This window comes from Tasmannia lanceolata, unplaced genomic scaffold, assembly GCF_043159265.1.
Source record: "Tasmannia lanceolata isolate RefF3 unplaced genomic scaffold, GAP_Taslan_0.1 ptg000002l, whole genome shotgun sequence".
NCBI lineage: Eukaryota > Viridiplantae > Streptophyta > Magnoliopsida > Canellales > Winteraceae > Tasmannia > Tasmannia lanceolata.
The window spans coordinates 57,186,195-57,258,283 of NW_027518679.1; the positions used below are offsets into that span (position 1 = coordinate 57,186,195).

The 72,089-nt window shown below is 38.4% G+C and overlaps 3 protein-coding genes and 1 pseudogene across 9 annotated transcripts in view; 1 reads left to right on the plus strand and 3 right to left on the minus strand.

The window, feature by feature from the left end:
- Positions 1-2,854: 2,854 nt before the first annotated feature.
- On the minus strand, positions 2,855-21,477 carry LOC143880626 (uncharacterized). The gene is made up of 3 exons (XM_077383609.1): positions 20,948-21,477; positions 14,565-14,929; positions 2,855-3,687 (listed from the first exon to the last, which is right to left on the minus strand). The coding sequence occupies exons 1-3, from the start codon at positions 21,329-21,331 to the stop codon at positions 3,042-3,044; spliced, it is 1,395 nt and encodes a 464-aa protein (XP_077239724.1). The 5' UTR covers positions 21,332-21,477; the 3' UTR covers positions 2,855-3,041.
- A 4,298-nt stretch (positions 21,478-25,775) lies between these two features.
- LOC143845507 (pentatricopeptide repeat-containing protein At3g22690 pseudogene) lies at positions 25,776-26,324 on the plus strand (annotated as a pseudogene).
- Positions 26,325-26,875: 551 nt separating this feature from the next.
- RDM1 (RNA-DIRECTED DNA METHYLATION 1) lies at positions 26,876-35,640 on the minus strand. Of its 3 annotated transcripts, none has more exons than XM_077383617.1 (3): positions 35,484-35,640; positions 32,029-32,192; positions 26,876-27,484 (listed from the first exon to the last, which is right to left on the minus strand). In XM_077383617.1, the coding sequence occupies exons 2-3, from the start codon at positions 32,177-32,179 to the stop codon at positions 27,093-27,095; spliced, it is 543 nt and encodes a 180-aa protein (XP_077239732.1). In that variant the 5' UTR covers positions 32,180-32,192; positions 35,484-35,640; the 3' UTR covers positions 26,876-27,092. The 3 variants fall into 3 exon arrangements, with proteins under 3 accessions (XP_077239732.1, XP_077239729.1, XP_077239735.1); XM_077383614.1 differs by having other exon boundaries at positions 26,876-27,496; XM_077383620.1 differs by lacking the exon at positions 26,876-27,484 and adding an exon at positions 27,942-28,515.
- A 1,764-nt stretch (positions 35,641-37,404) lies between these two features.
- ATSUV3 (ATP-dependent RNA helicase) overlaps positions 37,405-72,089 on the minus strand; it is a 43,637-nt gene continuing 8,952 nt past the window's right edge. For all 5 annotated transcript variants that reach the window (XM_077391520.1, XM_077391525.1, XM_077391535.1 and 2 more), the window contains 11 exons: positions 66,676-66,798; positions 60,749-60,826; positions 51,636-51,804; positions 47,616-47,728; positions 46,147-46,227; positions 42,218-42,283; positions 42,049-42,113; positions 38,875-38,920; positions 38,678-38,794; positions 37,802-37,893; positions 37,405-37,722 (listed from right to left, as the gene is read on the minus strand). In XM_077391520.1, the coding sequence (XP_077247635.1) occupies positions 37,608-37,722; positions 37,802-37,893; positions 38,678-38,794; positions 38,875-38,920; positions 42,049-42,113; positions 42,218-42,283; positions 46,147-46,227; positions 47,616-47,728; positions 51,636-51,804; positions 60,749-60,826; positions 66,676-66,798 (1,065 nt within the window). In that variant the 3' untranslated portion in view covers positions 37,405-37,607. The remainder of the gene's footprint in view (positions 37,723-37,801; positions 37,894-38,677; positions 38,795-38,874; positions 38,921-42,048; positions 42,114-42,217; positions 42,284-46,146; positions 46,228-47,615; positions 47,729-51,635; positions 51,805-60,748; positions 60,827-66,675; positions 66,799-72,089) is intronic.

Sequence of the window (72,089 nt, forward strand, 5' to 3'; positions counted from 1 at the left end):
CATGACCAAAGAGCATTAATTATTTATTTACTTTTACATTTTTCACAGAAAATTTTTCAAGGGCGCCTTTCAGTTCAGCATTCGTCTTATTTTAAAAGAGCTTTGCTAAGCCATGGAAAAGATGGGGCTTGGATTCCTTATGTTTTTAATCGATGAATTCGCAAGGCATCATATAAGCAGGGCCCTACCCCCAATAGAAGCCATCATATAAAAACTTTGGTGCATACCTTTTTATAGAAAGGCATTGCAAATAAATGCTTTGGATGATTGAACAAGTTGCCCTTCTCATAATGTTTGGACACAAGCCCTTAGTATAAATTATATGAAAAGTATTAGAGGAATGCTAGATTCACATATGCCCTTGCAAATAAAGGGAGAAAGGGCGCCTCCATTGGTCAAATCCCATTGTAGAGTAACGATCTTAATCTTGTGTGTTATCGTGCATGTTATTTTATTAAAAAAATGAAAAAGAAAAACAAGAAGAAGAAGAGAGAGAAATGATATATATTAACATGCTTTTCGCCCCCTCCCACCACAACCTATATCTTAGTCACGATCCAGTCAAATCCCTTATCGGTTAGATCGGATTCGGAGTGTTCAACGGATCCTACTTCTTGTGTCCCTATTACAATTCATTTCAAATCAGACCATCCATCGGAGTGTCCTAGTAGGTCCTACTTACAAAACAACAAAAAAACTTAGCTTTCTTCATTTGAAATGAACTCCAAAACTTCCTCAATTCATAAATGAATTAGTCACTATATCTAATAACAACCCACACTTATGAGGAAAAATAGGATTTTATTGTTGAAAAGAACTCTAATGTTAGAGGATACGTGAAAATAAAACTTTCTAGTAACTAATCCTTGTTGAGGGTGAGTAGCAAGCTTACAAGAAGAAAAAACAATCGAGGAAAGGAAGAGAAAAGGATTTCTGGAAAAGGAGGGAAGTGGAAAGTCATAAGCTAAGCAATATTTAGTTCATGAGAATTGCTAGAGTCCATCGCAAAAGGCTTTTCGCGGCTGGTCTGTCGCAGACCAGCCGCGAAAAGCCTTTTGCGAAGGAGCTTAGTAAACCCCTTAGTTTATTTTTATGAAAATACCCCACCTTTAAGACATAATATAAGAAATATGTTGAGGGTTATTTTAGTAAAAGGACTTCAGATCGTGACTATCCATCGGATTTTATTTTTTCCATGTCTTGATCACAATCCGAAAATTTTCGACGAATAGGATCCAAAATATGTTGTCTATCAAGGTTTGGATTTGGACTATCCATCGCACCGTCCAGGTCCATTGACACCCCTACCCGTACTGTAAAAAAGAGTTGTCATAAATACATTAGATGGGGTGGCCGAGGAAGTAGAAGGGACAGATATATCACTTATTTCATTTTGCACGCGATAATGCTTAAAACTATTACTTGAACTATGCACATTAGAGACAACGCATGCAATCACAAAGCAATTCTTTGGTGGGCATGCGATGTTTAGGCCACCAAATTGCTCTCCTGTTTGCTTGGCAGAAATGGTCTTTCCATGAAGAAAAGAAAAATACTTTTTCCCAACAACGTATTTCCCTACTTGGATGTTTGTTACTTGGAAAATGGAAAATGGAAAATGGAAAATGAGTCCTACAATTACACTCAGGCATATATTATGGCTCGTTGGGTGGGGAAAAACCAAACCTCCTCACTACTGATATTTGCACTACCATGTTTTGATAATAACACACTCACCTTAATACTAATCCCACTAACTAGGCCAAAACCTCTGCCTTGTTAAGAGTCAGTAACACCAATGGCCCCAAATAGGCCTAAATAATCTTGCCCACTGCATTACGATAAAGAAAATATGATGCACGAAAGCCCAAACCCCATTCAATAACCCTTTTTTTTCTTTCCTTCCAAACAAGCCAGTGAGGCAAAAAGACAAACCCCAGAGTATTCAACCCCTACCACACCAAGACACAAAAGCTCAAGATTCAATAAGCTTGGCAATGCGTCCAGACAAAACATAAGTTAATCACAAACACATGGAGAATGAGCTCCATACCACATGGGCAAAGCTACAGTAGAGAAACAAATGATCAATTGTCAACTCTAAACACATGGCACAATGACTAACAACAATCCTTCATAGGAAGGTGATCAACTATCAAAATTTTATCAAAATTTTATATAAGCAGGCTATCCGACATAAAGCATCACGCTGAATAGAGCAGACATTCCTAACGTGGGAATTAGAATACTGGGAGGCAATCTGACCATAAACGAATCTCACAGAAAAGACACCCTCCAAGATTCCCATCCAGATACACCGTTTCTTCCCTTGCTTTTTTTTATTAAAAAAGAAAGAAAAAAGAACCTAACATGACTGTAATTAAATCAACCAGATTGATCTTATCACAACAATGCAAACCTACCCTAGGCTGGAATCAAAATCTTGTACTTGAGACTATTAGGGGCAGTTTGGATACACGGATTTTAGAATCCAGCTTTTTAGTTTGAAAACAGTGTAAAAGAGGGTTCATGATCAGGCTGCTGCATGCTGCCATGACAACATTTCTTGGATTTTAAGTAAGAAATCCAGGTTTTAGACATCTCTCCAATCCCCCATCTTGAGATTTCTAAAACCTTGAAACATGGGACGATTTTGGTATCGGAAAGAAGGGCGAGAAATCATAAAACGACGGCTGGTCTCCGTTTTCTCTTGTCTCCCAGCCATGAATGGCATGTGAGATGGAGACACGAGTGCTGTGGAGAGAGAGAGAGAGAGAGAGAGAGGGAGGGGGGGGGGGGGGGTTGGTGGCATTTGTGAACTCATCCCATTTGTGTTTGGTCCGACCGAATACACTTACCAAAATGTAGTTCTCCTACTGCTTGCTATAGAGGAATGTTGATCATAATTTAGCCGTCATTTTACATAGTATAATAAAAGGAGAAAAATATGCATACCTCTAGTCCCTAAGACATGGTGGACATACCCTTCATTCACTGAAGGCCTGCATGAACAAAGGCATCCTCCTCTTGAATCCCAAATCTCAAGACTGCATGGTTTCTTCTTCTTCTACCTCTCTTGGAACTTCATTGAACATGTACTGATTTTGATACTCCATCAAATACTGTGTTGATCTCTTCACGTCAAGAAACAACTGGTACACCCTGCTTATATCTTCCACCTCTACCAGCTTCCCCTTGCGCTTCTGACAAGCCAGTGAGGCTGCCGTTATCAAGTGAATGGCATACCTCAAAGACGTCTCTACACCAACCCGTGTTAATAGATCCTTGGCATCCTCCGACATTTCCACTTCTTCCTCTTGGGACCTGATGTCAAGAATCTTACGGATCTCATCCTTGGTGTAAGGCTGCGTTGAGATGATGAGCAAGCGATCGAGAAAATCGATTGGGATCCCGTGTGGTGATTTGTAATTTGTGCCTCGAATTGTCGTGATTCCTCTATTAGTAGCAACGACTAGGATTGGTGCCATATCGTTCTCTAATGCACGGTTTAGAAAAGAGAAGCATTCAATGTCAAGCATGTGCACCTCGTCAATGAATAGGACACCAGGAACAATTTCAGCCTTCCCTTCCTCCCTCCACTCCGCTACCTTTGTATCAATCTGCTCCCTCACTTCAGCACGAATTTCACCTGTATCGCCAGTGAAGAGAGCTAGAAATCCCTGCGTTCTGAAAATTGAGGTGAATTAGGGCCCGATAAAACAAAGGAAATGTTATCAGCACAACCATAATTTGATATTTGCACAAACCCCAGCTGTCTTTTCTTCTTTAATTGGCTCGTGAGTCGTGAGAGCTTTTGGGAAATGTAATAACTTTTTGACAGCTCTTTAAATACTAAAAGGCGAGATGGGTTGGTGAAAATATCAAATATGGTTGTGCTGATATCATTTCCCTACAAACATGCAAAGAGAAAAATGTAAAATATGGAACTGACACTCATAGAAACACGACATTACATTCTCAGAGACCCATTTTCAGCTGACAAAATATGAGAGAAAAGTTACATTCTAGTGAAACTGTGGTGCACGAGTTTATGAGGACTTTTTTTTTTTTTGAAAATTGACTTTTATTCCCAAAAATAAACCATACAAGTTTATGTGGACTTTAGGCAAGCTTATAAGAACTTTAGGTGTCGGGCATTATAAAAACCAAAGATAAAGCCACATGCATGTCACCATCTGCACATGAAATCATCTAAGCCCAGACCACTAATGGGAACTTGAGCAAATGGGCACCTATTTCGGGTGTGAAGTGTAAATGCACCAATTTGTACACACCCAACAATAGAAACATTTCCTTGTGTATGCAGCCCCGACCTCGAATGCTGGTCATCCATACAGATACAGGCCCTTGATTATCAAAAACAAAAAGCATTTGCTAGTTCACCAGCACTGACTGGTGAACCTTTACAAATTACAAGGCTTTATGAATTATGATGCATGTGAATGTGATATAGATGTAATTAGGAAAGACTAACTTTAGTTGGCCTATTATAGACAAATGAATTAGATTTGTTGTACTGTAAGCTTCTAGGTTTCAGTTTCAGTATGTAATTCAGACATGACAGAAATAGAAACATGTCGGTTTCAGATGAAATTTTCAATGAAAATCCTGTAACATCACGTAAATATATGGAAAATGCAAATGATGGACATTTAAGATTAAATTTCAACAAAGTGTTAGAATAAGAACAAATACACAACAAAAAACCATCACACAAGTAAAAAACCACCCATAATGGTTTAACAACATCAAACACCTAATGACATCCTAATGACAATCGCTATCGCACATGTCTAATAATTCAGTACATATCACATTTAACATTTTAGTCATTTAAATATATGTGTAATACATAAATCACATTTCACATGTAATTCATATAAGAGGTATGTGAAACTCAAGGACGCCCTTGCAAAAAAGGGCAAAAGGGCGACCCCAATGGCTGCACGTGACCAAAGTGCATCTATAATGGCTGCGAGTACTAAATGCACTTTGGTCATGTGCAGCCAATGGGAGCGTCCTTTCATCCGTTTTTAGCAATGGCGCCCCTCAGTTTAGCATTACTCTTCATATAAAAATAATTATGTAATACATACAGGTACAGAATAATACACTAAGGGGCCATTTGGATACACGGATTTTAGAATCGGGGATTTCTTCAAAATTGTAGCTAAGAGCAAGGTTTTAAATTTCGGTTTCGGTACTATTTCGGACCCCACCGAAATCCGAAATTTCAGGCCGGAATTCGGTAATAATTAAAAAACATTATTTAATAAATTTCGAAATTTGTAACAGGTTTTTTTTTTTTTTTAAAAAATTACATGAGTAAAGGGCGAAATCCGGAATTTCGGCAAATTTCAGTTTTAGTCCCTACCGAAATCTGAAATTTAAAACCATCGCTACGAGAGAAGAGAAAGAAGCAGACCAGCCGTCGTTTTTGACTCGTTTTTTACTTCTCGCCCTTCTTTCCGACAGCAAGAGAGTAGTAGATCCTCTCATATTTCCAGGGTTTAGAAATCACAGGATTGAGGAGAGATTTTTAAAACCTAAATTTCTCTCTTAAAATCCAAGAAACATTGTCAGGACAGCATACAGCTGCTTGATCATGAACCCTCTTTTACACTGTTTTCAAACTAAAATCCCGAATTCTAAAATCGGCATATCCAAACGATTGGATTTTAGAATCCGGGATTTCTTCAAAATAGTAGATGAGAGACGAGACGAAGCGAACCAAACGTCGTTTTTTGATTTCTCGCCCTTCTTTCCGTCAGCAAGAGAGTAGCAGATCATCCCATGTTTCCAGGTTTTAGAAATCTCAGTATGGGGGAGAGATTTCTAAACCCTGGAATTCTTACTTAAAATCCAAGAAACACTGTCAGGACCAAGGTTACCAGGAACGCGGTTTGTTCCGGTACGGGGTATGGGAACGGGTACGGGAACGGATACGGGGTACGATGGTAGCCCGATACGCGGTATGATGATGGTAGGCTAAGTTGGTTCGCCATATGGGGTCGCGGGTCGGTTTGGAGCGTTAATCCGGGTTGCTCTGGTGCTCTCTCTCTCTCTCTCTAGTTTAATGTTATGCCATGAGATGCTAAAGCATTGTTAGGGCTTCTCTTAAATATGACGGCCAAGCATATCAATTGGTGGCTTTAGACAGTTTTTGGGAAAGGTAATCACATTTGACAGTTATTTAAAAAAGAGATTAAAACTTGCAGTGCCAATATTAGTTTTGGGAAAGGCAATAACATTTGACAACTGTTTAAAAAAGAGGTTAAAACTAGTAGTGCCAATATCATTATGCTTGTGGTCGGGTTTTTTATTTAGGGTTTTTAAGTGGTTGCATGCCTTCCATGGTTTCCCTTTCCCCTCCTCTCTTGTGCCATTTACAAACCTCCATTTCTCTCTGCAAAAACAAGAAAGCAGGGAAGGAGGTTTTACAATACTGTACATATATTATATTTCTATTTACAGTCTTCAGTGGAAGTTTCTGTCGGAACATCTGTTTCGAGTTAGTCTCTTTACCTCTTCTCAGTTTCTTCTTTTTTTTAGCCACCTATGAGGTATGATTAGATTAAAGTTGGGAATGAGAGTTGTTTTTTTTTGTTCTCTCTCTCTCTCTCTCTCTCTCTCTCTCTCTCTCTCTCTCTCTCTCTCTCTCTCTCTATATATATATATATATATATATATATATATATATATATATATATATATATATCCCCTTTCCTACGGGTCGCCCGGGTCGTCATTTTTGAAGATCCGGGTCAAAAACGAACCACATTTGAGATCGTTGATCCCAGATCGCGTGTCGGAGGGTGGGAGGGCGATCCCGGTAACATTGGTCAGGACAGCATACGGTTTACACTGTTTTTTAAACTAAAACCTGGATTCTAAAATCCACGTATCTAAACGGCCCCTAATGCTCTGTTTGGTTGCTGGGTTTTTTTTGTTCCCAGGATTTATGTGGGTAAAGGTTTAGTGGTCACATCAGCTTTTTCTTGCTGACATCAGCAAAATCTTGTCTTGAAAAGGGTGTTCTCTCTTTCTCTCTCTACCCTCTCTCTCCACTCATCATAATATATTTCTCTAATTAATGCTTGTCCCCTCTTTTGTCTCCTACCTTTACCCACATAAATCCCAGGAAAAAAAAAAAACCCGGCATCCAAACAGAGCATAATGGTTTTAGTTTTCGTATGCGTTTTGATTTCAATACGTGTTTTGGTGAATATGGAAATGGAAACATTTTGGTTGTTTCGCATCGGTTCCGGTGAACATTTAAAACCATGCCTGTCTCTACCTTGTTGGAAATCATACTACTAAAATGTAATACATTAACACAATAAAGAGGTTAAGGCGAAACCGAGCTGAACTGTTAGAAATAACTATATCACAGTTTAAAAATTCCCTTACCATTCGAAAAAGAAAAAGTTTAAAAATTCCCTACGTCAATCGTTGACTCGCCCAAGTGAGATCCTATTACCTTGGCTGAGTTCTCGTAAGAGTCCAAGTTTTGCTTTACCAAGCCAATCAATACTCCTTTAGCTAGTCCGAGGAGACTCTTTTACCATACCCAAGTTCTCATCTGACTTTTAAGTTTTGAAACACTAGACCATATTAGAATTTTGACTTAGCAAAAATTACCACCCCATGAATACCATTCACACACTAAACATTAGCCAATCACTGAAGTGCCATGGCTGTGTCTCCAGAATTACAATGGAGCTCAAGATACTACATAAGGCAATAAAGAAATACTGGCACAACAAACGGCATGACAAATCTACAGATGTTTTCAGTTAACATCATCAGTTAGAGAACTTTCTGGAGTTTCAAAATCAAATCACTTTGATATTCCATTCTTCTCGATCTCAAAAAGTAGGGAATCCTCGGCTGAGCAGTATGAAAACCCACCATCATTTCAGTCATTCAAAACCATGCTATGAAAAATGTTATACATCAAGGTTTGTTTTATAGGCCAAACGAACAGCCCTATCATAACATTCATGAATCTTGATGACAAAATCATATTAACGAGAATGTGTATCTACCATTTGACCTTTTACTTTTGAAACTTTATTCCACTCTCGATGGAGATCTTGGACTGATACAACCCCAACGTTACTTCTCACCAAGGTCCATTTAATAGTTGATGATTAAATCTCTATAATATGCTTCCAGCTTCTTGCGATTTTACCATATAATAATCGCTTGTATGTTCATTCAAAATTCCAACAAGAATCACTCAAGCTGGTATTTCCAAAGCTATTTGACCTTCATTACTAAATGGCCCACTTCGCCGTGTGCTAAAGAGTCTAATGATGTTGGGAGAACCCATTTCAATTTGAAATATTGTAGGCTAGAATTCCAAAACCACTTAGTTTCCTTGTAATGGATAAATAGATGGTTGGCTGATTCCCACACTTTTCCACACAAGAAACATATGTTACCTAGTCCAAGCCTCTTTCTTTTGAGCATGTAACAAGTGTTAATCTCGTTTGCACTAACACAATGCCTCCACTCCTTGAGAAATAAGTGCCCCCAACATCCTCACCCATAGCAATGGAGCTACCGCTTCTCCAAATAGGAACCTTGAGAATGCTGAAATGAGAACATACCTTGACAATCCTGATGAAGACTTGCTGTAGATCCCTTAAAAATTGCAAAATTTTAGCAAAAACAGCCAAGAACAGGAAATTGAGTATAGGAACTGCTCAAGAACCATCCAAAACAGCAATTACAGCGCAAAAACAGAGTATTAGGAGCAATAAGATGAAATTGAGCTGAGAATTGATGAAAACAGTAAGTAAAGAAGATCAAGAACAGAAAATAAAAGAAACTGAAATTTTATTTAGATTTTAATAGGAAAGAGCAATAAGATAGCTAGGCAATGAACCCATGCCAAGAAGAAGAGATGGAAGGCCTTCGATGTGCAGGAATTCCTCTCAAAGCTAGGGTTTACAATCTCTTTTTTCAAAATCAGCTAAAATCATCAAATGTCCCCAAATGAGAGAGACTCTCCTCTATTTATAGGCAATTCCCTCCCTTACAATCAAATCTCACTACAAGGCCCCTCAAACACTCACTAATTACAAGTATACCTCTACTATAATGACACCTACAAAACATGGAAATTACAACTAACGTCACTTAGGCTTATTACGATTATGAGCTCACACACTATCCTCACTATAATAGGTCTGATTACACTTAAGCCAGGACTTGGTCTACATTAGATCCCAATCCCAAACTCTTGCTCAAACTCAAAAAGAAATGTGGACCTCCTCGTGAGATTAAAGAAGATTTCTGACTCTATTTAGTCATATTTAAGTTCTTCTTTGCAGACCCAATTACATAGTATCCTACCCCCAACTCTCTTAAAATTTAATTACCACTCACATGTAACCTACAGAAGGCACGACAAAAGGGCCAGTTAACCACCATAAATTTTCCAAGACCTAATTCCCTCAATAGTTGAGGGAGTGCGAGAAGCGATGCTGGAAGCGAGGGATTTAGAAAAGAGAAAGTGTGGGAAGCGAAAAAAGTTCTAAAGAAAGTAAAGAGAAAATGTGTAGGAAGTGTCATTGAAAGTCAACATGAAGCATGTAAGAAGCCTCATTGGAAGTGAACTAGAAGTACATAGCAAAAGTAGGATTATAGTAGGCTAGGGAGGACGGGTTATATTAAGGATTACAAGTAGAAAAAAAAAGGATTTCACAATTAGAATCTTAGAAGCAGGAAACTTCCTCATGGGTGCCGCTCCCATGATTGAACAGCGATTCGACGCATCTTAGGATGGGAACCGCTCCCATGGAGCTCCCGAAGATACAGGTTCCGCTCCCACGGCACTCCCAACCTGCTCTTATAACACCATCAATCCCACTACCACCAACTTCTTGTATCAAAATCCTCCAACTCTTCAAAGTACTTCACTGGAGCAAGCCTAAAGGCCTCTGCAGAAGGCACGAGGAAAAAGGGCACAAAAATGAAGATGGTTAGAAATGATTACTTTCTTACGTACTTAAAATTTAACAAATGTATATAAAGATGGTTAAAAAATACTATTTTTTGTAGTACATAAATTTTGAAAAACGTATAAAGAAAATATTACATAAATGCTTCCACGGTGCTCCCAACCGTAGACTCCTCTTGACCCCGACGCTTCCCCCGCCCCGCTTCGTGCTTCTAACTAAGATTAGAATTATAAATTTTAGGAATCTATAGTTTCACATATTTTATTCATGTAATTAAACGTTAAGTTTTTCAAAAAAGATCGACCTACCTTTCATTTGAAACTTAAAATGTGTTTTCAAGTTTTAAATGAACTCTTTTTCTAAATACGCTCCTTCAACATTATTAAAAGGAGAAAATATACTTTTAGGAAGAAATAATCACCTAAACAGGAAGCATACTCTTAATTACGAAAAAATGCATAGGAAGCGTTTGGGAAGAGTGCTTTCCCAAAAGTAGGTAAGCGAGAAGAACTTAGCTTCCGAAGCGAGTTTTGGGGAAGCGAGCTTCCCATCCAACTAGGAAGTTTCCGGTAACTATCCTTCCCACCCTGTATTTGATAACTGGATTAAACTCAACTTTCACTTAAAAATTTGAATAGCATTATTTTTGCAACTATAATCCCAATTTTAATGTCTCAAACCTTGTTACTATTCTCCCTCTCTTCACATAAGAAACTACTTTGTAACCACGACTTCCACCCCACCATTCAAAAAAGAAAAAAACTACCACTATCACCCCTAGAATCTTGGGTAGTGACATAAAATACACAGTTGATTAAAGAAGCTTTAATGAGTGTTTTTCTCTTCCAAGGGGAAGTAGCTCTTCTTTCACGAAGGTAACATTTTCAAATTCTCTCCACCACTAATTCCCACGATGACTTGGCTGTGTTTTCTAGCTACAATGGTAAGATGGAGAGCTTTGGGGATTATCAACCTTACACCCTGTTATTCCAACCAACACATTTGTCCTACTAGTTTCTACATTTCTACCCACCAACAAACTTCAACTTCTCCCAGATTCACTCTAAGCCTAGACTCTACGTCAAACCTTCTCAATTCTCCCCTCAAGTATCTAACATGTCAAATAATCTTCAACTTTCTGATTTGTTTCATGCTATCCCACAGATGTACTAGTGTATCATCACAAACTATAAGCGTGAAATTAGAGTAATAGAACTTTTCACTAAAGAAACCCTTTAGAAAATCCCTAACTACCACTAGTTTAGTCATTTTGTTTGTCTCCTCACCAAAGTAACAATGGAGATGGTGTGTCACCATGTCAAAGCCTTCTTTGAACTTGTGAAGAAACATGTAGGGCTTCCATTGAATGAGATCAAGAAACTTGCAATCAAAATATAAACATCAACCAATGTTACCTGGAACAAGGGCGGCTCTAATACGTGGTATCAGACCAAGACAGCAGTAAAATACTTGTACATGGTACAATAAGGCTATTTGGGTATCTAATCCAATAAGCAATACGCTGGGACATTATTGTTTGGGTTTCTCCATTATATAATATATTATTCTATAAGGGTTTTGATTTAGAGGATGTTCTTTATGAAGTCTTATTGTCACTGTTTTTTAAAATATTTTCCTAAAAGTAAAAAGGCTAAAATCTGTAGCTTATGACCCACGAAAGTGAGCCTTAGCATGACATTTTTGGCGGTCCGAAACGAAAAATGACCCACGAATAGGATCAAGGGATCCGAATTGCCAAACACGACAGATTAGCATTTTGTGAGCCACCTTAACATTTCCCCACAACCAATCCTCATCCTCAAGCAGTTCAAAATCCAGTTCACATAGTCATAAGCCTTATTCATATACACCCTGCATAGATTCCCCTTTTATATTTCTTGAATCTAAGCCTTCAGAGGCCAAGGAAAGTCTGTCCAGGATAAGCCCCGCCCCACCCCACCCCACGCCAGGGGGCGCCACCCACGCACCCACGCACAAAACCACCAAAACCCCAACACCCTAGAAAGGCACATTGAGAATGAAACTATCTAATCCAAAGCAATTATGAACCCTCACCCATCCAATAAAACTTTAGCTCCGAATTCCTATAAGTTATAAACTAAACTTAAGAGGTCAAAAACCTCCCAAGTCCACAACCCAATGTCTCTGAAGGACCAATTTTGTCAGTAAATACGCCCACATGCTCTTGAGCCCCGAAAGGGCACATCTTGCGGCCATTAATGAGCTTGATGGAGAGATTTCGATTAAACTCTCCTTGTTTTCTCCAAAGAGCCCCATGCAAGCTACAAGTAAACCGATGGTCCTCAATAACCATCCTTCTAGCGTGAAGGCCCACAAAGAAAAAAGGAAAGGAGAAAGAGAATTTAGAAAGTAATGAAAAGGGAGAAAAGTACCCAAAGAATCCAACTTAGGGATCTTGGAATCCACCTAGAAAATCATGCCATGACTCCACATAGCAAAACAGGGCTGAAAGTTCTATTCTTTATTTCTCAATTTCATAATCACAATGTTTACAAGATAAAACCTAAAGGAAAACTAAAAAGAGTCCTACTAGAACTAAAGCTTTAATCTATCAGAGACCCTCTTAAATTTAAGCGACTTGAGTGATTTAGATGGGAAAAGACTCAACTACCCATATAGACTTAAAATCCTTAATTAAAGCCCTATAACTAAAAGAAAAAATGCATCTTAACACTCATGATGGACCCCTCTAGCCTAAATAATTTAGTCTTGAATCTGATAAAGGATGGTCCCCAATCATTAGGTGTGTTTGGCCCTTGGCTCAGTCTTGTTGAATGGTCTCTTCTCCCTAACTACAAGAGTCTTCCCCTAGCACTCTCTTTGGTGTCTCAAATCAGCCTTTTGCACTCTCCACGGAACCTTAGATAGGCCTTTGACAGTTGGGCTGAATTGGCTAGCATAAAACTCGGAGGGACACCGAGAGTTTCGTGCACCCAGGGGGGGGGGGGGGGGCATGTAACACATGTTTAATATGTGCACCTCGGACTATGTCAGATGACTCCTTGCATCCTCCACCACTCAAAAACAAAAAGAGAAAGATCAGAACTTTGTGGCTTGCGCTCTTGAGTGCAAAGTGCATCTGAAGCGCCCTTGCACCCACATCATGCACACACATAGAGGCAAGGCAAGGCAAACCAAGCCATTTGAGTTGGCAATGCATACAGAAGAAGGAAGCAATTCTTTATATCCACAAGAAACATGTTCAGTTTACAATGTGGGACTAAACCCAAGAAATGTAAAATCCAACAATTCTTAAATATGGAATATTACAAGGAAAACCCCAAGTGCCATTTGAAAAACCAACGAAGACAATGGGCGATTAGAGAAATATTTCCTTTATAAAAAGAAAAAAATTTAAAGTTAGAAGAAACGTAAAAATTCTTACAACAAAAAAAAAACCCAACATGAAGTTCTAGACACACACACACTGTGTGTGTAGTCATTCCAAGACTCATTTTCATAGCACAAAGTACAATAAGTTAAGGTGAAGCATACTGTTAGCAGTGAACAAGAGCCACAAAAAATTCCTCGCATTAATAAAATTTACAAAACACCCTCAAGAAGTCGACATGGTGAACATTCTTTTATCCAAGACTCATCACAGAATGTGTATCTCTATATTTGATAATTGATACAGCGCGGGAAAATGGTTGATTATGAGTTCCGAGGAGTGTATCAAAGAGGACAAACCTGGTAAGAATACCAAAATATCATTTGAAATAATGAAAAAATCCAAAAGTCCGATGATTATAAGGTAATGTTATTTACAGTACCAGCAACTGGGCGATGGTCCAAAAGATGGTTCTGGTCTTCTAGAGGTACAAAGACGGGGATTTCATTTTTAAAGAATCTATCATGTGCTACATATTCACAAACATAAAAAACAACAAAATGAGTAGCTGATGATGTCCCAAAACATTGATTAGGTCATGTAGTAACATTTGATTAGGCCATGTATCAACAGATTTTGAAGCATTTATTTCAAAAGATACAGTAGCTTATTGTCTCTAAACTGAGAATTCAGACACAAACCAAGAAACAAGAAAGCAATCACTAATACCAAAACCCACAAAAACAAAACACAATTCTCTGATCATCATCTATAAGCTACAGTCTAAAGAGGGAAAAAAATAAGAAATTGAAATGGACAGACACAAATATCAGGAGGGCGAAAAGAATTGAAGCTGAAAATTAAGAAACAAAGTGTGAAACAACCAATTACTCCAAAAGCTTAAACTATTAGAGTTGGTGTTATTTGATCATTTATAGTTAACACTCCCCCTCACATGTGGCCCCTCATTTTTGGGTTGGTGGCACATGTGGCTCCTCTTTTGGGTTGGCCGTAAATGTGGATTTTTAATATCAAGGAGTTGTTGGGTTTTGAAACCAAGACCTGCCGTGAGGCAATAGCTCTATACAATGTTAAATAATCAATTACTCCAAAACCTTAAGCTATTAGAGCTGGTGTTATTTAATAATTTATAATTCAACACACGCGCAGAGAGAGACAGGTAGAGAGCAACCGCAAACCTGCTGTTGATAACATCAATCTCATGGAGGGTGACGCAGTGCACGACCTCCTTCCTCTTCTGCAACTCCCCATCCGGGCACTGTACGAATTTGGTCTGCGGCCCCACCGCGTCATAGTCCCTCGACCTCGCAAAGGACCGCCCTAACTTAGTGATCTTCCCAGACGCCTTATCAATGACAATAACATCCCCACTCTGAGCCTTCTCCTTCCCCAACGCCTCAATCATCTTCGCGCCTAGGTCATAAACAGTCTCCATCTCCGTCGTCTTCAGTGTCAGTTTTCCGGTCTTGGACGCGGCTCCGGTAACGGCCGGCCGGTCAATTTGGAGCTCCACAACTTCACCTTCGATTACTTCAGTTTCTTCCTGTTGTTGGTAGAGTATGAAAATCAGTACTTTTAGGATTCATAACATACAGCAGATATGTGAGGGTAAAATATACAGCAGATGAAAATGTAATTGTTGGAAATTTTAAATACTTTTAAATTGAAAAGTCAAAGATGCTTTTTCTTTGTGTTTAAAATTTAGAGGGAAAGAATCAAAATTTGGTTTCCCTCTTATTTCAAAAGCTAGTGACTTTTGAGTACTAATTGGGGACATGAACCTAAAAACTTGGAGTGTGTGTGCTTGTTGTGTTCTCTAAACCAAAGGCAAAATAATAGTCCCACATTGCTTTGGAAGAAAATGCTTTTCATCCATATAAGATGGAGAGTTGGAGAAAGGCTTGGGCCTTTAAGGGGCTTTAGAATTTGTTGGATCCTTGGGTTTTATATGAACACAAGCCCATGTGTAAAAACACGCGCGCGCGCCAGACCGTGGCCGTGGCCCATGGTCCTAGGTCCGGGTTTAAATGAAAAGGTCCTTTTTAGTGCTCAAAACAGAGTGCAAAACTATTTCATCTCCAACGGTCACAAATGTGATTGTTGGAAGAGAAACGTTCAAGGCTCTTAATGGTGGCTTTTCTCAACATTAATACCGATGAATGGTGGCTCTTTCCAACAGACACTTTGATGTCTATAAAAGGGAGAAGAGAACACGTTTTGGGAAGGGCTTAGATTTTGGGACAGACATTTGGGGTGGCTTTGCTAACAGGAAAAGACATAGACTTTGACAGAAAAAAGGATTCTGTTTTTTCTGGTTTTGCTTCGTCTCCTTCCATTCGTTCCATTCGTTCCTTCCGTGTCTGAGCACAGTTCTAAGGTGATTCTGGGTGGACCAGTCAGCGAGTGCACGTGGACTGGAGCCATATTTGGTTGTTTTATCTTGGAGCGTCGATTCGCGGATCCCGGCTACAACGGTAGGGGACGGATACGATTCTTAAGGAGAGTGACCATGTGGCACAACTCAGTCTTCTCTCTTCGAATCTGATTTTTTCTAAACGGTTTTCATCAAAAGTGATGAGTGCAATCTGATTTCCATGTTTTATTTCAATTATGGTTTGATTTACAGTACATGGATTTTTGGCTTCAAGTTGCACTATTATGAGGACGAGTAATATGTTTTCGGTTCAAGTAACCTGTTTTGGTTTCGAAAACTTGTTTTGACTTAAACTTTCTGTTTTGGGTTCGACTAAGCCATATCCGTCCATTTTCTTCATTAATTGTTTATGAGATTTGTAGAAATCTGATCCGTCCATTTTATCCAACAATCTTACGAATCATAATATCTGGGCTTCTTAAGATATGGATTTTTCCAACAGCCTTAAGAATCGTATTATATCAGATTTACTACTTTTCTTATAAGGATCAGAGTTGTACTGAAAAAATCCAATCTTGGTGCAAACGAAATCAAAAGATATGTTCAGATTTCTCAAAAGAAAATAGAACTTTTTAATGATTTTTAGCCAGATTTTATGATGTTGATTGTTGATCCATTTCTGTTTGTTCTTAGAAACATGAACAATTCCATAATTTATTTTAATTACAGTTTTAGAATTTCACATGCTTGGTTGATATTCATATGAGATGTTGTTTTCATCCTTTAGTTACAACTCTCTTGATGTTTGGAACTGAAATTAATGGATCACATGGATGGGGTTTGTGAAACACTTTGTTTTTAAATTAGTGTAAAAACCCATCTCTTATTTGGTTGGACAAATTAAAAGGTTAAGTACCTTAGGACCCAATATTGTTATTGGCACCCAAACTAATAGATTATACTTGTTTGGCCTTGATGATGGATTTCCTTATTGTATCTTTACACAACTGCCTCAACATGTTAAATTTCTGTTTTTAAGAAATTTTGATGGTTTGTTGATAAAAGAAAAGGGAATTCATGGCTGATCATCATAGGAGCTGTGGACCGTATGTGGTGGCTCATAAAATCAATAGCCTATGTTTGATATCAACACCTATTTACTTAGTTAAATATTTTGACACCTATTTCTTTTGATAATGGTACATGGGTCAAAAATGATGCTTGTTAAGTGCTTGCTAAAATGCCTTTAATGGTGCATTTGGTTACCGGAATTTTTTTGGTTCTTGGGATTTCTGTGGAACAAAAAACTCCCTGGGAGATTGGTGGAAAAAAACTCTCTGGAAGTATCCCGATAAAATAAAAATCCCATGTTTGGTTGACCGGACTATGGTGGGAAAAAAATGCTTTGTTTGGTTGCTTGAACTGTTGGGAAGAAACAAATTTTTCTGCAAGCTTTTTTTGGTTCCTGGGAGTATTTTTTTCCAGGGTGGGGTTTCTTGCGGGGTTATTTTGGTTCCTGGGATTATTTTGGGCCCAGCAACCAAACGTGGGTTTCCTGCGGAAATTCCACAAAAGTCCCAAGAACCAAAAAAATTCTGGCAACCAAACGGACCATAAGAGATAAGCATGTCTTGTTGAATGCTTGCAAATGAATCTAATGGCAATATGAGTAATGATTCATTTTTTAATGAGAAAAATTCTGCATTACTTGAATGGGAATGATACATAGTTCATACCCAATCAAAATTTAAAGTTCTTGTTCTTGTTAAAGAACTTGGTGTGTTGCCATCATATATGGGAAATGATGTTTTATGTGTACCATGGCATGAGAACTCTAATAGGCAAATTAGGTTTGGCATTACCCAAACTAGTTCATTCTATCTAAAGAAGAATTGATGAATTTCATTCACATATAATAGATGTTAAAATTAAAATGCCATTCTTCTTTTCTGTATTATTTTGAAAAATAAGTAGATTTGGCATATTGGAACACAATTTGAACATTATATGCATTATGTGCCTATTGGATACATATTCTGCGGATTGCAGAAAGTAAATCCATAAAAATATTTATATAAAAATTGGACAATTGAATGTAATTGCATATGTAATTATGCATGTATTGTATGGACATAACTCTAAATTCTTGGTTGGGAGGCTAACCATAATTTTTGGAGTATGGAGGCTTAAAATGTAAATGCCACGTACTCACTTATGGTTTGTTGCATGATAGTTACATGTGTATATCAGATTGGGATGGATAGTACCCAGTAACTCAGAATTGAGAGGTAATTGTTCAAATTGTAGGGGTCCTGTTAAAGAAGGCTAAGTTGTGCTAATTGGATCTCTAATTAAGAGATTCCAGGTATACCAGTAGGTACTTATTCATCTTAAATGGTGGAGCGATTTCATGAGAATCGATTAAACAAATGTGTTGTAAAAGCCCCACTATGATAGCAAGATTATAGTCTTATCCTAGCAGGAGGTGGAGCCAAATGGATCAAGTTATGTTTTTATGGCAGATGGGCTGTTATGGCCAAGACCGGTTCCCTCGGTATTTTTACATAGTGACTGCAAAAAATGCTTTAGCCAAGGCCAAATGTAAGACCTTAAATGGCAAAATGGGCACGTTTGCCTAAGGCATAAGTTGGTAAAGCAGATGAGGGAATAATTGCACTCGACTTTGTAAAGCCGAAGAGGAGTCTGCAGATCCTCTAGTAAAGCCACATAAAGTGGTGTATAAGGCATCGGAAAGGAATGGGGTTAAAGCCTGAGGCATTAACCATTAGTAATGGACACCCAACCTATGTGAAAGGAATTAAGTTCAATGGATACTAACAAGTCACCGGATGGTTTGTTAACACTATCACCCCCTACTCCTAGATGCAAAATGTTGAAAGATAGGGTTCACTGCAAATATGGTAGGATGAGTTTGAGACTCTTAATCAGTTCATAACCTGAATTGAGTGGTGTGTTACTTGCATTGCACACTTGATGACTGACCTAAGTGAACGTGGAGGTGAGGCCGCTTCCTATGAGAATTTAACGGGTAATTCTCTAGAACATCCATGAGAACTAAGAGGAGAACAAGGCCAAAATATTACATTACTGTGAATGAATCACCAAGGAATCAAAGGTAGGGAGTGAGTAACGGGTTAGCCAGTTACACCTACGAGGAAAGGTTGAAGGAGTCTAACTCTACCCGTACTCGGTAACGTAAACTGTTTATCCTAAATATCAGTTGAAGTCTAAAAGACACCGGTATAAATCCACTATATTTTTCTAAGTGCTCAGATACTTCCGTTTTCAAACTCCAACTGTATTTTGAATCTTGTGGGGGATTGTTGGAAATTTTAAATACTTATAAATTGAAAAGTCAAAGATGCTTTTTCTCTGTGTTTAAAATTTAGAGGAAAATATTTAAAATTTGTTTTCCCTCTTATTTCAAAAGCTAGTAACTTTTGAGTTCTTTTTTAGAGACTTGAACCGAAAACCTTGCAGTGTGTGTGCTTGTTATGTTCTCTAAACCAAAGGCAAAATAATAGTCCCGCATTGCTTTAGAAGAAAATGCTTCTCATCCATATAAGATGGAGAGTTGGAGAAAAGCTTGGGCCTTCAAGGGGCTTTAGAATTTGTTGGATCCTTGGGTTTTATACGAACACAAGCCCATGTGTAAAACACGCGCGCGCGCGCCGGGCCGTGGCCGTGGCCCGTGGTCCGAGGTCCGGGTTTGGGTTTAAATGAAAAGGTTCTTTTTAGTGCCCAAAACAATTTTCATTTTTTCCCCCACATTTTTGTTAAGAACACCCCTATTAATTGCTAAAACGTTTTTTATATTAACACCCCCAAACGGTTGTGATAATAAAACCCATTAAAGTGCAAAACAGTTTCATCTCCAACGGTCACAAATGTGATTGTTGGAAGAGAAACGTTCAAGGCTCTTAATGGTGGCTTTTCTCAACATTAATACCCATAAATACATTAATACCCATAAATGGTGACTCTTTCCAACAGACACTTTGGTGTCTATAAAAGGGAGAAGAGAACACATTTTGGGTAGGGCTTAGATTTTGGGACATGTTTTGGGTGGCTTTTGCTAACAGGAAAAGACAGACTTTGACAAAAAAAGGGTTCTGTTTTTCTGTTTTTGCTTCGTCTCCTTCCATCTGTTACTTCCGTGTCTAAGCACAGTTCTAAGGTAGTTCTGGGTAGACCAATCAGCGAGTGCACGTGGACTGGAGCCATATTTTGCTGTTTTATCTTGGAGCGTCGATTCGCGGATCCCGACTGCAACGGTAGGGGCTGGATACGATTCTTAACGAGAGTGACCATGTGGCACGACTTAGCCTTCTCTCTTCGAATCTCTTTTTTCCAAACGGTTTTCATCAAAAGACATAAGTGCAATCTGATTTCCATGTTTTATTCCAATTATAGTTTAATTTACAGTACATGGATTTTTGGCTTCAAGTTGCACTATTATGAGGTCGAGTAACATGTTTTCGATTCAAGTAACCTGTTTTGGTTTTAACAACTTGTTTTGACTTCAACTTTCTGTTTTGGGTTTGACTAAGCCATATATCATTTCTTCATTATTTGTTTATGAGATTTGTAGAAATCTGATCCGTCCATTTTATCCAACAATCATAAGAATCATAATATTTGGGCTCTTAAGATATGGATTTTTCCAACAATAATCAACAGTAGCAGTAATCTTGCATTGCATGAATGAACTGTAAATAAAACACCACTTTCTAATGTGGGACTAAAGAAACTAAGTTCAAAAGATATGTAGTTTTAAATTACAATTTTAACTAATAAGAAAAGGGAAATGATAAATGCGCCCCTTTTCATCACTTGGGACACCCAGCAGCAGGGTATCAACGACTGCAGATGGGCTGATGTAAGGATTCAACAGATTTGATAGCCACGTACACCGCAGAGTTGGGTGTCCCATGTGATGAAAAGGGGCCCATTTATCATTTCCCTAAGAAAAGGCTAATGACTTTGGCACTAACATGTTTTGATAATTGCACTAACCCATCTTGTCTTTTATGTTTTAAACAATTGTCCGAGGTTATTAAAGTTCCCAAAAAGCGCTTAGACTCCAATTAAAAAAAAAGACAAGCTTAGTTTGTGAAATCATTAAAACATGGCAGTGTCAATATCAGTAGCCTAAGAAAAGACTACCTTGATTCGAACTCCAATAGCTTTGCGAAAGGCTTGCATTAGGGCTTCGGTTTTGGACATTTCAAGGGAGAAGAGTTCGGATCCTGCCATCATAGCGAAGGGGGTTTCTTGGCCAAGGGATTTAGCCATGCCCATTGCTATGGCGGTTTTTCCGGTGCCGGGCTGGCCTGCGAGGAGGACGGCACGGCCCGCGATTTTGCCGTCTTTGATCATTTGGAGGATGATTCCGGCGGCTTTCCGGGCGGAGGTCTGGCCCACCATACCTTCGGAGGTGGAACGTGGTTCTAGGGTTGAGTCTAACCCTAACCCTCGGATGTGGGAGTGGGCCCCGATTCGCTCTATTCGGGTTAGGTCTCTTGTTTCTGATAGTTTTAGCTCTGCCATTGTTGACGAACTAGAGAGAGAGAGAGAGAGAGAGAGAGACGGAGTTTCTACTCTGCGAGTGGGGAGACGGCAAAAGGAGAGACGAGCTCTTAAAAGAACAGCGGTTGCGCAATAGTAAGGTAGAACAGCGGCTGTCTTTGAGATTTTATATGATGTGTGGCCAAATAAACCTGTATTTTTTATACGCCTACTCGGATGACTGTCATCAGGACTGTCAATCGGGATGGGCAAGCTCGAAGCCCACCCGTTCGGCCCGCTAAAAGCCCGCCCATAATTAAAATGAGAACAAGCCAAACCAAGCTTGGTCAAAAGTTAAAGCCTGAACTCTAATTTGGCTTGGTCAAAAGTTGAAGCCCGAACTTTAATTTGGGTTGAGCTTGATCAAGGGTCGTCCAGTCCGTTATAGACCCGAGCCCGATAATATATTTACTATATAATTTACTATGCTAAATTTTAGACTTATCTTATGTCTGCTTTTGACTGGTGGATTGCTTCAATTTAAATGATGATTGGTTCAACATCCATTACCAGTATGGTTGTATACCTTATTCTATGTTCCTCTTTATGATATTAAATGGTTTTCTAGTTCAACACTTAAACAGGAATACATTCAACAGGTTTTTTTTTTATGGAATGTTCAACAGGTTTTTGGTTGTTAACTTTTCTTTGAGCTGATACCTAGTTTCCTTATTCTGTGCTTGTCTTAGTCTTTTCTCGTGCAAAAAATAAGAGGTGATGGGCAAGCCCGTTGTGGAGTTTGGGCTGAGTTTGGGAAGCAAATTTTCTAATTTAGTCAGGCCCGAACTTGGCCCATAGCCCGTTGTATAGACATGGGCTGAGCTTGAGCACCTCAGGCCCGCCCAAGCTCAGCCCGATTGACAGTCATAACTATAATTTGTTGGGTCACAACGTAAATAGGTTGTACCCAAAAATCATTTATCCTAACCCTCCGAAATATATAGGGACTGGAAACTTCTATAGACCGGAGGGTTAGGATCATCTTGTAGAAATGATTTTTGTGGCACAATCTATTTACATTATGGTCCGTAAAATTCCTATGGTGTGGGCCGTACCATACTTTTGAAAAAATGGGTTTATTAGGCCTATGACTACTCTTTTTATGAATGGACATATAAATGGTACGATAAAAGTAGGGAAATGATATTCCCCCCTTAAATGAATAAAATCCTCCCCCTATTACGGTTCACTGCCTGAGGATAAATTCACCTCCTTTATCTTTTTTCTTTGCCTCTTAAAACTTAACAAATAACGTTAAAGGGGGCATTTACCATCCTTGATGTTTTATCAAATATCTAGGATGGGATGATGATCACGAGTTTATACGCCACTGATCATATAATCAGGGGCGGAGCTACATATAGTGTGAGGGGGGCCTCTTTTTTAAGTAAAACGAAATAGGGTTTTTTAGAGGCGTGCCCCGCGGCTAAAAAGTAAGCGGGCCCCCATATGCTGTGTAAATTAGTCTGGCCCCAAGTGTAAATTCCTGGCCCCGCCCCTGCATATAATATAATTTCATACGTGCATGATACGGGTAGACTTGGTAGTTTACTATAGTATGATGAGGTGGCTAGAGGTAGGGATTATTATGTTATGATGATGTGTTAAGAAGTTGAAGGAGTTTGATTTGGTCACAGTTGTTGGTACATGATAGGGTTTGTGCCATCTATTTAGGAGTTGCTGTAGTTAGGTTGTTTAGGAAGTCTCCAAGTATGCCTTTAATTTTGGAGCTCATGAAGTTGAGTCTGTTAGGAACTATCTTCGACATGTGGGCATCAATATAAATGGTGGCATCTTCTAATAATACCCCTCTTTGTACCCATTATTTCCATCGGCTTACTCATTATTGACGCCGGCGTAGCCATTATTTCCATCGGCGTACCCACTTTTGGCTTAAAATATTTTCCCTTCTCTTTTTGTCATCATTATTTACGCTGGTGTACCCATTATTTCCGCCGGCGTACTCATTATTTCCGCCGGCATACCCACTTTTGGCTTAGAATCTTTTCCCTCTCCTTTTGTCCTCATTATTTACGCCGGCGTACTCACTTTTGGCTTAGAATCTTTTCCTTCTCTTTTTGTCCTCATTATTTCTACCGGCGTACCCACTTTTGGCTTAAAATCTTTTCCCTTCTTTTTTGTTCTCATTATTTACGCTGGTGTACCCATTATTTCCGCCGGCGTACCCACTTTTGGCTTAGAATATTTGCTCTTCTTTGTTTATCCTCATTATTTATGCTGGCATACTCATTATTTCAGCCGGCATACCCATTATTTTCGCTGGCGTACCTACTTTTGACTTAGAATCTTTTAATGTCCTCATTATTTACACTGGCGTACCCATTATTTCCGCCCGCGTACCCACTTTTGGCTTAGAATCTTTTCTCTTCTTTTTTTTGTCATTATTTATACTGGCATACCTATTATTTCCGCCATCGTACCCACTTTTGGCTTAGAATATTTTCCCTTCTCTTTTTGTCCTCATTATTTCTGCTAGCGTACCTACTTTTGGCTTCCAAAAAGTTTCCAACATGTGTCAAGCATCCATCCCTCTCTAGTTATTTTCGACAACCAAGATAGAAACGAACCCAAGGTTCTGTGGGTTCAAATACACATTCAGCTGAACCAAAAGACACCTCGTGTAACACGCCAATTTAATGGGCAGTAATGAAAAAGGAAGCTGAATGACGTTTCCGTTGATGTCAGGAAGGTATCAGGGTCTTTTTCCCACCCGATTTTGACGATTAGCTCGTTTTTTGTTCTCGTATTAAAAGGTGCCAGCAATCCGTATTTTCACTAAACATCGGCCCATGCCGTACTTTTCTCTTTTCCAAGGGACTGTTAAAGGTTGGAATAATTTCCAAAGCTGTCAATCGTCATTCAATGTAATATATAATAAAGGAGGGTGGATTATCAAAACGATGGAATGTGGATCTCTCTCTCTCTCTCTCTCTCTCTAGTTCTGACAGTTTGTTAAAAATGGGCTCTGTGCCCTAAATAAAAAAGGGAAATGTTATCAGCACTACTGTATTTTGATGAGGGCACTCCTCACTTTATTAAAAGTACGGTATGGCCAGCACCATAGGATGATCCAAACCGTCCATTAAATGGACCACTACCTAAATAGGTCGTGCCCCAAAAATCATTTCCATAGGTTGATCCTAACACTCAAATCTATAGAGGGTTAGGATCAACCCTCTAACATATAGATCGGAGGGTTAGGATCAACCTATGGAAATGATTTTTGGGGCACAACCTATTTAGTCTGTGGCCCATCTAATGGACAGTTTGGATCATCCTATGGTGCGGGCCATACCGTACTTTTAATAAAGTGAGGAGCGCCCTCATCAAAATACAGTAGTGCTGATAACATTTCCCATAAAAAATCATGTGGAATATTTTTATAAATATCTAGAGGGCCTTATTTTTTCACACAGAAATGTATAATGCTTATTTAGTGTGAATATAAGCAATACATAATTAATCGCAGATTTATATTTGTTGGAATTTCTTCTCCCTCTCAATTTAAAAATTGAATACCAGTTAAGTGATACAACAAATATAAAACCTAACAAAATGAATGTGGGATAAGAAGAGTTCTTTCCCGATATCCTTTAAGCTGGGAGCCTCTTGTTCAATAGGCTCATGGTCATGGCCCTCTTATTGGTGATGAGAAGCCAAGCACAAATAGGATTAAATTATTTGCAATCATAGGAAAGCCTTGCATTACAAGAAGGCAAACCACAGTTTGAAATGGTCTAGACTGATGAAGTTGCTTTTGAGCAATTTTTTCCCTAGAAATAGTTTCCATGGAAGTGATTTATATATTCTTAGTATAATCCTAAATTAGGCTGATGCTCAAGGGTCTAAGATCATCCGACCAAGCGGTTTGGGTTAAGGGATCTGATCACCTAATTAGGTAGAAGTGGAGCCCAGTAACTCTTTTACAAGTGACTTTCTTTTGAGGGCGTGTTTTGAGAGACTTGAGAGAGTGGGAGTGTGGGGAGCATGGAAAGCCACTAAAACACACACGAGAGCGCGAGAGTTTTAATGATGTGTGGCCCTATTAAATTGTAGTGTACGGCCCACACAATAGAATGATCCAAACCGTCCATTTGTTGGGCTATAACATAAAATAGGTTGTGCCCCAAAAATCATTTTCCCTAGGATGATCCTACCCCTCCGATCTATAGAAGCTTCCATAATGTGCACTTCCTCTATAGATCGGAGGGTTAGGATCATCCTATCGAAATGATCTTTTGGACTGTTTGGATCATCATATTGTGTGGGCCATACCTAAAAAATACGTGTTCATATACCTTACACCGCCACAACATATAAAATTTCCCAGACTCTCCACCTGAAGTTCAGGGTTTAGGGAGGCGCTCTCTATCTCGGCCGTGCAGGCTTGTTAGACGAAGCAAAGATGCTCATTGAGAGCATGCCCATGGAGCCTAATGACATAGTCTGGGGTGCTCTGTTAGGCGCTTGTAGGATGCATGACAATGTCAAACTAGCTGATTATGCTGCAGAGAGGGTCAGGGAATTGGCGCCTGAGAGAACAGGAATAGAGGTGCTTCTTTCTAATGTCTTTGCCTTTGCTGGAAAATGGGCTGATGTAGCAAGGGTGAGGCTCAATCTAAAGGACAAAGGGGTGTCTAAACTTCCAGGATCCAGCTCAATTGTGGTGAATGGAATGATCCATGAGTTCACTTCGGGCGATGAGTCACACCCGCAAATGGCCCAGATAGTTAGAATGCTCGATGAAATTGGTGCCAAACTTAAGGATGTGGGTCATGTGCCTGATTTAGCTAATGTTTTGCTGGATGTCAATGAGGAAGAAAAGAACCATTTGCTCAATCGACATAGTGAGAAACTGGCGATGGCATTTGGGCTCATCGGAACAGGTCGTGGAGTGCCGATCCGCGTGATTAAGAATCTCCGAATATGCGCCGATTGCCATTCGTTCGCATAGTTGGTCTCGGAGATCTATGGAAGGGAAATCATAATTCGAGATAATAACCGGTTTCATTTTTTTCAGCGAGGGTCGTGTTCTTGCATGGATTACTGGTAGAAGATACCAAAGAAACAGACCTTCAACTTCAATCCAAAGAACAAAAAACAGAAAGGAAAAAGAAAATCCTTTGCAAGCTTTTCAATTAACAATACCCAACTCAAAATTCGAGCACAATCTCAGAAATCAAGGGCATATGCCGGAAATTAAACCCGGATTTCTGTCACACGCTATGATCTGCAAATTAAGAGGCGGATTGCCTAGCAAAGGAAGGAGAGGGAAAAAATCCACCGGATGCAAATACCTGAAGAGGGTCAATGACAACCGGTGCAATGCCAGAAAAAGTATATTTGCCGAGGGGGAGAGTTGATGAGTAGATGGCTATCAAAAAGATGGGTCCTATGTTTTAACAAGGGTAGAGGAAAATTGTATCCCCTAGGAGGGGACATCTGTCCCATTCCTCACTGTAATCAATTCTTATGAATAAAATTTCGTACCATTTCTCAAAAAAATAAAAATAAAATATAAAATTCCCAATTCAGAATCCATCTTCATATCATTCCATTAGAATCCAGTCTTCTCTATTCAATTCTACAAGTACCAAGAGCTCAGCAAAAGCCAGCCTTCAAACCCCTTAGAATGCGAAAACGTACTTAGACCTGGCAAGGAGCTAGCTCATACCTTGATTTGGAAATGTTAAGGAACAGTTGATACACACATAGCATTTTGTCAAGAATCAAAACCAGAGTAGACACCACTATCTCTCAATAGCCTCTTCTCTTCTTCAACGTAGTTCTTCCCCTTACTGGCTTGACCAAGCTCTCTCTTCCTCTTCTCTTTCTGTGAGAAAGAAAGGTTCTTTTTATCACTCCTCAACTGCACGTTGGTCAGCTTTTCGGCTTCAATTATCGCAGCTCTAGTACGCTCACGCTCTTCAAATGATTCTTCAATCTGTTTGTTGACTGTGGCGCTCTCCTTGCCAGTCGACCAAGACCAATCCTGTTCTTTATCAGGAACCACCCTTGGAGGCGGCACATTCAAGACCGAAAGCCCACCGCTGTACCCATGCCGGCTTAAAGCTTCGTAGTCTATAACCCCAGTTTTCTTCTTTCCAGTTTTAGCTGTGCATGGAGCTAAAACCCAGGTCAAGCAAACCATATTTCCCAATATTGTCAAAGCAAGAATTTATAGAATATAAAAAAAAGTAATGTTCTGAATTCATTATCTAGGAAACTAAAATCCAAGTAATCATATGCTCCAGTTGCTTTTAAGCATCAATATAGTAGAATACCAAAAACAAACATATCTTTCCTTCATTCAGAATTTAACTCAAGCAACTATTCCTTTTTTAATCTAACAGAATCATAAGAAAAATTGCATCATCTGAATCTTGAAAGTACAGATGAACACTATTTTCTTCTTGCTTTGCTCATCCAAGGAGCTAAAATCCATGTCATGGAGCAAGTACTCCTTTTTTAACCTAACATAATAATCAGGAGAAAAATATTCATCTGATTTTACCGATGAACAACTTTTCCTCATTGCTTTGTTATCCAAGAGTCATGAAAAGGTTCCCACTCATCCCAAAATAATCAATTTCAGAAAGTTTTACGCAAAAAAGAACGAAAAGAAAACAGCGGGGGCTATTTTTCTCTTCTTCACATAACATGGAGCTAAAACAATATCTGTAAGTCATGTAAACACCATGAGCAGTAGAAAGAGTTGGCATGGAAAGAGAAATATTTTGTATGACATGTCATATCTGGGGGTCAAATAAAAAAATGTCATATCTGTGGGAAAATGGGATCAACACAAGCATGATGCATGGGATCAGAAGCCCAGAGTTTGGCCAGATGATGATGAGAAGAGGTAAGCCTGTGCACTTCTTCCATGAGCCAGATAGTGACTTCAGCTTTCACAGGATGAAGAAGGACATCCAACGGCTGATATTCGTCATCTGTTCCAATCCTCAATTGGTCCCATTGTTTCAGGAGGGCATTGGTGAGGTAATGTAAGGGCTGTCCATACAACTGTTTCAAGGATTTGGCTAATCCCTGCCATGTCGTGAATGGGATGAGGGACCCGTGACAAGTAGGGATGGGGATGTGCTTCATGTATTCTTGGTACATCTCGGCTCTTCTGATCATTGTATCTGCACATGTAGCATGTTTTACACCAACTTGCAACCACCCATGATAAAGGAGAGGTCTATGAACAATGAAGCAATAACAAAGCAATATGCATCAACTATAGAGAAACGGAGAACTTGGAAGTCCCAAGGCATAATCAATCTTTTTTCGGTGGAGATTTTCACACTGCAGTAGCAGGTCTCTTCTACCCAAAGAGCTGCTCTAGTTTGAAATTTCCTCTACCACCATCTACAGCTAGCACGTGGTTTCAAAAAGTCCACCTTTAACTCTACTAATTTGTGTACAGCTTGTTGTTTGAAATATATAATATGTGTGTGTGTGTGTGCACCAAATAATTTCATATTATATATAAATAGGTACACTCAAATTATAATATTACTTTACACAAAAACTTCAGGGATTTGGCTATTTTGGAACCACGAACTTTGCCCAGCTTCTGATTCCACACCAGCTTTCTACAGAGAAATGGTAATAGCTGATGGATTTATGACTTGAGGAAATCTAATTCAGTTGACTTTTAGAGGGATGGAAAAATAATGGTGAATCTGATTATATTGTCAAGAATCAGGCTCTGATTCCACAGACTTTTCTTTTTCCTTGACTTACATCGTTTACTTTTAGGGGAAGTTACTATTAATCTCTAGAGTCCGCCCTCATGTTACTCGCATGAAAGAAGATAGAGAAGAAAGAACAGGGAGATGGCGAATTTCGTGGTGGTTGAAGTTCAACCCCTTATCTTGTTGCCTTTATATGCATTCATGTAAAAAATTACATCTTATGCCATTAGGGTCGTCCATGATGGGTCCTATCGTAATACTAATACATGAAATAAACACTTGAAAGAATAGCACTGAAATCATGATATAAACCTAACTGTTTTTTGGTAGGTTAACTGGGATCGAACCGCTCCGACCTCCAGGTTGAAGAACAAAGCGTAAACCTAACTTAAATGGACTGAATTTATGATATAAACCTAACGTAAACTATATCTCTCTTAACTCTCCCCTTTAAACTGGAGCATAGACACCATCCATGTGCAGCTTGGAACAAATATTTCCAAACTGATTACGTGCAAGTTCCTTCATGAACGCGTTCACCAACTTATCTTTAGACCTCTCAAATAGAGCATATAAATTTATTTATTTTGGGAAAGGTAACAGTAAACATTCCATTCACCAGAAAAAATCAAGTTACAACCCGGGGGGAACAAGCCGTCCCCAAAAGATAAAAGAACATGATCACTTGCGAACAAAGTAAAATTAAGTAAAAACCAAAAACCTAGATAGAGAGAGCCTAAAATCCTAGGGTGGAATCATGCAAAAATCAAGAGGCTACCCGACAACCAGCGTGATGGGTATTAAGCACCACCGCCAAAGAAGGCAGAACAACCCCATTCTTTGCAAGTTGATCAGCCATTTCATTGGCCGACCTTCTCATATGCTGTATTTTGGGGCCAATGACATGAACCAAATCCCGTATTTTGACGGTGATGTCATCAAGTTTCCAAGGTCCTTACACTTATCGGGTGCTCAAGCTAATGCATTCAGCGAGTTCGACCAGAGAATAATCTAATTCTCATTCTCTCTCTCAGTTGCACAAGAAAAGCACACCACACCCACATTCTTCCTCTCTCACCAATATTTATATATAAGCAGATATATGAAGTAAGAGATTTCTTTTCATTTTTTTGAAAAATCTTTCCTTTTGACACGTGGATTTTCACGTCTTATTTTGTAACAAACACCAGCTTTAAATTGGGAAATGTCTTCTTAATTCTTTACTCTCTCTCTCTCGAACTCCTCAGGCATGCAAAAGTATTCAACAAAACTAAAAAAAACCAACATGTAATAATTATTTTTGTCAGCCGTGTATTACTAAAATATGTTATTTACTAGAAAATCTATGTCCCTATGTTTGTCTCTGTTGATCTGGTTTCCCATTTATTATTTGGGTTTTCATTTTAAATTGAATTTTCTTATGTGGCATACTGTTCTTATTGTATTAGTTACTACAAATTAGAACTTTTAAATGCATATTTCGATAGAAAAAATTCCATGATTAAATCCCAATCAATTCCGAGTTTTAGTGCCTCATTGGATACCCCAAAAATAAGTCTTTATTTCCATGCAAATGATTGTAACAGGAATTTTGAAAGACAGCTTCATCAAATCTATCTAGCCCCAAAGATTTGTAGCTTGAATTTTTTTATTTGATGATTTGAGATGATTGATTTAATTTTTTTTCAGGGTTTTTTTACTAGTGTCTCCGCCCCTGATAAGATGTGTCCTTCCTTGCTTAATCTCAATATGGCATGGGTGGTCCTCATAGTCTGCTCTTCAGTACATATTTTGAGGACCATCTCGCAAGCTTCTTGTTCTTCTTGTTCTTGATCTCCATCAAGAACCAAAGAGCAGAGAGGAAAAAAGAAAGGTAAAAGGAAGGAGAAAAGGAGAAGAGCAGACAAAAAGATGAAGACGAGGGGAAACTAGAGGAAGAGGTGTTTGTCAGTTTGTATGTGCCTGCATGTGTTTTTGTGTGTTAACGATGGGAATGAAGGAATCTCATCCCACAACTCCCCCACTACCAGCCAAAATGTGGCATGTTTTAAGCATGGAGGGCAATGTACGCATGCCAAATTGTTTGGGTTTTCAAATATGATATTGGTGTGGCATTGAGGTAAATGGAGATGTGTTCAACATTGGCCACGTAAATAAGTGAACAGATATCATTCCCTGCTGATACCACTTCCGGTGTCACTGCCCAACGTCGATGCCAGGGGCTGGTGATTGTTTATCCTAAATGATCCTTGCCTCGTGGAGTTCGAGTCTCACACTAACAACTACCACTTTTTTCTCCTCTCTTCTTATTTCGCTTCTCTCATCTCCACATCTTCTCCACCTTTCTACTCAACCACTTCTCTTCTCGTTTTTAAAGAAAATCAAATTAAAGGTGGTAAACTATAAAGTGGGGGCATTCCCCATCCCAAATTGGAGGCTGGTATATCAACTCCTTTTCTTTATTTTTCATACATACTTTATTATTTTTCTGAAAATATTTCAGTGTTCCTCGTGGCAAGCCAATACTCAACTCAACTTAACTAAGCCTTTGTCCCAAACTAGTTGGGGTCGGCTAATGAATCCTTTAGAAAATTTTCATGAAGAAGGAGAAAGGATCTACCCGGCTCAAATTGACTAAGTTTAATCCTGACACTAGTATAATAATGAATACTCTATTATTTTTCTGAAAATATTTCAGTTTTCCTCCGTAGCAAGCCAATACTTTTTAAATAATAGTATTAGATTTTGAGATTATGCATCCACAAATGAAGATAGCCTATATACGGTGGTACGGGAAAGCAACTGCTTAGAAAGGTAAGTTGACATAAAAAAGTGAAAGTAGAGAATGGTTTAACAAACTCTTGGAGGCAAGAACAACCAACACAACAATGTACGGCAACATGACAAAAGAAGCTTTCACTAGCTAAACAGAGACATTTAGGCACGAATAAAGAGTACCTTCTGACATAACATCCTTGCTTGATCGACCAACTGCACTTTTGCAGCTTGCTTTTGTGCTACCTGGCCCATTATCATCTCCAGAGTCTGAGTCTGAGGAATCAGAGGATGATAAAGAGTATGCTTGATCCCACTGTGCTTGCCTCTTCATGATAGAAATAACCCTGAAGTAAACACCATACACCTAGTTAATAGTACACATTAAATACCAGATTATAGAAGTCATATATATACATATATTTCATACATATCGAATAAAGAGTCATGCTTAAAACATTGAACATGGCAAAAATATGATTCAATTGACCAAGTCAGGAGCCTTAATAAGGACTCTACAAGCATTATACATCCTACAACACTTCAATACTAATTGACACTGAAAAAGTTACATATGAAGCTCTCAGATTGATATGATCCATCAGCCGTAGAATTGACTTTAGTTATCTTTTTTCTATCAGAGACATACTTAATTCTTCTATTTGGGATTTATTCGTATTTTTAATCTTAATTGTTATCTTAGATACAGGGATGTCCACATCAACATCTGACCCACCTTTCTCACCTTTTCCCCTAAGGCCTACCGTCACTTAAGCCCAAACCCACACATCATTAATGCAAAGTACACGCTTACTAGTTTTAGTAAACGTGGATTTACTATTTACAGTAAGCACATAGTTGCTATTTATAGTAAGTACGAACTTACTATTTTTAATAAGTGTGAACATTGGCAAAAAAAAAAAAAAAACCCTTGGCCCCCATATAAAAGACCTAAACGAGGAAATCCTTGAGGACTTTGGACGTTTTGAAGAAAGCTCAAGGAGCTCCCAACCGCAAGGTATTCTCCCCTTCTCTTCACTCCCTATCCTCCCCTCATCTGTTACTCCTCCCCTTTTCTCCCTTCTTACATTCTATATTCATTTTCCCACATTTTTCTCTCTTTCACCCTTCTCGGTAGGGTTTATAAACAGTTCCCTTTTTTCCCTTTTCACCATTTCCGGTTGGGTTTACAAACCATTTCACTTTTTCTCCTTCTTTCTCCTCATTGATCTTTGTTACGCATTACTTGATCTTAATTTCTTTTCCTTGATCTTTTCTAAATCATGATCTTCTTTTCTTTTCTTGATCATGATCTTGATCCTTTTTAGATCTTGATCTTTCTTTCTCTTCCTGACCTTGATCGTTTCTTGATCTTGATCTTATCATTCTTTCCTTCATTTCTTCATATCTTGGATGAGATCGGACATTCTTTCCTTCATTCTAGCTTTCTCTCTTTCTCCTCTTGGTCATTACTTGCAGCAGACGATCAAGACAAGAGAACCAGCACGTCACTCCTAAGTGCGGATCGCTTTCTATTTATTTTAGCAGTTTGCCCCATATTTTCTACCCTCCTAAAAAAAATTTCATCAGATTTACACATTTATTTTCCCGGATTAGCCCTACGCTTCTCACCCAAGCCAGATCACATTATCCACCATCATTCCCTTACCTCCATTAGATGTTGATAGTCATACTTAGGTTTATAACATAGATCTGATTTTTTGATACCTTATTCGATGCTTGTTTGTAATTTTATTACCTGACTGCTCTGTTTATAGAGTTGGTGTATGCAACCTCTATTGGGCTAAATTAATTTCTATTTGATGAATGAACTCTAAAGTTTAGAATTTCTATGAATACTTAGCTGTGTTTGATTACGATGCTTTGTATAACTTGTTTTGGGGATGCATGCTGCAGTTATAATTGAACTAGTATATTTTATTTGCTCCTAAAATCCCATAAGTCAACCTGTGAACCCTAGATTTGCATCACAATCAACGACACAAACATGATAACATAAATATACAGCTGACCTTGAGTGTTTAAATGCAATTCAATGTTTCCTAAGTGCGTAAATACAAAAAAAGAAAAGAAAAAGAATGATCTATAGGTGAATATCAGTCACAAGTTGGCATCAAGATGGAATTGAATGCCTATTGTATGATATGTATTTGGTTTAAGTCAACCAGATGGGTTCCTTGTTGTACTTTCATACCATTCATAATTTTTTAAATTCCACATGGTCTAAAAAAAATGAAAAAGTACCATCAAGCAACCAATCACTAACCATTTGACTCTTTAATCAGAGATGGCACACTACATAAATATTACATCAATACAAACATTCAATTTGTTCCTTTTTCTTCCGTGAAGAATTAAAACAAATAGCATCAGTAATCTGGCACAAATATGATCCTCTTTTCCATTCACAGGCCATCTATAAGAACAACGAATTCCCAACTAATTAAACCAATCAGAAAAATTGATAGAAAAATGAAATATCTTATTGATCATGATGAAAAAATTATCTCCAAAGGCATTTAACTGATCCAAACTACACAAAAAAAAAAAATTCTATTTGTCTTTATTATCATCCCCATGAAATAGTAAATGGGCTGTTGGGAAAGGTTTTAAATTTCGGTTTAGGTTTCGGTCATCAGCAAAACAGAAACATTTCGGTTTCGATACAAAATATTAGCTGAAATCTTGTAAAATCATAGAAACATTTAAATACAAAATCAAGGTCCAAACCAGGTAAAATTCTTCACCACTTGTTGTCTTTTAATTTTTTGTCGTTTTTTTAGAAATATCAAAAAGAAATCTTGTTGTTCTTCTCTTTCTACGAGTGGAGTTGATTTTTTTCAGAGTTCCTACCGAGATGTCGACAGAAACTTTACTTCTTTTTTTTATCTGAAAGTTGCATGTTTTGCATATTTCAGCCTAAACAATAGCGAAATCCCAAAATTTCAGGCGAAATCTGGTAATTCTCCGAATCCAAGTGGATTTCATTAATTCATTTCGGTGGGAGTTGAAATCGAAATATTTAGACTTTTCGTTTTGGCCAAATTTTAAAACCATGCTCTTGGGTCTACTGGCAAACAAGAAAAATCTGTTTTCCAATCACCAAACAATTCCAACAAATGTTTGCAATAACCCAAATCAAAACCCAAGGTTTAGAAACTAAGATAGCTATAGGTTTCTAGTTCCCTTAGCAAAGATCACCTCTATAGACCTACAAATTCCATTATAAACAGATACCCAGAAACTGTTTTGTATGAAAAATAGAGGAAACATAGGTTTAGAAACTAAGATAGCTATAGGTTTCTAGTTCCCTTAGGAAAGATCACCTCTATAGACCTACAAATTCCATTATAAACAGATACCCAGAAACTGTTTTGTATGAAAAATAGAGGAAACATAGGTTTAGAAACTAAGATAGCTATAGGTTTCTAGTTCCCTTAGGAAAGATCACCTCTATAGACCTACAAATTCCATTATAAACAGATACCCAGAAACTGTTTTGCATGAAAAATAGAGGAAACATATAATTCCAAGGTTTAGAAACCATCTTGTGCAGGAATTAAATGACAGAGATAGCCTCCCAATGGGAAGAAAAGGAGAAAAATAAGTACGCTCACCTTAGCAGACACCTTGCTCTGCCCTAAAGAGGGAGGATGAGTTCTTTTCCTAAGCTTTACTCTCTCTCTCTGCTTGCCAAATATGGGAAGTGATATTATTCGCCCTCTTTTCTTCCAAGAGCCACTCCTTGTAGACTTGTAGTGTAAAAAGAGGAGACATAAATAGACTAAAGGCCGGTTGGCCTGGGGAAGAAAAGGGGACGAATGTATCAGTTCTCGAAAAGGGGATGGAAATTGTGGGCCCCACACATGGGTGTAACCATGGTGGGCACTAGGGTGGCCCGGGGAAGAAAAGGGGATGAATATATCACTTTACCCAAAATATGAGGTAAGTTTAGATGGAAATGGTGGGCCCCACCTATAGGTCTAAAATGGTGGGCATATTTTGCAACTCGTGTTTTGATAGAGTGGGCCTACCATCTACACCCAAAACCATGCTGGAGATGAGGGCCCCACACTATGCATGGTTTTGGGTGGATATGGTGGGTCCACTCTATCTGCAGAATGTTGGACCCCACACACTCAGAATATAAGGTGTAAAAGAAATTCCATAAAAATATTCCATTCTACAAAAAATCAACGTTAGTAGGTTTACAATTTCCTTTAAAATTGGGATTTTTTTTTTATTAATATTTTAGACCCTGTTTAGATTGCAAGAAAAATATTCTACTGGAAAATTTATTCTTTGATTTTTTTTTCTTTCCACGATATCTACGAAAATGATATGAATATAGTTAATTTAGAGAGATCATATCATAAAGCTAAAGACGATAAATGGTTTCTACATATTTTGCAGTCTAAAGAATGATCTATGTTTTTTTTTTTCCCTGGTTTTGGTCTTCTTTCAAACATTCCAAAAAATCATTGGATAAACAAATAAAGTAAGGGCATGTTTGGCAACTATGAAAAAAAAAAAACCCGGATGGGTGTGGCTCTTTGGCGTAAAGTCATGGGTTTGCCCCTTGTTTAGTTGTTTACCCGGTGCGCGTGGTCTCCAGGTGCCTGCAAGCATCCCTAGGGACTAGTCCCGCCCTACAAAGTGGCATGGGGATACCCTATTGGTACCACACAAAAAAAAAAAAAAAAACCACTATGGAATAATATTCCATGAAATATTTGTCAGCCTAATTGCAAAGAATATATATATATATATATATATATATATATATATATATATATGATATGGTACCATAGTTGGGGAGCAAGAGTGGAACAGTTCAAAAAGAAACTATCCCTCATGCCCTGTGGCACGTGGGGATTTGTAAGGACACTCAATTGCAATTGGCCCTAGTGGGAGACTTGAGAGAGGATGAGATTATGAGCAACTACTCAAAAAACCAGTGAAAATAGTACAGTGGAGCCAGCCTATTAAGATGATCTAAACCATTCATTTCTTGGTCCCCACCGTAAGGCAGCGCCTCAAAAATCTTCTCTATAAGAAGACCTAACCCTCTGCCATTTTTGGTGTAAAATGGACAGCATAGAATGTTTGAAAAATGGTAATAAAGAACCCTCAAAGAGCTTAAGATCATCCCATGGATAAGAGTTTTTGGGGCAAAGGACCCATGAACGATAGGAACCAATGAATGAATGGTTTAGATAATCCAAATAAGTGGGCCTAATACACTTTTTTCCTGCATATATCATATAAATCGCTGAGAAAAGATTCAGGATAGGCTGTTGCATGAGAAAACAGGCCCCATAGGCTCAGATTTTGTCTTATTCATTCAATTGTGAAATCCCTAGCAAATCTCAGAAAAGATTCTACCTTGTATTTCGTTTGATTTGATTTTCTTGTTTTAAAATGTGCAAGCAACCAACATTAAGATCTATGCATAATTTTTTTCTATGAAATTTTTCGGCATGTTATAAGCAGGCTTTCATCAAAAATTTCTATTTACAACTGACAGAACAAAAAATATGGATATAAAAACATTATAGCAGATTCTTTATTGACTAACTGCAAATAATATACATAGTACAGGATCATTAAGGTAGAATGAGTGAATAGAACAGCTGGGAAAATGGACAAGAAAGAAATAAATAAATACCTGAGAATTTCTTCTCAAAAACAAAGCTTGCAGGAAATTTTAAATTACCAAGAAATCTGAGAGACGAGGAATGTCAATGATATTGTCGGCCGTCTCGGATAAGCATGGATCTCACAGTCGAGTGTGCAGACAACTTTTCGGCCCTAGGCTTTTGCCATCCAAGTCTCTCCAAGAACTCTTCAATCAATCTAAGAATTTAATACAGAAAAATCAGTATGATGCAACATGAAAATAAGTATCCAAAAGGCTTAAGTTTTCATCACTCACAGACTGCACATTGCCTTCTGAGCAGAAGCCACCTCGCGATCAGGAAACGAGTCCTCCAATCGGTAACTCAACCAAACATAGAGATCCAAGACCTTCATTTCCAACAGCATAAGGTATAAAATATTTAATCCCAAAACTCTAATTACATAATCAATATCAGTTATAGACCTGAAGGATTGGCATTTGGTTATTCTCAAAAGATGTGGATATATTATTCGAGCATGTCCCCCCATCTTATATTCATTTTATTATCTTTTAAAGGGCAAAAGGAACTCCCCGAGTATCGGGAAAAAGACTAAGCTTTCTTTTCAGTGGTTTTTAGAGGTGTTTTGGTTATCTAAAAGAACAATTATGTTTTTTGCCGTTTGTGGGATTCCTAGCATCAATAATTTCATTTTATGGTAAGGGAGGCCTCCTAATTTGGGCAGTTTCAGAAATTAGACATTGGGGTCAAGCCTTCGTTCCAGTGATGATGAGCTTAAGACCGTGTTTAGCAAGCACGAAAAATTATTTCATTCAATGTTATGAGCTCAGTTGTGTCAGAAGGCTGGAGGGAGAGGGAGGTATTTGAGTGGGTGGGAGTGGATGAAGCATAAAAAATCCTTAAAAACTAGTGAAAAAATACCGATCGAAAATTGGTTTTTTGTTTTCCTGGCTTTTAGGAGCTTTTCATTCTCCCTCTCTCCCACCCTTTCAAGTTCCTCAGTCTCCCACCTATCTCTCACAAATGGCCCCACATATATTTCATGGAATATTTTTTCATGGTGGCCAAACATGGCCGAAGTGTATAATAGTTGTTTTATCCTTGCATAACTGTAGAAAGGAAAAGGAAACCTTGGGCTGTTAGTGTGGGAACTAAGTACAAGAAGATAGTACCTTATGAATAGATTCAAGCTCCTTGAGTTCATTTTGTGACTTGGGAACCTGGAGTGTCCCAGGTGTAAATATTTCTCTAAGTCGAACCATTCCTTTTTTTGAATAGTTTTCCGCGAACTGGTTCATGAAAGAAGTTTAGTCATCAGGTTCCTAATTCAAAACAAACATCAATGTAAGGTTCAGAGTAAAACTGTCACCTGTATAAGGCCTTGAGCTGAAATATCATCGTTCATGTCAACTGGACTGCAAATCATGGAAATTAAGTGTCATCGAACGGCAAAAAGGAACCAATGATAGCAAGAAACTTCACAAGGGATAAATTATTTCCATATGAGATGGAAGTCAACCAAAATACATTTTTGGAAGTAATTTGTAAGAACACTTCCGAAATAATGGTAATTAAAAGCAACTTCAGAAAATGATGATTTCACCATATTTGTTATAAGGATCAATTTTATTTCTTCATTTCTTTCTTTAAGAATAGAAGGGACGGGAAGGATTTCTCTTATGGTGTAACCCATATATTTATAAAAGTTGGAGTTGTTGGAGGCTAGATTAGTAGTGGGAGAAAGGAGAAAGAAAGAAAGAGAGATGAGATAAGGCGAATGGAAAGTTTCCACTATGGGCTATTCTTGTGTATTAATGATAATATCCTACATGAAATGGAAAAAACATAAGTACACCCAATTGCAATCTAATTCCCATACAAGAAATAACCCTTATTTCCTACACTCCCCCTCAAAGGAAAGAGAGGTGAGATGAGGCGAATGGAATAGTTCCCACTATGGGCTATTCCTGTATATTAATGATAAAAATCCTATATGATATGGAAAAAACATAAATACTCCCCAAATGCAATCTAATTCCCATACAAGAAATAACCCTTATTTCCTACACTCCCCTCAAGCTGAGCATAGATATAAATCATGTCCAGCTTGGATAAAATAAAGTAATAATGGGACTTCACAACTTTTGTCAAAATATCAATGATTTGATGACCAGTAGGAACAAAGAAGACAAATCTCCTTAGACAGAACACGTTAGCAAATGAAGTGCCTGTGAACCTCAATGTGCTTCGTGCGAGCATGTTGGACAAGATTATTTGCTACGTTGATTGGCAACTGATTATCACGGTATAGCCACATAGGGCATGGAACTGACATCTGTAACTCCTTCAAAAGATACCTCAACAAAAGTAACTCTACAACTCCATGAGCCATCACACAGTATTATCCCACCGCACTAGATCTAGCAACCACATATTGTTTCTTGCTGCGCCAAGCAATGAGGTTGCCGCCTACAAAGGTACAATATCCAGTTATAGATCTCCTGTCATCAACTAAACATTTCTTGTTGTGACAAGTAATGAGGTTGCTGCCTACAAGGCTAAAATATCCAGTTGTAGATCTCATGTCAGCAACTGAACATAAACAATCAACATCAGAAAAGGCTTCAATCTTCAAGTGACCATGGTTTGCAAATAATAACCCTTTCCCTGGGCAAGACTTTAGATAGCAAAGGATTCTCTCTGACTCTTCGAGATGGGGAATCCAAAAAGAGCATGCATATACCGACTCACCACATTCCAACATAGATATTAATATCTGGGCGAGAGAATTAGCATTTTGAATGGCTTAAGATGCGGTGTTAGGGTTCTGACTTATGGGGATGAGATTTGGATGTGCATTAGGTCTCAAAGACTCCAATAGCGGAGAAGGGAAGATCCTTGTTGCATTAATCCGATAGAGAAGGTAAGATCGTCGGTGCATGACTCCGATAACGGATAAGGCAAGATAGAAGAAGAAGAGAAGGTTTAAAAAGAGAGAGAGAAAATTTGTGGTTAATATTCTTTTCTTTTCTTTTTTAAATTGCTGCTCAACCCAATTGATAGATTATCAATTACATAAGTTTATCAAAATCCAAAATCCCCTTCTATAGATGGTTTTTAACTTTTTATCCCTTTAAAAGAAAAAACCTGAGAGAAAATTCATTCAAGCTCCTCCACTAGTTAACTTAGGGACTTACATATCATAAATTGCTTTGGAACTAAGAAAAGAATTTTGCAATAAAGGTGAGAGAAGAGAAGAATTTTGCGAGTATTGAATCCCCAACCCCACAACATCAAGCTTTTTATAAACATCACTTTGAAGTAATCACAATATATGCCATTAAAACCATCCAAGATGGACCCTACCTAATTAACATAAAAATAACACTCAACTGCTTAGAAGAATTACACTGAAGATATAAGATAACCTAACTTAAACTCTCAGCAGTAAGAAAGTCACAAACTGTAAACCTGAACCCGAACCAAGTGAAACGATGAAACAGGTTACATATGGGCAAACAGGTTTTCCCATCAACTATTACCCCTTGGCTGTGACTGCAGCTTCACAATCCAAACTGAAATGTATCAGCCATTGCAGGCTCTTAAAGACTGCAAGATAAGCTAAAAACCATTGAGCAGACAAGGTTCTCAATGTTACTAACTTAGCAAGCTAGGAGTCAAAGACCAGGACTTGGACACAACCATCAGTTGAGCTAGACCAAGGTTTAAAATTTCGATTTCGTCGGTGGCAATTTCGGTTTCGGTGGAAACTTTGGTTTAAATCTTATAATTTCGGAAGACATTTTTAAATTTCGGTTTCGGTTTTAAATTTCGGTCCCGGATGAAATCCGAAATTTAAAACCATGATCATGACTGGGATATAGATTGCAGCTTCTCAATCAGGAGAAGCATTGGCAACCTGCTCGGGCCCAGAGAGACCTATAATACCTCTCTTTTTCTCTCTCCTCTCTCTTATTTTCTTTATTTTTCAAGAGTGGGGTATCCAGCTAGTGGAGGGCACAACATGACAATGGAGAGTGGTGGAAGTGCCCAAGTAATACGGGGGCAATACTAGCCACCTTTTTTGTTATTAAATAATTAGATACATATAGGCAAGGGAGACAAAGTTTCTCATTACTTCCTGCCTAAGTGATAAAGGCAACACACTATACGAAATTCCAATGTCAGAATTTAAGATATACCTATAAGTCAATATCACTACTATGACAAAAACAACATAATTGTTTTTCCACTTAGTACTATTTATATGGTTCTAATGTATTTCTACTCGTATATATTCTACATTTATGCCTCGAGAATTAATATTATACAAGAATAAATTCACAACGCAATACTATCATACAAATGTCGGCACGTGCCCACGTGTCAGGTTTTCCAGGGCTAAAGTTCCCCTCAAAACTCCTTTTGCCAACACACCTTGTCTGTGTCTAAACAATATAATTTCCCATAAAGAACAGGACCTGGGGATAAACTAATTACATGTCAACATAATTTTAGTACAGTAAAGTGGACAAGAGTTTACCTCATACAAAACAGGTATTTATCTTGCAATCCTAGGGGAAACTCATCAATAACAGCTGCAACCTTCTGTAGTTAGTAAAACTCAGTCATTACAAAGTAAACCAAAAATAATGATACTCCCCTTATGCACTAAATAAAAAATAAACATACTGGAAAGACAAATTTCATACCAACATTTCTTCACAGTTAGTCATGAAATAGTTTGGCGATAACTTTGCTTTCTCGATGAAGAGTTCCTGCACAATTGATCTAGACAGTTAAAAACTAGACAAAAGGACTATAACAACTAGCAAGTTGACATGAACATGAATTTTATTTTTTTTGAATGGTAACTGAATATATTATAAAGGGAGAGACCGAAAAAGTCCCCCCGCACACCCCACTAAACAAGTATTACACAAAAGAGAAGAAAAAAGAAAAGCAATACTATAAGAAATTAAGGGGGCAGAAAGTCGTAAAGCTCCAGAGCCTGCTTGACAACACCCGTTTTAGCCAACTTGTCTGCGACTCCATTAGCTGATCTCCTTACATTTTGGAACGTCATAGAGCACCCAACCGTTATATCCTTTATTTCATCGAAAAAACGAAGAAATTTCCAAGGAGGAACCACCGAACCCTTAAGCCACCTAATGACATTTAACGAGTTTCCTTCCATGATAGTGCTCGCCATCCTCTCACTCCCTAGATGCAAAATGCCTTGATATGAGGCTCTAACTTCAGCTTCGTTCAAATCTGCTACGCCGATAGGCCTAGAATAAGCCTGCAAAACTTCCCCATCGGAATTCCTCAAAACACCCCCGATCCCGGCTAGACCGGGGTTGCCCAAGCTTGATCCATCAAAGTTCAACTTGGAAAAGCCAACAAGAGGATTTACATGAACATGAATATTATGCTATATGAAAGACATACCTCCTACTAAACCCAAAGATAAAATACCAAGACAAAAGGACTAAAACAACTAGCAAGTTGACATGAACATGAACATTATGCTATATGAAAGACATACCTCCTACTAAACCCAAAGATAAAATAATGAGCTGATGACATGAACACGGAATCTCTACAGCTCTTGCTGATGCACGACAAGGGAGTAAAGAATTACAATTGGCTAGGATGGTAAAGATGGAGAAAGGCTACATGAGAATCGACATCATGTATGCTACTATTCAGCACCATTTGATACTGAATAGCCGCGGGATAAATAGCTGTTGGGTGATATCTAGCTGGCAACTCACTGCCCAAGGGTAGGGAGGTATAAGTCTCGGGTTTTCTAGCTTCCAAAACTCATTGCCCGAGAGGAGCGCAAGTCTCGGGGTTTTCGGTGTGTCAAGGATAGATTTTATAAGTAAAATGATAAGAAATTAAAAAACTTTAAAAAAGGAATGTTCGGATTGTATGTCGGGTCGGGTTGCTTGACGCTCAACCCTAACCCGACCCAAAATATTTTCAGGTTACTTTTTTCCAACCCTAACCTGACCTGACCAGAGCATTTACCAACCCAACCCGAGAAAACTCAGGTTGAACCCAACCCAAGTTGCAACCCTAAATACGATGAGGCATTTTATACATTAGTCGAGAGTATGGTTGTGTAGATTGTTTCTTTAGCCGAGACATTTGGGTGGACCCTTAGCTAGATGGACGTGAAGAATGCCTTTCATCACAAATCATTGAAAGAGAAATATATCGAGAATTTAAAAGGGATTGAGTCATTAGATAGAGGTTGTTTTCCCAGCAAACTCAAGAAGGCAAACTACGGATTGAAATAGGCTCTCGAGGCATGGTTTAATACACTCCATTGAGCACCAAAGTACAGTGGATGCAAAAGGAGTAAGTCTAAGAATTCTCGCTTTCTAAAGCATTTTCACTCTGGCATGGTTTTGCTACTACTCCATGTGGACAACATCATTATTACATGGAGTGATAGGTCTGAGATTCAGAGTCTCAAGTAAAATCCGAAAGGTGCCTTTGATATGAAGTACCTGGGTGAATTGCGATTCTATAGATGCAAAAAGGACCAAGGAAGGGGATGTACCTGTCCCAACAGAAGTATGCTCTGGACCATCTTAACATAGTCAAGATGATAAACTTCAAACCAGATAGCACTCTTACAATATACAGTAAGATAATCAATTAAAATTAAGGGCAGAAGATTAGAGACCCTAGAGAAGAGCACCTTCAGACAACCAAGAGAATCCAAAGGTACTCATGGGCACTCTAGATCACAGACTACGTCACATAGCATAACAGGACAAGGTAGTCAGAGTACATGGTTTTTCATATGCGGATTGGACAAGAGATCGAGACACAAATAACTTAGTTTTAACTTTTAAGGTATTGTGTCTTAATGACTTTCTAACCTCACGGACCAACAAAAAGCACAGACTGTAGCCAGATCGAATGTGGAGAAAGAATATAGGTCCATGTCTTCCACCACAATAGCATTCACATAGTTGAAACACCTCCAAAAGGAGTTACACTTTAGATTAAGATTATATCTCCCTTACTGCAACAATCAGAGTTGCATCAAACTATCACAGAATCTTGTCTTCCATGCTGGGACAAAGCCCATAGAGATAGATTACCATTTTATAAGTGAGAAAGTAGTGGATAGATGGATACTTGTGCGGGACCAACCTACCTCGTCCAACACGATATGAAGCTTCAACTGGCACATAATACACTGCCGATATTTCTATCTGCCAAATTAACTACCATGTTTCAAACACATGACATGATTGTCGGACAATCATGCTTATTGCATGTTAGTTTTGGATACTTGTATTTAAACTTTTAAGTATGTGAGTCCTGTAGATGCTATAATTAATAATCCCTTTCTCAAAGTTAAATCTAGTTGAGTTTTCTTACTTTTGACTTATATATGTTGTTTCCAGACCCCAATCATTCCATGATAGAAATTGCATTTGGCCCGTCTTCTAAACCTTTTTTTTATTCTGGTCGCTACTGTGAATTCTTAGTGGCGGTCCCTTCCAGCCAGAAACCTGGTTATCTCACATTTCCATAGATGTGTCCAATATTTCAGAAAATGCCAAATTGTATCTCTGCTCCCCATATCCATACCAGTATTTGGGTATCACATCTAACCTTGTATCTCTGCTTCAGGATTTCTGTGCGACCATAGAATACCTACCAAGTTGAAGGGAAAGTTTTATAAGACAGTTGTGAGGCTAGCCATGCTGTACGGCTCAAAATGTTGGGCCACCAAGAAGCATCATGTGCATAAGATGAATGTAGCGGACATGCGGATGCTTAGATGGATGTGCGGCCACACAATGTTAGATAGAATTAAAAATGAAGACATCCGTAAAAAGGTGGGTGTGGCACCACTTGAGGAGAAGATGAGAGAGCACCGAGTAAGATGGTTTGGGCATATCCAACGTAGGCCTTTGGATGCTCCAGTGAGAAGAAGTGACTCGTGCCAAGTTGATGGAGTAAAGAGGTAGGGGCACACCGAAAACAACTTGGGTAGAAACAGTGAGGAAAGACTTGATGGTTAGGAACATAACAGAGAACATGACCTTGGATAGGAGAGAATGGAAGAAAATGATCCATGTAGATGAACCCAACTAGTGTCAGGATTAGACTTAGTCAATTTGAGCCGGGTAGATTCTTTCACCTTCTTCATGACCCCAACTAGTTTGGGACAAAGGCTTAGTTGAGTTGAGTTGAGTTGAGTTAAGACTTGAAGTAACAAGACACATTCATTGCACTAAGTTACTATAGAGCCGCATGGCCATCATTCAGCACCACTCATAAGATTAGTTATGTCCATTCCAAGACCTTCTGACCTCCATTAGCAAAATAAATATCAGAAGAATACTTGAATGCACGAACAGAGTTGAAAGGAAGCAACAGCAGAGAAAGTTTAATATTTGCTAGATGTGAAGGCAAGAGAAAGTCAATGATTGGCAAAGTAACGAAGTCCGTAAGATGGCAATCCATAGTCCAAATTAAGCTCAATACAAAACCCCATTAACCTTTCAAATGCATGAACAAAGTAAAAATTTGTAAATTTTTTTGCATCTCATCAAGCTATGTTCAACATTAATGATTATTCACGTTAGTCATCACCATTACCTACCAGCATAGAGTGGAAACCAAGTGTTGGATGTAAACGCGAATATAAGAACAAGATATCAGAGGTAGGAAACAGTCCAGCACACTGCAAAGATATAACAAAAGGCCGCTTAGGAAAGAATAAATTTATTTAAAAATAGTTTGAATATCAAACAGCACCTTTCAAAAAAAAAAAAAAAATCGAACAGTAAAGATAGCTGGAATGATGTAACTAAGTATTAATTGCCACAGATATCAAAATCGAGGTTCAGAACACTGCTAATGTAGTCACGGTGGTCAGCGGGAAGCCATCCTACAGTAGGTACCGATATAGCCATGCAATTGCTGTCCTTTATTACCGAAATAAAAAAAATTACAATAACAAGCAACAACAACTATACAACTCAATAGCACATTAATCTTTAAAATTTAATATCTTTTACACAGAAAATGTCTAATGAAAAACATTACCTAATGAAAATGATACTTGCAACACTGGTGAAAGTTTCATCACAAGAAAGTCCGAGAGGGTCATTCAAAAACAAATAAGAACAATGATGAACAAAGGGAGGGTTACTACTGGTCCAAAGGGATAGTAATGATATCATGATTCTGACATCCGCAGAAGGTCCAATGGAGTTCAGATTGCAAAACAAGGAACAAAGCTGAGACATTTTTCCATGCTAGGAATTGTGAAGATTTATCCGGATTCTTTGATTTAATTTCAGCAGGTTTCAAAAGTCTCCCACCAACTTTCTGTTCCGTTATATTGTATTGTATCACCGTAGAGATATTTTGTGTAATAATATCCCAATAGTTTCTTGTGTTAAAAAGCATATATGGTGTGTTTATTGTTGAGTAAGGGCATTAAGGATTATAAAAGTGTTTCATTATTAGTAGAACTCTTGTAATTTTATGTAACACATCCTATTTAATGAAATTGTGCGACGTCCCACAAACACCTTCCATCTCTTCTATTTATTTGTGGTATCAAAGCACAATTATACCCTAGGCAACAATCCCTTTTTTGTGAGGAGTTTATGGAAACCTTATTGCATTCTTTCCAATCAAGATAAGGGGCAGATCTTAAGGTTTCTGACTTGGTTGTACAGCTTTTTATTGCAGTTGTATGGATCTTTTTAATTTACAAGGATCCTGTGGAGACCTTGTTTGAGGTGTAAGATGTTTTTTGCCAATTACACCCATCTTTAAGGTAATGTTTGTTGTGTTTTCTGCATAGCATGGTGGATTCAAATCTGGCCTTTTCTTTTGTAGAATGTTTGGGCTCAATCTCATGTGTAGTCCCTTTGGACTGTTAAGTGTTGCTGTTTTTTGGGTGTGGTTATTGCTACTACCTATGACAGCCGACACTTAGTGAATATTTATCTTTCTCCAATGAAATTACGTGTACATAGGTAGATATATTTACCTGCATGCTTTCTTGCAAGTATGTCAGTTAAACCTATTGAAATTCTTAAGGGCTAAAACAATTACCTCCAAGGTAGGAGAAGGAAACTCCAATGATGAATGAAGTAATGGTAGATCCTCAGTGTCTATGCAAGTGACTTCACCGGAAGGGAATTTAGAGCCATACCTCCCAGCCCTCCCTACAAGCAGAATATTAGATAAGATGTCTCAGCAACTCATAATATCCAGCAGGTGTAAAAAAGTCCATGAAATATATATCTGGGAAAAATGTTTCTACTCTGATGGGCCAGATAAATTATCTAGTCCGTCAAGCAGAAATAGAGTGGGCCCACGTTGTTTGGGTGATGCAAACCATTCATTTGATGGGCCTTGACATAGATAGGGAGTGCCCAAAAAATCATCTCCATAGGATCATCCTAACCCTTCAATTTGTGGAGGTTTGAAATGGACGGGTTCAGGGTCCATCCAGATCACCCAAACATATATATATATATATATATATATATATATATATATATATATATATATATATATATATATATATATAGAGAGAGAGAGAGAGAGAGAGAGAGAACATTTCCTACACACTTGTGTAGATAAGTTACCTACACACTACCTTAAAATACAGTGGGGGCCCACATTGTTTGGGTGATCCAAACAATTCATTTGAATGGTCCTCACATAGATAGGGTGTCAAAAAAAATCAGATCCATAGGATCATCCTAACCATTCAAACTATGGAGGCAAAAAAATGGACTAATTTGTGAAGGTTTATACACGTCCATTTTACCTCCACAAATCGTAGGATTGGGATGATCCTATGGATCTGATTTTTTGTGGACACCCTATCTATGTGAGGACCATTCAAATGAATTGTTTGGATCACCCAAACAATGTGGGCCCCCACTGTATTTTAAGGTAGTGTGTAGGTAACTTACCTACACAAGTGTGTAGGAAATGTTCTCTCATATATATATATATATATATATATATATATATATATATATATATATATATGAGGAAAGGGAAGCTACACCGCCGGCTTAAAATACAATGGGCCCACATTGTTTTGGTGATCCAAACCATTCATTTGATTGGCCCTCACATAGATAGGGTGTCCACCAAAAATCAGCTCCATAGGATCATCCCAACCCTTCAAACTGTGGAGGCAAAAATGGACAAATTTGTGAAGGTTTTTACACGTTCATTTTTGCCTCCACAAATCGTAGGGTTGGGATGATCCTATGGAGCTGATTTTACGTGGACACCCTATCTATGTGAGGGCCAATCAAATGAATTCTTTGGATGACCAAAACAATGTGGGCCCATTGTATTTTAAGCTGGTGGTGTAGCTAAGTTAGCTACACCGGCGGTGTAGCTTCACTTTCCTCTCTCTCTCTCTCTCTCTCTCTCTCTCTCTCTCTCTCTCTCTCTCTATATATATATATATATATATATATATATATATATATATATATATCAGAGAAGTGTTTCTGCACTTGAGCACAAATTGCTTATCTGCACTCAAGCCTCAAAAAACCATGTGGGCCCACATTTTATGGATGATCCAAAGCATTCATTTGGATGGCCCTTACATGGATAGAGTGTGTACAAAAAAATCAGCCCTATAGGATCATCCTAACCCTTCCATTTGTGTAAGTTAAAAATGGGCATATTTGTGGGAGGTTTATACCCGTCCATTTTAACCTCCACAAATCTAAGGGTTGGGATTATCCTATGGAGCTGATTTTTTTTGTCACACCCTGTCTATGTCAGGGCCCATCAAATGAATGGTTTGAATCACCTAAAAAATGTGGGCCCCCACTGTATTTGGGGCCGACGGAGTAGATAACTTCTCTCTCTCTCTCTCTCTCTCTCTCTCTCTCTCTCTCTCTATATATATATATATATATATATATATATATATATATATATATATATATATATATATATGAGAGAACATTTCCAACACACTTGTGTAGGTAAGTTTCCTACACACTACCTTAAAATACAGTGGGGGCCCACATTGTTTGGGTGATTCAAATAATTCATTTGAATGGTCCTCATATAGATAGGGTGTCCACAAAAAATCAGATCCATAGGATCATCCCAACCCTACGATTTGTGGAGGTAAAATGGACGTGTATAAACCTTCACAAATTAGTCCATTTTTTGCCTCCATAGTTTGAATGGTTAGGATGATCCTATGGATCTGATTTTTTGTGGACACCCTATCTATGTGAGGACCATTCAAATGAATTGTTTGGATCACCCAAACAATGTGGGCCCCCACTGTATTTTAAGGAAGTGTGTAGGTAACTTACCTACACAAGTGTGTAGGAAATGTTCTCTCTCTCTCTCTCTCTCTCTCTCTCTCTCTCTCTCTATATATATATATATATATATATATATATATATATATATATATATATATATATATATATATATATATATATATATATATATACACACACACACACACAGAGGGAGTTTTATATGGTGCCCGACCGTCATGTACCATGCTAGGGGTACCGCCCTTGGTATTGGATCCAACTGCAGACCACTTTTTAAGAGGCTGCTGTTGGATCAAATATCAAGGATGGTACGTCCATCGTACCACCTACAAGAGACTTGACGGTCGGCCACCATATATATATATATATATATATTCCTTTTGGTAGGTTTAGGGTTTCTGGGCTGCTATCAGAATAATAGTGTATCAGCTGCAACAAAATACTGACTACCTACTGTTTGATTCTAGTAACCTCTTCCCTGACACTTGTCCATTAGGGCTTTGCGGATAGAGATGCAACTCAACTCGACTCAACAAAGCCTTTGTCCCAAACTAGTTGGGGTCGGCTAAATGAATCCTTTAGAAAAAATTCATGAAGAAGGTAAAAGGAATCTACCCAGCTCTATTCTTGGTTCTAGTTGGGTTCTTCTACGTGGATCATTTCCTTCCATTCTATCCTATCCAAGGTCATGTGCTTTGTTATGTTCCTAGCTATTAAGTCTTTCCTCACTGTTTCTACCCAAGTTGTTTTTGGTCTGCCCCTACCTCTTTTTACTCCATCAATTTGGCACGAGTCGCCTCTTCTCACCGGAGCGTCCAAAGGTCTATGTTGGATATGTCCAAACCATCTTAAGCGGTGCTCTGTCATCTTCTCCTCAATTGGAGCGACCCCCACCTTTTTACGAATGTTGTCATTTTTAATTCTATCTAGCCTTGTGCAGCCGCACATCCATCTAAGCATTCGCATCTCCGCTACACTCATCTTATGTACATGCTGCTTCTTGGTGGCCAAACATTCTGAGCCGTACAGCATGGTTGGCCTCACAGCTGTCTTATAAAACTTTCCCTTCAACTTGGTAGGGATTTTATGGTCGCACAGAACTCCTGAGGCAAGCTTCCACTTCAACCAACTTGCTCTTATTCTATGGTTAACATCCTCTTCAATCTATCCTTCCTTGTGTAGGATAGAGATGCAACTCAAAGTGAATATTTTATTTTATCACAGTTGCATATTCTACTTTGATGGTTAGGAGCTGGACTCCCTACGCACCTTACATTAGATGGAAGATGGAAGAAAACAGTGATTCATAGACAATATAAGACTGAACCAAAATGAGTTAAGCTAAAGGCTAAAGCACAAATTTACCATTTACCCTCATATACATCTCGTTTGGTTTAGGTGGCAACTGGAAATTATGACGTATCAAAAAAAATAGATGCATATATAAAGATGGAATAATCAATTTTGATTTCTGTTTAGTGCAAGATTTGCAAAAACTGAAGTTCGTTGTTTTTTCATCACAAAACGGAATCCTAAGTTCTTTCATCACGAAATGAAATGCAAAAATAAACAGCTAGTTTTTACCATTGAGTATGGTTTTAAATTTTGGCCGAAATACCAAAATTTCGGATTTCGGTTGGGACCAACACCGAAACCACCTAAATCTGAAATTTCGGCCAAAATCGGCTATGTCTGAAACCGAAATTTTAAACCTTGCGTTTGAGTACAGTGATATGCAGGCAAAGGATTCCAGAACTAGAAGTAACAAATTATGGTCGGAAAATTATGATACCTGCAATTTGTTTGATCTCAGGTATAGTAAGTTCCCTCATGTATACACCATCAAACTTTCTCATTGTTGAAAATATGATTCTGGAAATGTTCAGATTGAGACCCATTCCAATGGCATCGCTTGCAACAAGAACATCAAACTCGCTGCTTTCATCGTTGAACATTGTTGCCTGCAATCCTAACAATCAAATTCTCTCAGCTAATTCTTTACAGTCAAAGTAGCATCAAATAGTGCGGAAGTTTGGCGAGATAAAATGCCACTCGATAGTTTTGAACACAAGTTCATGATATGCCTTTTATCAAACTTTTGTAACTCTTTAGCTACACAACATGAAAATGTAAAAGTAAAATCTAAGTTTGTAATACTCTTTATTTTCATTTGCCACATATCTGTCAAAAATTATAGACTGATTTCCTCACAAGCACATTCCCATATTTTCACTAGATTATGCTGTTGATGGCACGTCAATCATAGCTTACAAGAAGTAATATGCCGGAATGAGGTACGAAAGATGCATTATGTCGCTTTACGAAAATAACATATTATTAATGGAAAGAGAAAATTTACAATAAAGACAACGATTGAAAATGATTTCCTTTCTAAATATACATCCTCTAGAAAATAATGCATAATCCTCTCCTATGTATGTATGCCTCCTCTAGCAACAACCTACACAATTCCCTTGTCTTTAAGTAAGATATGACCAAAAGACACATCAATATATCCTAATCTAGTCAATGCTAAACACCAAGGACTAATATTTATCTTTGATGCTCCATTAGTTGTGTTGGAAAAATGCCCTTCGAAAGGCAATTCCCATCAAATAATAAAATAAAATGCATTGAACAACCTATGAGAGCTTGAACCTTCATCTCATTTGAACATTTTACTCCTAAGAGGGCCCAAAAAACAAAATAATCAAATCACCTCTACTGTCCCTGAATGCTCCTTCAAGCCTTGTTGGCCTTGCTTACCTATCGAACTCCCAAATAAGATTTCACCAAATTCCAACCAACGTTAAGTAGCCTTTTCACGGTTCCTTCCAACAAGCCACTTCCTTTCACTGATACGCTTCTAATACTTCTTTCAATTGCATCGACTACATTGAAACTTGACGCCTCAAAATTTCATTCCCTCTATTGTCTAATATATCAAAACATAGTTGAATTTCTCCACTAATCTCCTTGCTGATAGAAAACTTACTCTAGAAGGTAATGTTATTGTGAAAAGAACACTCCACTATAAATGCTGAATCTGAAAGGGTCACTTTGACATCCTTCGAACAATGTCCACTCCCAAGGAAAATCCAACACATTAAAGGACATGAGAAAGTAATGGGAAAATTGTTCCATAGTCGCACAATGAATGTAAAGGTCATCGATGTTCGCTTATTTTATTCTGCGCATGATGCAAAAGGTCACAAATCTAAACTTCTTGAACAAGAGAATTCACGTTAGGAGGAAGGGAAACAAAGGTGACAAGCTACTCCCAAATGAAATAAGAAATTTATTTGATTTAACAGAGAACTACCTAATGCATACATCATGCGTGTCTATATATCCATTGCACATGACATAGACATCCTCCCACTCTTGAACTAATTGTACTACAGGCATACTCTGCATGCGATTTGTGCACGTGATTGTTGTAGCTACTCGAGTTATTTCCAAAATGTCTCTTCTTCCTATTCTTCAACTTATTATTTCTTTTTTTTAACACCTTCCTTCTTCCTCCACTTTTTGTTTCTTTTTTCTTTACCTTCTTCTCTCTCAATTTTTTTCATTTCTTTCCCTCTAGCAGGTAAACCCTAGCCCTCTCTCCCCCTCTCTATCGTGACTGGGTATGGAAGTAGGGCTCAAACAGAGGCAAGAGAAACCGCTTTTCTTTAGCATAGGGTAGAGGAAGAGAATCTCTCTCTCTCTCTCTCTCTCTCTCTCTCTCTCTCTCTCTCTCTCTCTCTCTCTCTCCTACAAAACCTATTAGAAACCGTGAGCAATAAGAAACCAGAAAAAATAAAAAACAGAGGAAAGAGGTTAATACGACCAACAATTTCTGCATTAAGTCCTAATCTTTTTTTTCAAATAGTGGGGCCCACCTTGTTGGAAGATCCAAACCATTCATTTATTGGACCCCACAATATTTTCTGAAAAATACGCTCGGCGACGTGATATAAAACTACAATGACACATCATAAACAGAAAATATTAAATGGTGTCCACGTGCTTGCACATGTTTTTCCACAAGTATTGTGGAACCCACATGATTCGATGATCCAAACCAATGATTTCTTGGGACCTTTGATAGATTGTGCTCAAAAAAACACCTCCATAGGATGATCTTAACCACCTAATCTGAAGAGGCTTCTGTAATGTGCCAACGGTTAACAGACCAAAGGGTTACGATCATTCTCTGAGGATGATTTTCTAGGCACGACATATTTAAGTCGGGGCCCAACAAATGAATAGTTTGGATCATCCAACCATGTGGGCCCCACTAATTTTTTAAAACAAATATGTGCAAGTCGTGCGTAGACCATATTAAAACTCAATCATAAACCAACTCAAACATTTTTTCTATTTTTCCTATACATCCAAACTTTCGTTCTCGAGTACTAGTCTTTGGAAAGAGAGAAGCGACAAATAACAGCTGAGTGGGTGACAAAAAACTCCTTATTGAAGTTTTATACCTTACCTGATCTGAAGATATCCAAAGGACCTTACTGTAGTTGAGGTGAATTTCATCTTTAAATTGCGAAAATTTTCATTTTTTTCCAATGAAATTCTTGTTGAAGTTTTGTTGTTCTCAAAATTCGATTTTACTGCAGCTTTATTGTTCTTAATAAAAAAGTAAACAATTCATCCCCGTCCCCCTTTTGTTTTTAGGCATGTTGTTCCTCTCTCTGCCACTCCCATTCCTTTTTTCTTTTGTTTCATGTTAGCCCATTTTTCTTTTGTTTAATGTTAGCCCATGTCTACCTCTCTCTTTCTAAAATAGTAAAATTGCTACTTGGAGTTGGTAATTGATCTAGGGATTAAAAAAAATTCATGAGTTGTCATATCACAACATTAAAAAGTAAGTGTTGCTTTAAAAGGAAATAGTTTAATTTATTAATGCAAGTGTATTTTATATTCATTAAATAAGGTTCATATCTTTTTTATTTGCAAATTTCTTGTTTTAATCTTTTTTTATTTTCCTACATCCTTTTCTTAATTTTGCCGAGTGTGTCCGTTTCATGTTTTTATTAGGTTAGCAAGCTAAATTGCTAAACACTTAGGACACTAACACTTGGCACCTATTACAAGTGTCATTAAAAGAACTAAGAAGTGTGAATAACCACATCAGTTCTGTTGAGATATATAATGGTAAGCAACACGGTTGCAAAGTATAAGAACACAGAAAAAATATGAAGTTCTTCAGATATAATAGTTAAATTATAACTGTCTGTATAATGGTTGACTTTACCTAGTGTGGTAATACCGTAATACTACCAGTGGTCTTGGTCCCGTGATGAACTGATGAGGACAATTGCAGTTTGGGGCCGTATTCTATCCAGGTTTGGTATCACATGGGTTTTCCCATTCAAACTTTCCGATCTATTGGAAAGTTGGGAGGAACAAAAGGAAAAGTACTTTGGGACTTATGTCTATTGGCTACCTCATGGATCATTTGGAAAGAGCGAAATGCAGGGATTTTTCAAGGGGTGGCAAAATCTCCTCACTTCCTATTTGTTAAAATCATAGCCTCGGTTGTTGCATGGGCTAGATCCATGGATCATTTGGAAAGAGCGAAATGCAAGGATTTTTCAAGGGGTGGCAAAATCTCCTCACTTCCTATTTATTAAAATCATAGATTCGGTTAAAAAAGAAAGAAAATGAAAAATAAGACTAGAAAGAAAGTGATATGAAAAGAGAGGAGAAAAAAGAAAAGAAAGTAGGCGTTTCAGCGGATAAGAAGGAGCACAATGGTAATGGCTGGAGGATGCAACCGATGGAGGAGGGCGAAGAGATGGCTGGAGGATTGGCAATGTCGCCATTGCCACTATCATAATTTCAGTTGACGGAAAAATTGCAGAATCTGTAACAGAAATATAGTGAAACCAGGGGGGGTTAAAAGAAATTAAAAGACAGGTAATGGGAATTGGCACTGCTCTCTCTCTCTCTCTGTCGGTATCTCAACTTCGAGTGGCGAGAAAATTGTCGTTGGTGCCGCCGGAATAAAATCTGACACTGGCACTATTTCTCACAAGATTGGAGGATCTCTGATCTTGTGCATTTCGGGGAGGGAAGTGGAAGTTCGGATGGAATCCCTAAAATCCTGATTGGGAAAAAGAAGAGCCCTAATGGATCGTTAGAGGACCTTTGGCTTTGGGCACAAAAGATTTGGAATATCCCATCGCTGCAATCCCATGTATATTGTCGGAAGATGAGCTTCTCTTTATGTTTGAATCTGAATTTCAGGCCTCTAAGGTTCTTTCTAGTAGCTCTGAGGTTTTGGAACCTCATTTGTGTTCTCTCGCTTCGTGGAATAAGGAATTCGTTCAAGGTGAGAAAGCTCTGTGGGTTAACTTCTATGGTATTCCATTACATGCTTAGGCCACATCAACAGTGGAGGCTATAGGAAGTCTATTTAGAAGAGTCCTAGAAATAAAAATGGAAGGAAATCACCAACATTGCATGAGCTTCGTCTCGGCAAAAATTCTAGCCTCCCTAAGGATTTTCTCATGCTCTTTTGCCAAAATTGGAATCTTGAATCATGTCTATAGAATTGGGATTGAAATCCCCGAGAATTCTATTTGCTCTACCAATTCTGGACCGTCCTCCCCCTTGGATCGACGCCTGCTTGAAGCCCGTTCGGTTTCGTTTCAGTCCTGGTCGCCGACCCGAGTCGGGGCCCCGATGCTTCCTTGGCTCCTCGCCCATTTTCAAATTTCAAATCTAATCCCCCTGGTGCTCTGCCCAAGGATGGATTCGAGATTTGTCCAGAGTTTGGTCCTCTGGACCCTGAAAGCAGGCGTTCTGTGAGCTTGTTGGTGGAGCCCGAGGCGGATGGTCCCCATGCCCCTAGGCGAAAAGTTACGTGGGTAGCTGGCGAGAGCCATCTTGATTTAAATCTTAAGGGTAGGGTGGGCCCTGATATTCTGACAACCCTCTAGGGTTGTCAGCTGAAAGTTTTCCATTAGGGATGAGAGATAAACTGTAGTCTTTTCTCTTTTTATCTTTTGTGTCTAGAGTAGGTCCTGCTTTTAGTATGGTGTGTCCCATCTGTCTTTATTGTTTGGACTTTTGAGGTGGGCCACATTAATCCTACTGCGAAAATGAATAATTATTTATGTTACCGAGGAAAGGAAAGTTGTAAGGTCATAAATTGGTTTTTTGGCATTATTAGTCTTCCAACTTGAAGAATAGCGAGTAGTTTAAGGAGTCTCTTTGGATTCATTAGGAATTCTGGGTGCTTCTAGTTCTGGTCAACCAAGATACCTCTCAAGAATGGAGAATCAAGGTAATTCTAGTGATCCTTCTGCTTTCTCTAGTGGAAGAAAGAGACGGTCATTCACGGAGACTATGATTTTAGAAAATATTCTTAAGAGGATAAAATCGATGAATTATGATGAAGAAAGGGCTATGATCATGGACCCGACGCCCAAAGAAGTAGTCGAAGATCTCCTTCGCAAGCAGTGGAAAATCTTTAAACTAGACGCTCAGGATGCCCTTTTACCTTATTTAGCCTCACTGGGTCATGCGAGGTTAGAGACACCCACTCGCCGCTTTTTAAACACCCTTTCTTCAAATCTCTGTTGACTGAAGAAAGGGCTGAGAGGAGGCTAAATTAGGAAGCTAATAAGGTGGTAGGTATCCGTCAAGTAGAAGAAAGGATTGCCGAGAGAAGAATCCCTAGTCGTTTGGAGCGGGTTCCGGAGGAATTACTCATCGAAATGCCGGACTTTCTAATCCAGCACATCCTGGAAGAACTGGAGAAGTGTGCGGCATAGTTTAGTCTGGTTAAGGTGGAGCGGTGCTAAAACTTTTTGGTTTTTGGGTGGCCTGGTGTTCCTGTGGAAGATTGCTAGAATCTTTTTGGGGTTTGGGAGGCCTGGTATTTGTGGCTATGGTACAGAGTATCCTTCTTTTAGTAACCCTATTGGCCTAGGACTATGCTTCTAGACAAATAAATATGAATTGTTGCTATGTAATGTAAGTTGGGACTCCTGGTCTCCAGTGTACCTTTCATAGTATCAATAAAATTGTCATCTTTCAAACAAAAAAATCATAGCTTCGGTTATTGCATGGGCTAGATCCATTCCCCTCTTCCAATTCGTATCGGCATTCTACCTTTGGGAGGGAGGGAGGGATGGAAGGAGGTATGTTTTAGCATGGAAAGGAGACCATTGGTGGTCCAAGCATGGGAGCCTCCAGAGGAAGGAATGCTCAATATGAACTTTGACAGTTCTAGTATGGGTAATCCCGGCCCTGCAGATATTGGAGGTGTTTTAAGGGGCTCAAATGGGAATGTTATTTGGGCCTTCTCGGGGCCAATTGGGACGTCGGATGCAAATGAAGCAGAGGCAAGAGCTGCTCATAAGGAGAGGTAACAGCTGCTCATTAGGAAATAAAGTATTTGGACAGAGGCTCATTGAATAGTACAATAATAGAAGGTAATTCTATGAATGTCATTCAATGGATGAGAGGGACGGTTGTATCATAATGGTGGTTTGCTAGCCTCTTTGATGAGATTCAGGATAGAAAAGATGGATCCTCACTTGTATTCAACCACATCAGAAGGTCTGCTAACTGTGAAGCAGACAAGTTAGCTTGGGAAGCAGAGGGGAGGCAAGGGATACAATTGTTTGAGTTCCTCCCTCCCTGATCCTTAGCCTCTTGCTTATCTATTCTTCTTAGACCATCTCGGTCTCTTTATTTGAATGAAATTGCTACCATTCAAAAAAAAAATAGCAACAAGAATGATTATAATGAAGGTCCCTTAAGAACCTTAGTGGGAGAGGGGTTCTTGAGAAGGATGGAGTTACGAGGTCTCTAATCACCATCAAAATATAAAGCACTTCTACAATAATTCCCTCGGCAACCTTATCCAAGACCCACAGAGGAGGACAAACTGAGAACCACATAAAAGGTAGAGAAAGTAATCGTAGGGGCTTTTAATATCATAAGGAAGAATGGAAGCAGAAAGAAAAATCAAAAATATAATCTGAAGAAAACTCTTAAAACTAAAGTTGGAAAGAAATATGACTTGAATCTGCGGCTTGGCTATCAATTCCATTCATTTCCGGCTGAAACAGACGAAAAATTTCATTCTGGTTCATTATCCATAATGGAACGGCCATATTTTCCGTTCCGATCAAAATTCAGGTCATTCCAGTCGGAATTCTGGCAGAATCCGAAATTCCAGACGAAACAGGCGAAATGTCCTTTTTCGTCCAGAATTCGACAAAAATGCGCTTCTTCAGAAAATTTACACAAATGCCATTATAGCCGTTGGAAATGGTTCTCCCGTTTCACCCTCATTTTTTGACCTCTTATGACCGTTTTATAGCCGTTGGAAAGGTATTTTTTTCCTTTTCGCGTCTACAAGCCCTTACACCTCTATATATACCCCTCTAACCCTTTTAACCCCACCAACTTCTCCTTCACCTTCTCTTACAACTTCCTTTACTACACTTTTCTACTTACTCTTCTCTACTCTAAGTTTCAACTACACTCTTCTTCAACCTTCTTTAATCTCTCTACATGTAAATTTAATTTTTAAGTAATAAAAATGCCTTTTTTACGTATTTGGTTAATTTATATTTTTCTTATATTTTTAACAATTTCTGACTTTTTTGGATTTTTTCATATTTTTAACTATTGACAAAAAACTCCCTCGTCGTAGTGGAACAAAAAGTTTCGAACGAAACACCAAACGAAATGGACGAAACACCGAAACGTTCCGTTCTAGTCGCCAAAACGAAACGAAGAACGAAACGGAATTGATAACTTAGATCTGCGGTGATGTTTTTTACTTGAACATTAGAAGGATGCATGGATACTCGATTCATGTTATTGCAGCATTGTTTTCTGCATAGGGACAAGCAACTGGTTGCTTGGATTGGAGAGGATGTTCCCTGCGAGTGCTACTATATGGCCGTCCAAATCATTTTGGTGCATATTTCTCTTGCTCCTTAAAAATATATTTTGAGAAGTCATTCCATGAAATTTAGTGCATTTGCATCCTAGAACCTTCATGTTCTCTTCCATTTCTCCACTCTATAACTTTAATCAAAAACACGAAATTACGAAATCTCAACATGAAGCCGCATGCATAGATATTCCCTGTCAACCAAATGCTTTAAATTTAAAAGAGAGTTACATATTGCATGAAAATTATTAACACTAATGCATAGCTATTAAAATTCCTCCCAAGCAAGAAAAGAAAATATTCTTCAATGGAAGCAATTCAAGAGAACATTTGATTGTTTGACCTGAACGGTGTTGGCATACAAGCTGCAGTGGCATAGCTATTAAAATTCCTCCCAAGCAAGAAAAGAAAATATTCTTCAATGGAAGCAATTCAAGAGAACATTTGATTATTTGACCTGAACGGTGTTGGCATACAAGCTGCAGTTTGCTCAAAATGAGCTATTGCCATTTGATAATTCAAATGAAGGGCCAGTTAAACTGACAGGTCACGAACAGATAAAAAAACAATCACATAATGAGTAGTTTTGAACCAAATGCATTTCAAGAAAATATGCTGAAAACAAAAGGACAAGATGACCATACTTGAGCAAAGAGGGCTCCAAACCAGTAATAAATAACAACAATACTCAACTCAACTCAACTCAACTAAGCCTTTGTCCCAAACTAGTTGGGGTCGGCTAATAAATGACAACAATGAGAACTAAAAATGTTAATGCTTTAAATCCAACCATATATATCAAAATCAGACTGCTGATACAAATACAATGGGAACGGAAAAGATAGCAACAGAAATAACTTATAGCTTCTGTTACACAAATCTTGATAACATCAACACAGGAGAAAAATGTCTTTATTCGAGCAGATTTGCATAAATTTAGTGGATAGTGCTGAAGTATCTCTAAAAAGACAAGCATTGAATACCTGCCGCGTCCGAGTTTCTGGTGGAAGTGACCCATAGACAACAGAACAAAGATGTTTTCCCCTATTTTCAATCTCTCTCTAGTCATATGAAAGAAGAAATCATAAAATGGTGTCAGACAAATGGTTCTACTAGACCATTCAAAAAAAAAACAAATGGTTCTACTACGTGTTAAATGAGAGGATACGAGAATCATACATCTATACCCAGAAAGATAAGGGGGGAGTCTTTATTCATTGAAGGAGAGACCCAACACCCATAATGTCCACAATGTATTTCACAAATAAATAAGAAAAGGGAAATGGATGGTTGATATGAATAAATTCATATACATGAAATTAATGTCTATCCAAGTACACCATCCTAACACATGAAATGATTTAAAAAGTGAAAACAACTCAGAACGATCTTCCATTAATAAACCCATGTCATTCGTGAACAATCATCCACAATTGCAACAAAATATCTAAATCCAAACAAACAAAGTAATTCGACACAGGCAACAAACAACAGAATCGACTAAAGAAACTTATGCAAATGAAAATTTTAGATGAACCTTCAAGAAGTACTAGAATAAGCACAAATTCACATTCCAAAATATCACAGAGGCATCGAACACCTAGTGAAATGCGTTGTCGCGGATGTATGATAATTCAGTACATAGCACATTTCATATGTAATTCATATAAATATTTATACATAAGAGATTTTATATGGTGGATGTACATGTAAGTCAGTAATAGAGGTACCGCCCTTGATATTTGATCCAAAAGCAGCTCACTTTTTAAGATGCTGCTGCTGGATCAAATGTCAAGGGTTGTAGTTCTGTCGTACCACCAATGCCGATATACATGCGTATTCACCGTATAATTTCTCTATACAGAATACATACACCTGAGGCCAAGCCTTGGCGCAATGGTAAGGTTGCTCCATTGTGACCTAGTGGTCAAGGGTTTGAGTCACATAAACAGCCTCTCTGCAAAGCAAGGGTAAGGCTGCGTACATCTAGCCCTCCCCAAACCCCGCAATGGCGGGAGCGTCATGCATAGTGCCGCCCTTTTTATAATAAATACACCTCCTTTCAATGCAATTAACATAAATACAATTATGTAATATATACTGGTATAGTATAACACTAATACACTAAATGACAAATAAAGATGTTTTCTAAATTAATTGTAGTACTTTATTGTTGCAAGAGAAAGAGAAAGAGAAAGTGAGTTGGGCATCTCCCCCTCACTCATTTATTAATAATAATGAAAAGAGAAGTACAATGACCAAACTGCCCATAGACTTATAGGCTTATTCTAACACTCCACCTCCAGCTGGAATGTATAAATCATACGTTCCTAGCTTGTTACATATATCGCTCAGCTTTGATACTATGTTAACTTACCAACTTCTCCAAAAGCTTAAGCTGTTAGAGAAAGGCGTTATTTATCTTTTATACTTTAACAGAGCCCCCCCCCCCCCCCCCCACCCCCACGCACATGTGGCCCACTTGGGAAACACGTGGCACATGTGGTCCCACTTTGGGCCGACCATCGCATGTGGATTTTTGCTATCCGGTAGGTTAGAACTCGAGACCTTTGGCTCTGATACCATGTTACAAGAGAAATTAGAGAGAAAGAGAAAGTGAGTTGGGCATCTCCCCCTCACTCATTTATTAATAATAATGAAAAGAGAAGTACAATGACCAAACTGCCCATAGACTTATAGGCTTATTCTAACATTTATGAAAAACTTATAACAAAAAAAGAGTAAGAAAATACAATATAAATTTTAAGCATAATAGGGCATGGAAAACTCGGCAAATGCCTCGATTTTGTTATTTTTTCTAAAACTTTAATGATTTTGTTAATTTTCCAATAAAAATACTTGTTATAATATTATAAAATGTGGTATATAACATTACAAACAACAGTATAAATTGTGGTATTTATATAAGTTCCATGTCCATTCAAATTTGTAATGTTGTTTAAATATTGGTTATTATTATCTAATATTGTTAATAGAAAATATTAATTATTTTTCCTATTTTTAAATAAAATAAATAATTTCTAGCATTTCTTGAAGTTTCATCTTAAATTTCCATCATTTACATATCTTTCCATACATTTTCGTGCTTTTATAGAATTTACACTGTATTTTCTAGCTGAAATTGACATTTTTCCGAGTCTTGACTAAATAATGTTATATATACTAACATTTTTGGTTTCGGTATGCGTTTCGAATGTGGCATACATTTCAGTGGAGATGGAAACAGAAATGATTCTGCTGTATTGGTCGATTTCGGTAGAAATTTAAAACCATGCTACTGGGAACCGAAATAAACCAAGAAAACACTCAATAGCATAAGCTCCCAGCTTATCTCTGCCTTGAACAAGAATATTAACAAAACAAGCAATATCCAAACATGCTAGCACATATGATAAACAATGGGTATAAGGATTAAGGAGTTTTTATATGGTGGCCGACCGTCCTACGTAATGGGCAGAGAGAGAGAACTATCCCCCTTGATTTTTGACCAGGTCAAATCTCCTTTTTTGACTTTTGAGTTGATCAAAAATCAACGTGGTGGATATTTTCTCTCTCCGCCCTTTACATATAAAGGGCGGCCACCATATAATTTCTCAGGATTAAGAACATTAATGGGGAATTTACCATCACAATCCGAAAGGGCATGCGATCTACCAAAGTATGATGAAATTAAGACAACTTCGATGTTTCCGGTTCACTCCTAAAGGTAAAGACCTGGTGACTCCTAAAAGATGATGATTCACCATTTCTGCTACTCCGTTTTGTTGTGGAGCATGGGGACGAGAGCTTTGGAATTCAATAACATCTGCCACAAGAGTGGTTGGCCCATAACCCACAATTTCCTGGATCGGAACCTAGCTCTACTACGATGCAGTTTTCTTGGACAAGTTAGAGATGAGAGGGATGTGGGGGAGTAAGAAAGGGAGAGAAGAGAGGAACGAAGAGAACAAGATGGTCGTGGAATTGTAGTAATGTTGCCCATCATGTAGCATCCCTCTTTTATCCACTTAAGTGATAGATTATAATATAATGTAAATACCCTTAAGTGGAAAGTACATGTAAAAAAAAAATTGAAGCGTGGAAAAAGTATAGGAGACAAATAAGAAGGTGAAGCTCTCTTAGGAGCCATTTCTGCTTGCTCAACACTGCTAGAAAGCTTCTGTTGCCTATGCATGTTTTAAATTTCCACCGAACCGACACAAAACGACCGAAATGTTTCTGTTTCCCTCCCCACTGAAACCGAAACTGAAACGACCAAAATGCATAAACCAAAATTGTAATTGTAATGGTAATATGCTATATTAGTGTGTACTACATAATTATATTTATATGAATTGCATGTGAAATGTGATGTGTATTGTGTATAAATATTTATACGAATTACATGTGAAATTTTGTATGTACTAAATTATCAGACATGCGCAACAATGCATGTTACTACGTGTTCGATCTTTTAAGCCATTATGGATTGTTGTCTTGCTTATGTGATGATTTCTAGTGTGTATTTGAGCTTATCATACCATTTCTTGAAGTTTCATCTTTAAATACCATCATTTGCACTTGTTTCCATCTGTTTCCGTGGAGATCGAAACTTAGAAGCAGGAACCTTCCTCATGGGTGTCGCTCCCATGACAGAACTGTGATCCGGCGCTCCTTAGGATGGGAACCACTCAAGCGGCACTCCCAAAGAGACAGGAACCGCTCCCATGACGCTCCCAACCTGCTCCTATTACACCATCAGTCTCACTATCACCAACTTCCTTGTATCAAACTCCTCCAACTCTTCAAAATACTTCATTGGAGCAAGCCCAAAGGCATCTTCAGAAGGCACAGGGAAAGAGGGCACAAAAATGAAGATGGTTAGAAATTATTGCTTATTAATGTAGTTAAAATTTAAAAGATATATGTGAAGATGGTTAGAAATTACTATTTTTTTATGTACTTGAATTTTGAAAAACATATAAAGAAAATATTACATAAACGCTCCCACGATGCTCCCAACCTTAGACTCTTCTTGACCCCCGTGCTTCCCGCCCCCGCACCCGCTTCGTGCTTCTAAGAACCGAAATCGAAATTTAAAACCTTGTGCCTATGCTTGATTGGTACTATTTCCCCTCAATCTAGTCTACCCTTATCCTCGGCACTTTGTGTTCTCAGTCCCCATTTAATTTACTTTCTGTTAGCCAAATTACAAAGAATCTTAATTCTTTTGTCTCTTTCTTCCCTTCTTACTGTGTTTTTCAGGATAAATCGACTAGGGAGAGGATTGGTTCGGGTCGTGTAGTGGATGGTCTCTATCGCTTTGATTGCATCCCCCGTCCTGTTATTTAGCATACGCCCGTCAATCCTTATTAGTGGCATTGCCATCTAGGCCATCCCTCGCTACAAAGCTTCAGCAGTCATCCTTTATTGCTAGTTCTGTTCCTTCATTCCAGTGCAAATCATGTGAGCTTGGGAAGCACCGTCATGTGTCCTTTCCATCCCGAATTCTTAGTCGAGTCTCTACTCTTTTTGAGTTAGTGCATTCTGATATATGGGGTCTCTTCTGGACCAAGTCTCTTTCTGGTTATCGATATTTTGTCATTTTTGTGGATGATTTCTCCCGTATAACTTGGTTATTTCTACTTAAAGACCGCTCTAAGGTCTTTAATGCTTTTCGCACATTTCATGCTGAGATCACTACACAATATGGTTGTACTCTTATTGTTTGCGCACGGATAATGCTCGAGAGTAATTCTCTGCTGCCTTTCGCGATTTCTTATCCACCCATGGCATTGTTCATTAGTCCTCTTGCGCCTACACCTCTCAGCAAAATAGTGTTTCCGAGACTAGTGGGAGAGATTATAGGCATAAGACTAGTGGGAGAGATTGCAATAAACATACCAGATTAGATGAAAGCTGCAAATCTTTTTCTAAAGAAACAACTCATATTGACAACTTGAATCTTGATACATAAACATCACGGTAATCACAGAAGGAGACGCCTAGAGGACACACATGATCAAAGCTAGCCATCTTGAAATACATCCAAGAACTCAATAATTGTACATAATCACTAGTTCCTGTAGAAATATGATAGAACAAGGAAGACACTAACAACTATAATTGTTAGGGTTTTCACTTTCAAACCAATTTATAGCGTGCAAGGAAGAGTGACAAAGCTCGATGCTCTGATACCATGTAAAGAGAAAATAAGGAGAAGAAAAAGATGGAAGATGAGAAGAGATGAAGAGGAGGAGAGAGAAGACGTTTTTCTTTTCTTTGTGTGGTTTGTGTGGTTAGCAAACCCTAACCCACGAATTGCAATAAATAGAGGAAGTCATTTAAGTGACTTTAGTAGCAAATTACAAAAATATTCCCCATCGTGAATAAAAAACCAAAAAAACCAAATAACCAAGCCTTCAATCCTTTCAACACCCTAGGACGGGATACCCTTTTTAAAAATGACTATCATATCTTTTGAAAATGACTACTAAAACTTCATTGGGAAATCTAACTCTCTTGAGTACTCATGAAGGTGTTGAAGCCTTTTCAAATAATAATAATGTTGAAATTCTAAATTTAACAACGTAAAGAAAGCTTTCTTAACCTCCATTTGAAGACAAATAATATAATGAATATAAACAATAAGCTGTTGCATTAATTTCCCACTTAGTGCATTAATGTTCTTCAATATAAAGACTAAATAAAAAATAGAAGCAAGTTGATGCAATCACCAAACAAGTATTCATACATACTAGTACCTTATTTTTTGTCAAAAATATATATAAACTAGCCGCCTAACATGATATTAACAAACAAGAGTTTTGGACATAGCAAACCTAGATCACAATAATTAAATATATATGAACTACCGTTACAAATAGCCATAAAAGAGGTCAGTACTGACCTTTAATTTGTATATCTTGTGTCGTGAAAAGGTTACAATGCAATCCCCTGTTTGTATATTGGAGAAGGAGCCAAGAGGAACCTTTGAAGGAATGAGAGGGGAAAGCCTCTCATAATATTGAACCTAAGAAAAGACATTAAAGAGAAATGACCATGTTAGAAAAGCCAAATGGGTTATCATAAAGCATTGAAATATGTATCTCAATATTTCTTAGTTTGTAAATAGGTTACCTATTGCAAACTTAAGTGAAGGTCTATCAACTGTGTCCTACAAGATACTATACTAGAATTTTGGTTGCAATTATAACATTCCAATCATGTTAACCTACATGGTTCCTATAAAAGTACAACAAATTATTCGCATGAATTTCCATTTACTACAGTGTACAAAATCAATGCGTGATCGTTAAGTTGATTTAGGGTTTGATGATGTGTCAATCACCGATAAAGCCAATAATAAAAATTGATAGTTTGGTGCATAAATCTTGGAAGATTGGATATTTTGCACTACCATCTTTTGATAATTGCACTAGGTAACATGAAGCTAAGCCCAAGGATTAGTTGTAGAAAAACCTAATTTCCATGGTAAATTTGTGTATATGTTTCTATGAGCATGGACAAGATGATTCTCAAACCAACAATCAAAGTAGCACCAATGATCTTAAGGAAATAGATGCATAGAACATAAGTGAATTTGGTGATCCCAAAGACCCTTTCATCACCTCCAAAGGTCATTGGTGACAAGGCTAAAAATGTTTGGATGAGTCTTGTAATCACTTGTTACATTCAGAAATGAACCTTCTTGAAGAATCAAACTCGAGGAGTAAGATTCCTCCAACACAAGGGAAACTGATGCAAGCATAGTGTCTAGAACAAGCAAATAATTCAACAAAAATGACTAGAGAAAAGGGATGACCAAAATAAAAAATTAGGACTAAGGTTGGCTGAAAGATATGCTACCGTTAGAAAAAAATGGTAAGTTGTGATTTATGATGATTTCTGATAATTTTTGTATGGTTTTCTTGATATGTTAAGGTAGATTTTGGAGAGAGATTTGGTGGGCCTTGAGAAACAAAATGTGGACATACCTTGGGACAGAACTTGAAAACTATCCAATTTGAATGCTTGTAAGATCTAAAATATTAGTCTTTTTTTACTACTAACTTAAAGTTTAGAGAGTTAATGTGCATAGATATTAGTAGTTTTGGAAAGTTTCCAATTAGAGAAAAGATAGTGGTTTTTGTTTAGACAACAAAACGCTTTCTATTTTATCTTTGGCTGATCCAAAATAGAAACTAGGCTTTATTCAGATTGATACCAGGCTTGAAATCTGTACTATAACAATAGCTAGAATTGAACTAGTGTTTTGAGGTTTTTTAGGCCTATATTTATGAAGTGTAAAGTACTTCTAGTGTTGGAAGAATAGTTACTGAGTTCCCTTGTTGGGTCTTGGCTGAATCACATTTATTGTAGTTTTATCTCTCCTTAGCATTGTTTGTGAAGATATATTGGATTATTACAGTGACTATTCAATTCTTTAGCAAGTAATCTAGTTTGTGTGGATTCCTAGCAGCTTACTTGCAACATCAACTATATCTATTCGTTAGTTAGAGGGGCAATGATCGTTTTCTATTTATTTATTTTTTGCTGCATTCGTGTCTCTTTTAATGTAAGTAGTGGTGTTGTTGCAATTACGTAAATATGGGTTAATAAGATTAAGAAAGTTATTAGAATATGTGAAACAAATATATGAAGCAGATCCAAAAGATGAGAGAGAGAGAGAGAGAGAGAGAGAAGCAGATGTAGAGGACGATCCTCGAGATCTGTTGGAGCTCGACGTTGAAATAGGTCAGGGCACTTGTAGAGGCGGCTTCAATATTGAATGTATGCATATATATTACAAGGAGGTTACTCTGTCAAAGATACCCTTGAAGTTTTGGAGATTCAGAAAGATTGTTGCAGGAAGAACCAAATCTTGATCGGTAACGGCTACAGCGTAAAGAACTTTCAGTCGTGGTCGCCAGCAAGGCAAGACGGAGAATGGACACTGAAGACCAACACGAAGAATCCAAACTAAGACCACCCCCGAGCAGGATAGTGAAACTACCAGGAGATTGGCTTTGCAAAAACTGGATATCACAACTTTAAACGACGAACAATATGCCGATGGTGCGAGGGTGAGAAGCAAGCAGAGATTCAACGAGAGAGGGCTTTGAGATCCAAATCAGTCCATCCCTTTACTCTCTGACCGATGCACGGAACGGCGGCCATTGAGGCAGAAAGAGGCATGCAGATGGAGAGGGTAGGGAAGTGGATGAAAGGATGAGGATCTTGAAGACCTGTTTAATCGGAACAGTGAAACGGGATCAATGGAACATTAAGGAACTTCATTCGTGGGTAACACGGTTTGGGGAGATTCCTGATTTACAAACACCTAGCAAAATTGGGGGACAGAGAGGTCGTGTTGAGCAGTATTGCGAATGAGAGGATAGGCGGTAGGAGAGTGGTTCCATGGAATCCCTCTCCATACAAAAACCTAGCAAACTTGGAACTCCGGTCATCACTCAGAAGCCTCGGCGAGGTGGGTAAGGTTCCATGGAATCCCTCTCCATGCGTGAGCCTCGTCGACGGTGGAGGCTCTAGCGAGTATTCTAGGACCAGTCCTAGAGGAAAGAACCCCTCGTGGTAACTTCGAATAAGTGAAAGCCAAAGTTTTTTACCCCGCTGGATGCAAGGGCGATGGTCCGTGAATCTGAAGGTAGCCAACAGAACTTTCCCCAATAGCTGCCATGGACGATCGGGAGCGCCCGGGAAGTGACAATCCCTCAGCAAAGCAATGCCCATCTAGAAAGTGGTCGTGGCGATGACAAGGATCAGTCAGTTTCTCCGATCAGGAAGAAGGTAGCGACAGGGAAAGCAAAAGGTCCAGTTTGCAACTCTGAAAGTTCAGCCCCGGATTTGCTTGGCGAAGGAGGAAGACGAAAGCCCAGCCGTGGATTGTGGATCAAAGGTACGATCGAGATGTCCCTACTTGGCATGCAGAAACAGATAGTAGTGGGGAGAAAAGTAAGTCAATAAACGGGAAAAAGGTTGTGGGCCCCTCATCTGCAGTCGATGAAGCAAGAAAGGTGAGAAGTTTCTCTATTAAGCAGGATTCCGCTACAGCAGAGATCTTGCAGGATTCACTCGAGCCTAAAAAGGTACTGGATAAAATTTAAACCTCACCTCGAGTAGTGCGAAATTTATGCACGGAAGAAAATGACGAAACTTTGGGGTGTTTGTAAACCCTAGAAAAGAAAAGTTTCAGGAAATCAAAACCCGAAAAAGGTAGAGCATCTCGGGCAAAACAGGTGGATACCTTTGCTGAAATTGTGTGCTATGGGACAAAGTTTTTCTCGTCCCCGCACTAGAAAATGGAATCCTTGCTACTTTGTTTCGATATGGAAGAGATCACTGCAAAGTTTCTAGAAGGAGACATTCCATTAGAGTCAGTGAAAGACGTGGATCTCATTTTGGAGTTTTTATTGCAGTCTGCGGTTAAGGAAGTAAGCGTGTCTTGGCTACTAAAATGGGAGATTATGGCATTTTGTTGGGAGAGAAGCTTCACAAATTGGACTGGAAGAAGAGGAAGATGATAGCTATGTACAAAGGTGAAAGGAAGGCAACGGTTGAATATCTAAGGCAAAGGTCACAAAAAATAGGTGCAGCTAGCAAGTGAAATTTCCTTGTACATAGCTATCATCTTCCTTGTACATAGCCGGCGTAGAAAAGGGTGTGGAAGCTAGGACTATGTTTCGAGAAGAATTGCTCAGAGCTTCTGAAGTGGATATCCTTGATGATTTGGAAACAGCTGAAGCTAAATCTACCATTGAGATTGCAGCAGAGGGTTCACTCGTCAAAAATGCACAAGGGTGGGAGGCTGCAACAGAAACACCGCTCTCAAGCAAGGGGACCAAGAATCGTCTAAGGAAGGTAGTCAACATCAAACAGAAAGGAAAGCAACGATAAACATGGGGAGAGAACTGGGAATTTTGTTTGAGGACAAAGATAGCAACACTTGAGAGCTGTGGGAAGCTATAGAGGCTCGGGATAAAGGGCCTCAGGGAACTCAAAAGTCTAGCCTGATTGTTCCGAGAAGCGGGGTACCTCATTGTATGAAGAGATGCTAAAAAGCATGGAAAAAGACTTTTGACAAAGACCAAAGGAGAAGAAAAGGCGAAGATCGATGCCCTTGATATAAATGAGGAGTGTATCTTAGAAGCCTAGGAGAAGGCAAAGAGAGGGTCCTTAAAGCTAGAATATGAAGAGATGCTAAGAAGAGAGGAAGTCAACTATCAGAAGAAATCCAGAGCAATTTGGTTAAGGGAGGGGGACAAACATGCAAAATTCCTCCATCGTATGGCAAGCATGAGAAGAAGAATAAATACCGTTAACTGCTTAACGGAAGAGAGGAGCTAATAGAAGATAAGAAGCTCATCAAGAACAAAATTGTGCACTTCTTCTCCTCCCTATACTCACAGGAGGTTGAGTGGAGACCTAGATTGGAAGGGCTAAAATTCAAAAGGCTAAGGGAAGAGCAATCCAACTGGTTCGGGAAACAATTCTCTAAAGAGGGGTGCAGTCCGCCATTTCCAGCATGTCAAAGTACAAAGCGTGCCGTCCGAACGGATTCCTTATGGTTTTCTATCAAAGGTATCGGGATGTACTTAAGGCGGATGTTCTAGCTTGTTTAGCAGAGTTCCACTCAAGGGGGAAATCAAGGAAGTAAATGAATACGCCATTCATTAACCATATCCCAAAAAGGAGGGCGCCACGGAAATTAAGGACTTCATGCCAATAGTCTAGTGCATAGCATCTACAAGATCCTTGCCAAAATTCTTGCTAGAGGGTAAAGATGGTTATGGGGAATATCATATCAAAGTTCCAAGGAACTTTTGTCAAAGGGAGACAAATATTGACAGAAATCCTCATTGCGAGACACAAGCGCAAGAAGCGGCGAATGTGGAATCATAGTGAAAGTCGACATAGAAAAGGCTTATGACGATGTCAATTGGAACTTCTTAGACTTCATATAGGAAAGAAAGGGTTTTAGGGCCCGCTGGGGATCGCCAGGAGCTCAAGAGGTATAAGACAGGGGGATCCAATGTCTCCCTATCTGCTCATTATGCTTGCCGAGGCTCTCGACCTTTTTATCTCAAAAGCAAAAGAAAAAAAGTTCATTAGCACGTTGGTACCAAGCAAAAATTCGGCTTCCATCACCCATTTATAGTTTGCCGAAGATAGGCTAATCTTCCTTAAAGAAAACTTAACTGACACAAGAAACATCAAGAGAATCTTTAGAAGGCTCGAAATGGCGTAAGGGCTGAGGATCAATTTTCATAAGAGCATGTTAGCGGGCGTAAATGCAGAGGCCAA

What these genes read in the sequence shown, in the direction of transcription:
- LOC143880626 (XM_077383609.1), bottom strand. Translation starts at nt 21,331, where the DNA reads ATGGCAGAGCTAAAACTATCAGAAACAAGAGACCTAACCCGAATAGAG. An exon ending in CTATTGGAGTTCGAATCAAG is followed by an intron (nt 14,930 to 20,947) that starts GTAGTCTTTTCT and finishes TACCAACAACAG; the next exon opens with GAAGAAACTGAAGTAATCGA. An exon ending in ATTGATGTTATCAACAGCAG is followed by an intron (nt 3,688 to 14,564) that starts GTTTGCGGTTGC and finishes CTCAATTTTCAG; the next exon opens with AACGCAGGGATTTCTAGCTC.
- RDM1 (XM_077383614.1), bottom strand. Translation starts at nt 32,179, where the DNA reads ATGAAGAGGCAAGCACAGTGGGATCAAGCATACTCTTTATCATCCTCT. An exon ending in CAAGGATGTTATGTCAGAAG is followed by an intron (nt 27,497 to 32,028) that starts GTACTCTTTATT and finishes CCTGGGTTTTAG; the next exon opens with CTCCATGCACAGCTAAAACT.